Below are 72,089 nucleotides of genomic sequence, written 5' to 3'. Positions count from 1 at the left end.
ACCAACCTAATCCAAACACAACCAAAACACTCCAATACTCTATTTCAATGAAAAATAAGGGAGAAAGAGACAAAAATAACAATACATAATCATGAAACTCGAGCTCGGGATACAATAAGGGTCGGTTCAGAACCGGAATCGCTATAAAAACAAATACGAGTTGTTCTTATGTTTATAGATATCGGATGAAATTGATTTTTTAGATGGATTATTTTTATTACGGAATCTACAAAGTAGATGGTTCAGATCATCGACGTGAGTCCGAATTTAGATCCACAAAAATAATATAGATGAATATAGAGATATGCAATTATGGAGAAAAACTTATCCTTTTTAATTCATATCAATTATAACTATCAACACATGCTTAATGAGTCGCTCCATACATAATTTTCTAAACTTATACATGGATTGCGTCACTTAACGTGAATATTTTTATGTATAATTAATACATTTGTTAGTTCCTTAACATTATTGATACAATAGTGTTATATGTATTAATTAGTGTACTAATTAGTGTATTAACACTAGTTATGACATTATTATTGACTCTACTCATTATACAAATTACAAATGCTAAAAATCTCTTAAATTATGTCACATCATCAATTGGTGCACTAGTTAGTATATTAATTGATACATATAACATTATTCTTATTGGTAACAAACATAGCATCTTATAATGTTTTTAAGTGTTCAATTTTATGGTAGAAATTAAATTGATATAGTGTGAGGTTTACATATTAATAAATATGAGCCATAAATTGATGTCTTTGAATAAAATTCAAAATAAAATTTTAAAATTGTAATATTATTGTATTAATAAATAACTACAACTTAATAATGAGAGAAATATTGTGGATTCAAAGCATCTGGACTACCCTTTGCTAAAAAAATAATAAATACAAAAAATAATAAAATGACTCCCTCAAATAAATTTATAGTTTTATAGATTCAAATATTCTTACTTAATTTATAAGATGTTAAATATAATTAGTTGTCATAAAAAGAGTGATACTTAGACATCCAACAATTACAATATTTTTTTTCTAATTAAAGTTTCAAATTTCTCTCTCTTTCTTTTTTCTTGCAAAATTTTTATCCTAATCAAATATTTACCAAAATAAAATACATTTTCATTTTCTTTTTCATTTTCTTTATTTCACTTCACTTTCTATCATTTTTTTCCCCTTCTAATAAACATAACCATCAGCAAGCATTTTTTTTTTTGTTGGTACTATTCTATATTTGACAATTGGCTAAAATAGTTAAAATTGAAAATTTTAATACAAAAGTCAATCTATTTTCTGTATCTTCTACATTTTTTTTTTATAAGAAGTTGAAAGTCACAAAAAAATTCTAGAAAAATTATTGTTTATATAGCATTACTAAAAAATAAATTTTCAAACCAACTTACATTTTATCTTGGCAATGTTTTTTAAACAAAAGTGAGTCCACTGGGCTGGCCATCTGGCCATCCATGTGATCTTGATCCATATGATGTTGATACGTGTACACAGCTGAAGCCCATTAGTAGCAGCCATACAACAAAACACAAGCATGCGCTTTGAAGATCTATGTATTACCGACAATTGTATTGTAAATGTGTAGTAGTAGTAGTATTCAATATTTACATGAGATAGACATGATTTGCGACTACTATTGATATATATCAACAATGTTAGATGGCCCAAAAAATCATAGTTCGAATGACTCGAAATACTCAAAACGATATCGTTTTGAGTATAAAACGATATCGTTTTAGCACATTTGAGCCATTCGAGCTACAAAAATTCTAGCCACCAAAATTTTTTCGATATATATATATATACACCAATCAACATCCACCACCTAATCGGTGGATCCATTTGATGAGTTTTTTTATTTATCTTTGTATCGATAAATTAATAAGTATTTGTTTAGTACCATGAGATCCTTTCACTAATTATCAAAAGGAAATATTAATGACTAAGGAGTAAATATTAATCTATGTAAAAATAAAATTTTAAATATATATATATATATATATATATATATTAAAATGTGTAAAAATCTATGAAAAGTATATTATTATTTCGGGATATTTTTATATTTTATCCACCATAAACATGACCCTAGAATAATTCATGTCCATTTCTCAAGGATACAAATCAATTTATGAAGAGATTTGTTAAAAATAAAGAAATATAGTGAAAATAATTTTGTTTATAATTGATTCACTTTTTAAACTCCTTTTTTTCCTTCATAAATTCAAAGTCCACAAAAAACAATCACAATAAAAAATTACTTCGTACAAATTCTTACTCAAAAGGATTGATTTCAACACCAAAAAAAAAAAAAAAAAAAAAAAAAAAAAAAAAAAAAACTAACTAAGAAAAGATTGAGAAAAAAAAGTTAGTAGCAGTGGCAGCTATAGTGACAGAGTGGAAAGGTTGTCAGAGAGGATGAGAGAGGCCTTGGGGATGGAAGGGGGAAGTGGGAGATGGCAGGAGAAGATATAAGAGTAGTTAAAAGCAAACAAAAAGATTATTAGGGAAGAGGAGAGAAGGGGGCAATTTTGACTTAAAAATTCCTAAATCCACCTCTTTGTAATTACTTTCCAAGCTTTCATTGATTTTGCAATTTTGAAAAACATCCCATTAATTTGTTTTTATTTTTTTTGTTTCCTCCATGTTTATATAATTTCTCCAATAATTTTTTTTTAATCCTAATTATAAAAGTTAAAAAATAAAACATAGTATGTAAATTAACAATATTATAAGGAATTTTTATTGATAAATCCCATTTAGAAATGTTTTAACCCAAGAAGTCCATGAATGAATTTTTTAACCCATTTAGTCCCATGTATGTATAGTTTTATTCCATAAAGTCATTTTTCTTGATTTACACTATTTTCTTGGACACTTATTCCCTTATATTTAATTTTGATACCCTTATAAATATTTTTTGAACGGTTATCAATTTTATGATGTGAACATTCATATTTTAAAATTCACATTGGTAGGAATGTAAAATTGGCCCGTGGGCGGCCCAAAACCTGCCCACGAGCCGGGGCGGGCTCGGGCCGTTGACAATGTGAATATTTACATTGACATGTTAACATTTACATTAATAGGAGTGTAAAATTGGCCCGCGTCCCGTGGAGCGCGTGAAACCCGCCGGCGGCCCATGGGCGGCACGGGGCGGGCCTGGTCCGGCTCGTTGACAATATGAATATTCACATTGACATGTTAACATTTACATTGATAAAAGTATAAAATTGGCCCGTGGCCCATGGGCGCCCAAAAGCCCCCCCGCGGCCAGGGGCAGGCCCGGCCCGGCCCGTTGACAATGTGAATATTCACATTGACATATTAACATTCACATTGATAGGAGTGTAAAATTAGCCCGAGCCCCGGTGTCACAACCCAAATCCGGTACCCAAAGGCTCAGTGTCGTAACAAGATAAAAATAAAATAATTCGGATAATTCTGTAATCACAGCGCAAGCGGATAAATTAAAAAAATTAAAATAAATAACTGGGTACCAACTGTTTATTTAAAAGGAAATAAAACATAGTCATTTGAGCTTCACTATATTACAAGAGTTTAATAATAAAAGATAGAAATCTTAAAAAACAAAATAACATAGCGATTCATTTCCATCTTGATCCTGCTAAACCTCGTCACCTGAAAGGGGTAACAACTATAAGCACATAGCAGAGTGAGAAATATTATACTATAAGGGGTACAAAATAGTCATGGATATTTATTTAAGCTAAAACATTATAAATTGAATTGAGTTGAATACACAGATTAATTAAGTGCCAGAAACTGAAATAATCACTATAACCACGGTACATCACTAAGTGACGAGCACTACACTGGTCAATGGATCCATGACAAACATTGGACCACAAAGTGGTCAAACACTAGCCAATGGTTATTTAAATCCCCCAAGGCATGGGACTCCCGTGGTGGTACTCACAAAACATATTTTCATATAAGGTCATAGCCAAATATTCTTTAAAAGTAAAACAAACATATCCATGAGTTTCACTTTTAAGCAAATAGGGTTTAGAAATAAAACCACGTAGTTGAAACTTTTATAAAATATAACTTTTATTAATATACTAAAAAACATAAATTTTATAAAACAGATTTTGGTAAGTTAAAACATACGTAAAATATATAAGGGTAACTCAAGACATTTTTAAAACATATTATACTACCTCTAGTATAAATTTATCGCTATTTTCCTTGCACTTCAGAACCTCGCTACGTTACGCTTCATACACTCACCTTGTTTCTGTGCTTCACCAATGACCTTCACTTCCTTATTTATACCTAACAATGTGTGAGGCCCAAGCCATAGTCGTATACGTAGCAACATTTCTTAATTTTCCTCTGGTTTACTCCCTTTACCTTGACTCATAAACTTTGACCCTTGAAACGTATTTGACCCTTGAAACTTATCCTAATCAAAGAGCCTTATCCCTTTTCTTTTTTTTTTATTCAACCCTTATCCTGTACCAACCAAAGTTTTGCGAATTGAATTATAAGTTTGAAAGGGTTACTATCCTCTTTGGTAATCCACAATGGTTCCTAAAATTTACGTATAATGATAAGTTAGGTTCATGTCTAAAAACCTCACCACCCAACTATAAATCACCACTTACCACTTACCAAAATATTTAATAAATAGTGTTTCACAACGTGTTTCTTTAACCATAAAATTCTCAATCTCCTAAATTATGCATTTATTTATTATTATTTATTTATTTATTATTATTGTCACTACATGTATATATATACTTATTTTATCATTATTATTATTATTATTTTTAATTTCTGAGTTCTATTTATCGTAATGTTAAATTTAAAACATTTGGGTGTTACACTCGCGGCTGCCCGAAACCTGCCTACGGCCTGTGGGCGGCCTGGGGCGGGCCCGGTCCAGCCTGTTAATAATGTGAATATTCACATTGACATGTTAACATTCACATTGATAAAAGTATAAAATTGGCCAGCGGCCCAGGGCGGGCCTGACCCGGCCCGTTGACAATGTGAATATTCACATTGATATGTTAACATTCACATTGATAAGAGTGTAAAATTGGCCCGCAGCCCGTGGGCGGCCCGAAGCCTAACTGCAGCCTGACCCGTGACATTATGAATATTCACATTGGCATGTTAACATTAACATTGATAGGAGTGTAAAATTTGCCCGATGCCTGAAACTTGCCCGCGATCGGAGTAGGCCCGGCCCGGCCCGTTGACAATGTGAATATTCACATTGACATGTTAACATGTACATTGATAGGAATGTAGAATTGGCTCGCGGCCCGTGGGCTGCCCGAAGCCAGCCCACGGCCCGGGGCAGGCTCGTTTGGGTCCGGGCCCGAGCCGGTGGGTTGAGCCTGGGGTCGGGCCGATGGACCTAGGCCTAGCCTCAGGCTTGGGTCGGGCTTGGGCAGGCCTGGCCATTTTTTTTTAATTCTTTTTAATTTTTTCTACCAAAATTTTATTATTTTCCACAAAAAAAGACACTAGGCCTCGGCGCGGGCCGGTCCTCGGACTGAGCCTTGAATGGGCCTTAACCGGGCCGCTGGGCCGGGCTTCAAAGTGATGGCCTAGGCCCTAACCTAGGGTCTCGGACTAGGCTCGAGCTCGGGCCCAAACGAGCCTTTCCCGAGCCGCGGGCGGGCTTCGGGCAGCCTACGTTCTTTTTGACTATTCCATTAAGTCCTATTTGAAGTAAGAAGACCAAAATACCATTTTCATCTACTTATATTCTATTTAGTCCACATTATTTTCTTATGTTTCAATAAGTCCTATGGGAGACATAATTACCAAAATACCCATAATGTGAATGTTCACATCGTCAATGTGAATGTTTATATCATCAATGCGTAGAGGCCCGGGCCGGCCCATATCGAGCCTCGTGGGTGTCCGAAAAAATCCAGCCCGGTCCACGGGCTAAAAAATTAGGCCCAGGCCCTAGCCTTGCCACAAGGGTATTCGGGCTTTGCATGGGCCGATGGATCGAGCCTCGGGTCGGGCCGGTGGGCTTGGGCCTAGCCTCGAGCTTAGGTCGGGCTTGGGCTGGCCTGGCCATTTTTTTTTAATTCTTTTTAATTTTTTCTACCAAAATTTTATTATTTTCCACAAAAAAAGACATTGCGCCTTGGGCGGGCTGGGCCTCGGATCGAGCCTTGAATGGGCCTTAAGCGGGCTGATGGGCCGGGCCAGGCTTCAAAGTGATGGCCTAGGCCCTAGCCTAGGGTCTCGGACATGCTCGAGCCCGGACCCAAATGAGCCTGCCCCGAGCAGTGAGAGGGCTTCGGGCAGCCCATGGGCCGCGGGCCAATTCTACATTCCTATCAATGTGCATGTTAACATGTCAATGTGAATATTCACATTGTCAACAGGCCGGGCCCGCCCCGGCCCAACTCGAATTTTTCGGGCACCCATGAGGATTGACATGGGCGGGCCCCTACACATTGAAGATATGAACATTCACATTGACGGTGTGAACATTCACATTAGGGGTATTTTGGTAATTATGTCACCCATAGGACTTATTGAAATATAAGAAAATAATGTGAACTAAATAGAACATAAGTAGATGAAAAAAGGTATTTTGGTCTTCTTATCTCAAATAGGACCTAATGAAATAGTCAAAAAGAATATGGGTTAAATTCGTGAAATTGGTTTTTAAGACTATTCATTGACTAAATCCAACCATTTTTTTTTAACTAGACCAAGCCATCCCAAAGTCAAGAATTTTAGGCTAAAATCCTATTTAATAGGCTTGGCTTAAATGAACTAGATGCACAAGTAATGAATTAACATTAAGTTTAACTAGTTGAGCATATTTTTAAATTTTTTATTTTCTATTTTATTTTTTTTGTATTAATTTTCTTATTTCCTTTGCAAGTGAGCCAATGGTTTACCTTTTAAGAACTAACTGATTGAATTTCAACACTTAAGTTCAAATTTAACTTAGTATATTTTATTTGAGATACAAGGGTTTTTTTATTTTTTTATTTTATATTTTTTACCAGTATTCAAAATACAAGCTTGAGCTAGGTAAAACCTCGCTATAAATCTTCAAACTAAACTATAACCCTTTCCTTCCCCATATTATGACCTAGTCTACCGAAAAATAGTGGTATTACATGCATCAATAAATATATACATTGTTTATTAATTAACGTTATATTATTATTACTAATTCTATCTATTATATAAATTATAAATATTTAAAACATTTAAAATTATATTATAGTATATTAATTAACACATGTATAGCGTTATTTACGGAAAAAAAAAAACAGGCATACAATGGCGTTAGTCTTGGTAACGGGCAGCAGGCTGTGATTGGGTAAGAAAAATTAAAAAAAAAAACGCGTACCAGCTTAACTAATAGGGAAAACAGCGCGGACACCTGCACAATATAATTTAAAAAAAAAAAAATATCATGGGTTTGTTTTGAGTTTTTTGAATTAAATTTTTTAGAAATTGAATTTTTTAATTTTTTAATTTTTTTTTAATTTTTAGTGAATATTTTTAAAATTTTAAAAAAATTTAGATACATCTTACTTAGATATATCTAAAAAGTAAAAGATTTGTGAAAAAATATTTTTAAAAATTAATAAATACATAAAAATACAAAAAGTGTACTAAATTTTCGTATTTTTTTTATATTTTTGGTATTTAGTGAATTTTTAAAAGATTTTTTTCAATTTTTTTTTACTTTTTAGGTATATTTATGTTAGGTATGTTTAAAAATTAAAAAAATTGCTCAAAATATTTAAAAAATTCAGTAAAAACAAAAAAATACGAAAAATAAGAAAATAAGCCTGCGTTTGGTTGTGTTTTGTAAATGTGATTTGAGAGTATGAGTTGTTGTTAGCTATATATTTTGTAAAAACCAGTTACAGTCTGACACGTGGCAGAATAAGGGTATTATTGGAAAATAATTTAAGTCTCCAATCCTGATCGTACACGTGGTGATGATAATTGGTTCCCACATGGTCTGAGCAACATTGGATCAGTAAAGAAATGCAAGGTGACGTGGCTTCAACGGTTACTCATATTCAAATTCAAATACAGGAGGGAAGCCTAACTGCAAATGGTGGCATAATGGAGCTACTTCTAAGGCAACATGATCAGCGATCATGGAGGGGCAGTTCGACGATTCGAAGAGCAGTTCGAAGGTCATCTTTGACAAGTATAAATAGCAGAGAGACCCCCAGGAAAAAAAGGGAGGACTCAGATCATACAAATCAGTCATCTACTTCATATATTTTCTTCTCCAGTCTTTTACATTTCCAGTCTTTAAATACCTGTTCTTTAAATACCTGCACTTTAAATACCCACACTGCACTTCGATTCATAGGAGTAGTTTCAAGTAGATTCAAGTGGATTGTTGTTGTAAACCTCTCCGAGGCTGAGTTTGGACCATTGTAAGTGTTCATTTTAATGAAATACTTCAATTGTTCTTCATATTACTGTTATTCCTTTTAATTTCTCCTAAGTCAAGCCACCAGTAAAAGTCCTCTTCATTGAGGCTGAAAGAACTAAAACACAATCGTCTGGTAATTGGTTGGCAATCACAATTTCTGTAAGGACTGATTGATCCTTGCTGGCACGCTCACATTTACAAAAATAACCTTCGAAAAGCCAAAAAACCAACATATATTTTTGGCACGCCCAGTGGGACCTAATTAAAAATGGCTAGAAGAAGACGACAAGGAGAAAATGAACGCTTGGAAGAAGGCGTGGAAGGAGAGGTAGAAATACCAAATCCAGAGGATAATGTGGTAACACATCCCGTGGAAACTCCTATATTGTCAGAACCTATGGTCGAACAGACCAGTACTTCTGGACAAGAACCATATGTTCATATTATTGGACGAAACCAAGGAATTGGACCATCCACTGTGCCATTTACTCAACCAACAAATCCATGGGATGGTTTAGTAGATGCCATGGGACAACAATTAATGAACACAATGGAACGGTGGGCAACATCCTTTTTGGATCGAATGAATAACCACCAACCAACAAACACAAGACACACGGAGGAAGTTGTAAATGTCCCCCAACAAAGATTGGCTAGAGAAAAAGAGCCTATGCAAGTTAATAGACATTCTAATGGTCAAACTAGTACCCAAAACTTTGAAAGACCATCACCTCAGTCTTGGTATGAACCCATTTCAAGGCCTATAGCAGGCCAAAATGTCTCAGTACTTAATAATGAAGCCACACAAGTTGGTGGATCTGGCCAAGTACAAGAAACTGGCATAAGAATGGTTACAAATCCCATGTTCGAAGCCATACCTGGCACAAGGGGGTACACTAATCCCTTATTCGAATTTATACCCGGGGGGTTGGAGGGTTTTCCTACAAATGGCAGAGACACAACACCTGTTCCAGCACCTTTTGCAGGTCCTTTCGCAGGTCATGCTCAAAGAGGTTACCCATACCCTCAACAGCAACCTGCACCGCAAGGACAACCAGCCCCAAATTTACCACCTTATGGACCAAGAGGACCACAAGCACAAGTTTGTCCACCAAATCCTGTGTTTGTCCCTCCAGTAGTGGTTCAGCAGGCACAAAATTTGGTTCCTAGAGACCAGATTGCTGATATTGTTAGGGAGATATGTGGACCAATGGCTCGGGGGGTCCAGACTCCTATATACAGAAAACCATACCCAGAATGGGTAGATAGGGTACATGAATACCCAAGAGGATTCAGAATACCAGATTTTACTCTATTTTATGGAACTGGAAATCAGTCAACTGTAGAGCATATTGCTAGATTTGCTGCTCAATGCGGTGAATTCACTAATCATGATTTTATGAAATTGAGATTATTTCCAAATTCTCTAACTGGAGGAGCATTCGTATGGTATATCAACCTTACACCTGTGTCCATTCAAAATTGGCAACAGATGGAAGAGGCATTCCATGCCCAATTCTTCCAATCAGAGCCAGAAGTTTCCATGGCAGACTTGGCTAGATTGAGTCAAAGGCCTGAGGAAAAGGCTACTCAGTTTATTGCCAGATTTAAAAGGGCTCGGAATAAATGTAGAGTCATTCTCCCAGAGCCAGAGTTTGTAAGATTGGCTCAAAACGATTTAGAGTTCAGGCTTCGAAAGAAGTTTGATTCAACTGAGTTCAGGGATTTGGTCGAATTAACCTATAAGGTGTCTAGATATGAAGCATTATTAGAAGAAGAACAAGATCGAAATAATGCCTCGTATAAGACATATTATAGAGATCCCAATTATGAAATCGATGCAGCAGAGATTGTGGGCAAAGAACCTGTAATTTGTGAAGCATTGATTCATAAAGACACCACCATTGACCATCAGTTTAAAAAGAAAGATTTCCACAGAAAGTATTCTTTCGATCTGGCAAAAGCAGATGACATTTTTGACCATCTGCTTGCAGCCAATTTCCTTAAGTTACCAAAGGGAGTAAAATTGCCATCTCCAGATGAACTTAAAGGGAAAATATATTGTAAATGGCATAACTCTTGGTCTCACTCGACTAAAAACTGCATTGTTTTTCGAGACAGGATCCAGGAGCAGATTCGGAAAGGAAGTCTGAAATTCCCAACCAAAACAGAAAAGATCATGGGGATTGATAGTAACCCGTTTCCAGAAGTTGGAGAAGGCACAGTTAATGTGGTTGTACCAAACTTCCAGAATCTATCTTTGCAGGAGTTGGAAGAGGTCAACGTGCAAATGCATACTGCCAACCAGACAACTGCTAAGAAGGAGACTAGAAACCCACCAGCTATTGGACAAGGTTTCTCACATCAGAAGGAGCAATATGACGAAGAAGCACTAGATGACAATTCCTTGGAAGCAGCTGTAATGCAGAGGATGTGTCCCAGGTGCAGACTGAGTCATAAATGGTTGGGGGGACTTCCAATTGATGGAAAGCAATACTACAGAGATGTTCAAAGACATTCTAAGCCAACCAATGCTTACAACAAAAGGCCGTATCCGGGTAGTGATAGGCAGCGACCATCAATGGTTGAACCTGCAGTGGACAGAATGCATGCTAAAGGCAAGAGGTCCTTGTATGAGTCTAGACCACCTAACTACTACAAAGAAGAAAGCAACCATTCTGAAAGAAGATTGGGGAAGAGTTCAGGTTACGGGATTACAGCCAGGGATTGGCCTCCTAGACTAACCTCACGCAGAACTGAAAGTGGCCCCTTTCATCAAAGGCCAGAAACAGACTCGAGACATGAAGTCAGGAACAAGCATCTACCTTCACAACCAGTTTCGAAGGCGGTTTCGAAGGTAGAAAGAAACAGTTCCACATCTGGATTAGTAGGTTCGTGGGTGCCTGGAGTCCCAGACTGGTTTGTAATGCAAAACAAACCTAGGGAAGTGCTTGCTTATGGAGATGTTGTAAACCAAGGCAGGATGATCAAGCCTCCTATGGTGGCTCCGAATAACTGGGTGCTGCTTAAACACCCAAAGACGAGGGAACCAGACATGGTCCCAGTCATCTCAAGATCACAGAGGAGAAAAATTCAGCGCAGGTACACCCAGTACCAGAAAGATCTGAAGGAAAGTGGAGGAAATTCTTCACCAGTCAAAACGGAAGGAAGGAAGAACCCAAAGTCAGACCATGCTCTAAAACCGGTTCCACAGAGCAAAGTGGTTTGAAGCCGAGAACAATTGGCTAAGGTTCATGCCGAACTAACAGCCAGAGAAAAGGCTAATTTAGCTGGATTAGAGAAGGCTCTGATGGAGAGTGATAGTGAGACAGAAGAAGAGATTGGCACAAGCCAAAAGAAAGAAATGATGGAAGAAGAGATGTTCGAAGCCTTCATGGCTGAACAAACGTTTCTGACTAAAGAGCCAGTTGAGAAAGATCCTTCGAAGGGATCAGTTAGCAATGAAATACCAGAATGCATCATGCAGGATGTTTCTGAGGAAGTCGATCAAAGTGACCAAGAGGGGAAGCAGGTACAGCCAGCAATCCAGTTTGGCTCGTTTCCCCCAGTATCAGTGAACATGGTACACATACTACCACAGGAATTCCAAGCTGGAGATGAGAATCAAGAGGGGCAGGAAGCTGATCCAGTTCAGATCTCTAGTGAAGACTCACAAGCAAGTATGGTGCAAGATAATTTCGAAATGGTTACCCCGATGGAAGATGAATATGAGAGCGAGGAAGTGGTAAGCATCAACCTATCGTATCCATTCGAGTATTCCTCGAATTCCATGACACAACATGTTAAGCCTTTGTACATCAAGGCTTTCTTCGATGGGATACAACTGAATCGAGTCCTAATAGACAATGGGGCAGCAGTAAACTTGTTGCCAAAATCTTCTTTGAAGAAACTGGGAAAGAAGAATCCCAGGTTGATCCCAACCAGCACAACCATCGCTGGTTTTGCTGGAGATAAGCAAATGGCTCAGGGGATTCTACCCATTAATTTAAGTGTGGGGACCAGGGATTGCATGACAGCATTCTTCGTAATCGACAGTAATGCTAAATATAATGCTTTACTTGGAAGGGATTGGATCCACACTAACAAATGTGTGCCTTCTTCTTTACATCAGAAAATCATGATGGCTTTAGGCAATGGAGAGACAGAGGAAATCGATGCAGATCCTCAACCCTTCATAGCCTGTGCAGACTTTGCGGAGGCTAAATTGTATATTGAGGGAGTGACACCGCTCAGTATACTGATGAAAGATGACGGTTTAGCCGAAGTGACGGCTGATGAGGAAGTGACACACTTGAAGCACTTAGTCCAAGAAAGTGCTGGTGAAGAGGTCGTTCTAAAGGATGACAATGATGCCTGGTTATAGGCAAAAAAGTGAAAAGCAAGAAGCCACATCCTTGGCTCTGATTAAATTCTCAACATTGGATGTAGAAGCTATAGTCCAGAGAGTACAGGAGCAAGAAAGGGAGGCCATGATACTCGGCTGCAAGCAGAAACAGCAACAGGTCAGAATTTTGACCCTTGAGAAATATTGTGCATTGGACATTGAGACAAAAGTCCAGGAGATACAGGAGGAGGATGCCTTATGGACAGATTTTGTCTATGAGGAGGAGGGCAAGGATGTTGAACTAAAGAACCCAGGAGCAGAACAAAGCAAGAAGGCTACTTCGAAGGTTGAAGAAATCAAGGAAGAAGATTTAGTAAGTCCTCAGGCACAAGACCCTTTAGAAGAAGTAAATCTAGGGGAAGGTTCTGTACAACAGCCCACTTATATAAGTGCTTGTTTGAATGCTCTGCACAGAAACCAGCTATTGGTTGTTCTGAAGAAATACAAAGATTGCTTTGCATGGTCTTATAATGAACTACCAGGATTGGATAGGTCATTAGTGGAACATAGGCTCCCTATGAAGCCTAATTTCAAGCCTTACAAGCAGAAACCAAGGAGGATGAGTCCAGAAGTAATTCAGAAGGTAAAGGAAGAGATCCTTAGACTCCTCAAGGCAGGTTTTATTAGAACAGCCAGGTATGTCGAGTGGCTATCTAATATTGTGCCTGTAGTCAAGAAGAATGGCAAAATGAGGGTATGTATCGATTTCAGAAACTTAAATCTGGCAACTCCCAAAGATGAGTACCCTATGCCTATAGTGGACTTGCTGGTAGATAGTTCAGCAGGTCACCAAGTCTTGTCAATGATGGATGGGCATTCCGGCTATAATCAAATCTGCATTGCAGAGGAAGATATCCACAAGACAGCATTCAGATGTCCTGGGAATATTGGCACCTTTGAATGGGTTAAAATGCCATTTGGTCTAAAGAATGCTGGAGTTATATATCAAAGAGCCATGAACACTATCTTTCATGACCTCATTGGAGGGCATTTAGAATGTTATATTGATGACATTGTGGTTAAATCCCAATCCATGGAAGAGCACCTGTTTCACTTAGAAGCAGCCTTTGAAAGAATGAGAAGGTTCAAATTAAAGCTCAACCCTCTTAAATGTGCCTTTGGCGTATCATTTGGAAACTTCTTGGGTTATGTGGTACACAAGAAAGGAATACAGATTGACCAGAACAAAGCCAAAGCCATCATTGCAGCCAGGCCTCCATCAAGTAAGAAAGAATTGCAGAAGTTCCTTGGACAGGTTAACTTTCTTCGAAGGTTTATTTCTAACACTGCAGGAAAAACTAAAGTATTTTCTTCCTTGTTAAGGCTGAAAGCTGAAGAAGAATTCGTGTGGTCAGCAGAGCATCAAATTGCTTTCGAAGGTATCAAAGCCTACTTGGCTAACCCTCCAGTGCTGATGCCACCAAAGGGGAACAAGCCCTTAAAGTTGTACATAGCTGCAGCAGAGGATTCATTGGGAGCTTTCTTGGCCCAAGACAACGAAGAAGGCAAGGAGCAAGCTATTTATTACCTTAGTAGGTTTTTAAATTCTTGTGAATGTAAATATTCAGCTGTTGAAAAGCTATGTCTTGCTTTGTATTTTGCTGCAATAAAATTAAGATATTATCTTTTGCCTACAACTATTTTGGTAATTGCAACCACAGATTTGGTTAAATATATGTTATCTAGACCAATGTTGAGGGGAAGAATTGGCAAGTGGATACTTGCCTTGTCAGAATTTCATCTAGAATATATCCCTCAAAGGGCAGTAAAATGGCAGGTTTTAGCCAATTTTTTGGTAGATCATCCATCTCACACAGAGAGCCAGGAGATAATGGAGCTTGGTATGGCTAATGTTGAGCCATGGCAGATGTGGTTTGATGGGTCGAAAGCCAATGGTTTAATTGGAATTGGTGTTGTAATAAGATCTCTACAAGGGGTAGAAACCACACATGGTTTCAGAGTAGATGAAGCTACCTGTTCCAATAACCAGGCTGAATATGAAGCCCTAATTGCAGGACTAGAGATTCTTATTGGATTACAAGTACATGCAGTTGACATATTCGGAGATTCTCAATTGGTGGTTAACCAAGTGAAAGGAATTTTCAAGTGTCAAAGCATAAGTATCTTGCCATATTATGTTGTTGCATTACATTTGCTTTCTCAGTTTCAAATAGCAAATGTAACCCATGTTCCAAGATTCTTGAACAATAGAGCCAATGATGTGGCTCAGAAAGCTTCGAACTTCAAGAGAAGGGATAATACCCAAAGGGACATAAGCCAAACAACATATCAGAGATTAATACAACCTTTGAATAAAAGGAATGTGATATTGGAAGTCAATCATAATGACTTACAAGAACAAGATTGGAGGCATCCAATAATGCAGTACTTGGCTGGTCCATCTTCGAAGGCCAGTAGAAAAGTCAAATTGCAGTCTATGCAATATATGATATATGGTAATGCTCTCTACAAAAGGGGGGGAGATGGCTTATTGTTAGAATGTCTAGGCCCGAAAGAAGCATTAACAGCCATGGCTGAGGTTCATGAAGGCATCTGTGGTGCTCATCAACCTGGTGTAAAAATGAGGTGGTTGCTTCGAAAGCATTCCTATTATTGGCCAACCATCCTTAAAGACTGCATAGAATATGCAAAGGGGTGTCAGGCATGTCAAAAGCATGGCACAATAAGGCACGTGCCCATAACTGACCTACATGCAGTAGTGAAGCCTTGGCCATTCAGAGGGTGGGCCATGGATATGATGGGAAAAATACACCCACCTTCTTCGAAACATCATTGTTTCATTCTAGTGGCCACTGACTACTTCACTAAATGGGTCGAAGCTAAGCCATACAAGGCTGTAGACCAAACAGAGGTTATTGGTTTTATTAAAGATTTGATCCATAGATTTGGCATCCCGCAAACCATAACAGTTGATAATGGAACTGTGTTTGATGGGAAGATGGTGAAATCTTTTGTGGCAGAATTTGGAATTAGTCTTGTTAATTCCACACCCTATTATGCACAAGCTAATGGTCAAGCTGATTCATCCAATAAGTCTTTGAAAAAAGGAATACAAAAGGTTGTGGATGACAATCCCAGGGATTGGCATAACCTATTATTGGATGTTCTGTGGGCATATAGAACCTCACCGAGGTCAAGCACAGGAGTCACTCCCTATGCCTTGGTGTATGGACATGATGCAGTCTTACCAGTAGAGATTAATGTTAAATCTTTGAGAGTAAGATGTCAAGATCAATTGAATCCTGAACAATACCATCAAAGTATGTGCTTAGAATTAGAAGGCATAGATGAAGCCAGAATTTTGGCATTAAATATCATTCTTTTCCAAAAGAAGAAAGCAGCCAAGAATTATAATAAGAAAGTCAAACACATTGGCTTTGATGAAGGTGATTTGGTATGGAAGACAATACTCCCAATTGGGATTAAAAGCCATAAGTTTGGCAAATGGTCACCGAACTGGGAAGGACCATATCAAATTCATAGGGTTCTGCCTTTTGGAGCATACCATTTAAGAAATTTGAATGGTTATGTACATCCCAAAAAGATTAATGACAGATATTTAAAACCTTATTTTCCAACCATTTGGGAAACACAAGGGATAGAGTGAACACCATATGCAAAAACACAAGCTTACTCAAATGATATACAAAATATTGTGCTTTCATAAAGAATCAAGTACATTGTGCCACAAATTGACCCAAAAATCATTATAATGCTTTAATTGTTTTTGTACAATAGCTTTCCTATTGCTAAGGGAAGGAAATAATTGAATAGCTACAGCCATGTCTTCTTTTCGATCAGCCAGCCCTTGATTGGTGATGTGCAGTTTCTTATCAGTTCGAACCAAGGCTTGGTTTACTGCGGCTAACTCCTCTTCAAGCTGAGTTTTCTTCTCCAGAAGTTGGACTCGAAAGTGGGAGGCAAAAGAGTGTTGTTCTTTCAGAGTTGATACTTCAGTATGCACTTGAGAAACAAAACTCTGGTCCTTAGCCAGCTTCTCATCCGCAGTCTTAGCAGCATGGCAAATGTTGAGATAAAAATCAATAGTAGCTGCAGCCTGAGATAGATGACTTGAGACACTCATGGCAGACTGCTCAGCAATGTTACAGCATTGAAGGAACCCATTCCTGATGATAGGCCTTTGTAAAGCCTCGAAGGGGATCCTTGAAAAAGAAGTCAACAGTTGCAAGCATGTGTCTAAATCTACTGAAGGTGCAAAAGGCTTGTTGCTGGAGGAAGGAGAACTCTTGAAAATTTCCAGTAGGGAGTCAGCCAAGGCTAATGGCTCAGCTTCAGCAGTAGAGGTGGGAGAGGTAGAAGGTATGTCAAAGAGACTAGCTAGTCTTCCTTCAAAGATGTCTACCTCATCCCTTGACATGAAGGGCATAGAGAGTGTTGTGGTGGAAGACACAAAGGGCTGCATAGGGATGGGAGAAACGGATGGAGCATCTTTGGCAGCCTCTATGGTCTTGGCCACCAGCAAATCAAGTGAAGAGGGGCTGGAAGTGGGCATTGGTGATGAGCCATGAATTGAAGAGCTACCAGTGTCCTCTGTGGAAGAATCAACTGCCACTGGGAATAGAGCAGCAGTTGGAGTTTCTGTAAAGGACGGGAAAAGAGCAAGGCTCGAAGAAAAAGTAGACTGAGATAGGTCACAAGCCAAAAAAGGGAGGTATGGCTTTAATCCAAGAAAAAGAGATGCAGGAATACTGGGACTTAAGGAAGGTACGTCAAATATAGGCTTTGGAAGTGGAAGTACGATTCGAACAACCCTGACATTCTGCATTTGATCAACCTCAACTGAAATTGAGGAAGGCCTCATTGGAAAGGTGAGTGCAGTAGTTGTCGCTGCAAAATGAAGAAATGCAGAACAATGTTAAACTTCAATACCACAAGCCGACAAAGTAAAAAAAAAAAAAAAAAAAAAAAACAGTAGAGGTATGAAAGAAATTACTTGTTCCAGAGGCACTGGTACTGATGGGAGAACTGCGGAGAGAATAGTGTCCAGCAGTCCGTTGTTTTCTGGCTAGTTCCCTTTGCAATGCATCAGCAGCAGCAGCTCTCTCTCTCTTAAAATTTGTTGCTGCCGTCTTTTCTCAGCCCTTTCAAAGACGACTATGGCTTTGGAATGTTCTTGTTCCACGGCCTTGGCGGCTGCCTCATGAAAGGGATCGTCAATCAAGGCAATAGTTGAAGCAGGCATTTTCCTTCTCTTTCCTATTGCTTGGGCAATTGTCTCAGAATCAGAATCCTCATCAAAGTTGGAAGGGGAGATATCAAACTCAGAAGGAGATTCTTCTCTTTTTTCTTTGAATTGGCATTGTCTGCTCCTCAATTGTTTTCTCAGCTCCTTCAGCCTGAGGTTCGGATTCCTTAAAAATAACCTCCTCCTCTACTTCCCTAGTGGTTGTCTCTTCTTGGGACAAATCAATCACCCTTTTCCTCCTCATCAAGGGTGACTCATGCTCTTGATCTTTTGCATCTTCTTTTCCTTCTTCTTGCACCTCAATTGTTTTCTTCTCAGGCTCAAGCAGTCTCTGCTTCTTTTGTTTCTGATCACCTTCAACTAAATAAACTTCCATATTACTCACCCACCAACTCTGATATCTCTTCAAAAAGGTGCCTTGAGGAATGAAAGGGATGTACTCAAAAGTGGCCAGATCATCCATAAACTTGAAGGTTGCCTCTTCTAGCCTTGACTTTCGAACCTTCAAATCTCTCTTGGTCAAAGTTAGGTTGGTGTTGCTGCAGAGAGGTATTGGAACTCCTTGTGTGAGACCAAATTGTCTAGCAAATTGAGCAGGACAATAAGGCTCAGCTATGCATTTATAGGCTCTGGGGTTAGTGGTCCCAATAAACAGTTCTCTAGGGATCAGTAGGGAAGCCCACATATCTTTGTGAATAGGCAAGGCACAGAGCCTGTCACTGAGGAAGTGACTCAACCAGGCTGGACCTATGCTAGCTTCGAAGGGACGGAAACGGTGATCAGGAAGAGCAGCTGGTAGTTGATGAAAGAAGGAGAAATAAAAGGCAAAAGTAGCTGGATAAAGTGAAGCATTGGCTAGTTTTATGCCATGAGTAAGAGAGTGTAGCCCAGAAAATTTAAGGCATTTGGATTGTAGTTCAGTAAAATAGGCAAAGAGCCAAAGCTGAAGGATCCAAAATGGTCCCCCTTGATTAGCATCTAAGGGTTTCTCACAAAAGAGGGAACAAACTCTATATACATGATCCAGAATGTATGGGGCTAAGGCTACTCTTTTCTGCAAAACCAAGGCTTTGGCAAGAGGAGCAAATTCAGGCATGATTCTTTGGGAGGAAGTGCAGAAAAGAAATTTGCAAAGCCAATATAATAAAAAGGAAAAGAATTCCCTATTAGTTACTGGACCCACTCTTTTGTTCTCGGCTCTAACAAAATCACTGTAAGATGAATTAAGAGAGGGGAGGGAGAAAGGGACTGCTAAGTCAGGAAAATCTGGTGTGATGGGGGTACCAATGGGGGATACTCCTAATAGATGGCAAATATCAAGAACAGTGGGGGCCATCATCCCACATCTAAATTGAAAGAAATTGAAGACGGGGTTCCAAAAGCACAAAGCAGTAGGAACTAGGAAAGGGTCCTCCGAGATAGTTACCCTAGATAGTCGAAGAGCATCGAGGAGGCAGAGCTCTTGGAGGTCCAGTGTCTTAGCAGGAATGATCCGATCATACCATTCTTGCCATTCCGGTCTTATCGTGGGCCAGCATCGATGAGGACGATTGCTTCTCCAATTCTTCCAGTCAAGGCCATCTTCATAAAGGAGACGTTGGTCCACTAGACGCGGATAAAAGGTTCGGAGCTCAGTAAGGACTTCCTTGAAAATTGGTCCGAGCACGTAGTTCTGCTGCTCATGATGACGAGGGACGAAGATACGCCCATCGATAGCGCTTTTCTCTCCAGCCTTGTACTTCTCACATTCTGCGTCAATAAGCCTCTTCAAAGCTAAAGATGAGCCTACGCGCTCTGGGGCTGGCACTTTTGGTGAAGAAGAAGCCATTGATGATACACTCTTCAGAAGATGAAGACCGAAGCAAAGAGGAACCAGTAGAGAGAAGGGTTTGTAAAAAGCAAGAGATTTCGGAACACGAAACGAGAGGGTTTTAAAACCTTTGTGTCCGAAATTGTACCCCGTAAGTCGTTAAGTACTAAAAGTACGAATGCGAGGAATCTCTTCCAATATTGATAGTTTTGGAGGGAAGAGCTTATTCCGGGATTGGGGCCAGCTTCAAAATGAAATATTTGGCTTCGAAGACAAGATGTTGGCGCTAAAAAATCAAATAACAACGGCTTCGAAATACATAAGCCGGCTTCGAAGCCTATTATATGCTTAAAGGTGCTAAATTGCTTGATTATTGGTCTATTTCGAAGGGTTTAAAGACCTGTTTAGGGATTATGAATCAAAGTAACGACCTTCGGAGCAAACCCTAGTATTCTCTGAGTATGAGAAACACTGTTCGAAGCATCAAAACCAATTGTTGGTTTTTTGTACATATTACTCTTCGAAAGAAAAAATGGTCAATTTGAAATTGATTGATTATATCAACCATGACCATATATTGGTTACAGTTAGTGTTGAAGGGTAAAGTTGTCAATTTTATTCCATGAATTGGAAAAAGACATGATTGGTATATAATTCGAAGGATGAGGTTGTCCAATTCGAAGCTCTAAATTAGTTTCAAAATATAAAAGGAAGCAGAGTCGAGCAATGGCGAGTGCAAAAGAACTTTGTTTGTATTAAAGATAAAGAGATTACATTGAATAACCCCATTTGAGTACAAACTCAAGTTCATAAAAATAAGGAATAGAATAGATAACAAGATCATGAAATTTAGTCCAACAATGGTCAATGAATTTCTGTTCTTTCTTTATTATATCTTCTATTTCTTCAAGAGTTGGCTGCATGAGCTGATGTGCTCTCACTTCATAATAGAGCTCTTCAGCCTTTATTTCAAAAGCCTCCTCCCTTAATCTTTGTTCCCATTCATCTACGACCAAATCATCCCAATATGCAGAATCTTTATTCTTGAAGTCATCGAATTCTTCGATGAAGTTTTCTGCTTCATACTGGGCCTGAATTCGCAGAGACGAAAGTTGGTCTAAAGATTGCATGGTGACCATGGAATTCCGATGCCAATAAAGGAGCACTGGAAGTTGGTCCAAAAACAAATGAAGCTCTGCTTGGGCAAGAGGGTTGAGGACATAACACCTAGTCAGGACATCACAAGCCCATTGAAAGTTCTTAAGAAGAATGTCATCCTCAAGAACATTGAAAGGCAGGTGGGAGAAAGCCGCGAGCAAAAGTTGAGCTTGCTTTCGCTCGGCTGGAGAAGGGGGTGACGGAGGTTGATAAGGTGGAAAAACTTTGTCCATTGGAAGGGCAAGCCTTAGTTTCTCCGTCCAGGACAAAGTAGGAGGAGGAGATGGAGTGGATGGTTCTGCTTCAAACAGTGAAGAAGAAGATATAGATGCTTCAGCTTCAAAGGATGGAGAAGAAAGTGTGGATGCTTCCATTATAGGAGATGGCGCGGGAGCAGAAGGAACAAAAGCATTAATATAAGCAAGCCAGTCAGAAGAGCAGATCTTCGCCTTCTTGGCTAAGAATGATGGGTTGTACCCTTGTGCTTCTTCTGAGTGCCGGATAGCAGGCACTATCTTCGTAGGTATAGAAGATGTATACCAAGCCACAAGCAAGTTCTCCTCCAAGCTACGTCGTTGGTCAATGGGCACATAAGGATAGACCACTGAACTTCGAGCGTAGGAAGGAAATTCCAAAGGGTCAGTGAATTCAACAAAATGGTGATTGATTCGCTCCCTCAAATCATAAGTCTCAGGTGTTGACCAATTGGTCCAGCCAGAGGCCCCAGGAGATGAAGAAGTTGTAGCCTCATTCCATGCAGAATTTTTTCCTAAATCCATGGCTGCAAATTGCTGAATCGAGGGATCGAAAGCAGTTCGTTCGAAATACAAGGAAGAATCAGAGGAAGAACTTCTTGTATCTACGGTCGTAGAAGTCTTAAGGGCAATATATTCGTGGTCCAAAGGATGATAATTCGCAAAGGCATCCATAACTTGAATATAGGGAGGTGGATAAAGGTGGCTAATGAATGCGTGGAGGTTCTTTCGAGGGGGATCAGCATTACCCAATGACTCTTCGTATGCTTGATCAGTAAAAAAGGGAGTTGGTTTAGCCATGGTCTGTTCGAATACTAAGGTGTTGGGATATTCAACAGAATCAAAAGGGAATTAATGCAAATAATCATCAAATAGGTGACGGTTATGTTTCCTGGAGATGAATTCCATACACGATCCAAAAGCGCGGGAAAAGCTTCTTGGTCCACTAATATCACCAAGTATTGAGTATATTAGTGCGGGGGGTAATGTTAGCTATATATTTTGTAAAAGCCAGTTACAGTCTGACACGTGGCAGAATAAGGGTATTATTGGAAAATAATTTAAGTCTCCAATCCTGATCGTACACGTGGTGATGATAATTGGTTCCCACATGGTCTGAGCAACATTGGATCAGTAAAGAAATGCAAGGTGACGTGGCTTCAACGGTTACTCATATTCAAATTCAAATACAGGAGGGAAGCCTAACTGCAAATGGTGGCATAATGGAGCTACTTCTAAGGCAACATGATCAGCGATCATGGAGGGGCAGTTCGACGGTTCGAAGAGCAGTTTGAAGGTCATCTTTGACAAGTATAAATAGCAGAGAGACCCCCAGGAAAAAAAGGGAGGACTCAGATCATACAAATCAGTCATCTACTTCATATATTTTCTTCTCCAGTCTTTTACATTTCCAGTCTTTAAATACCCGTTCTTTAAATACCTGCACTTTAAATACCCGCACTGCACTTCGATTCATAGGAGTAGTTTCAAGTAGATTCAAGTGAATTGCTGTTGTAAACCTCTCCGAGGCTGAGTTTGGACCATTGTAAGTGTTCATTTTAATGAAATACTTCAATTGTTCTTCATATTACTGTTATTCCTTTTAATTTCTCCTAAGTCAAGCCACCAGTAAAAGTCCTCTTCATTGAGGCTGAAAGAACTAAAACACAATCGTCTGGTAATTGGTTGGCAATCACAATTTCTGTAAGGACTGATTGATCCTTGCTGGCACGCTCACATTTACAAAAATAACCTTCGAAAAGCCAAAAAGCCAACAGTTGTATTTTGAGTTTGTGTGTTGTAGAATTATGATTTGAGTGTAGAAAATTTGTTTAGTAAAGAGTTTTGAAAATAGTTTTGGAAAAGAGGTTTGATTTGAGTGGGGAATTGTTAATGTGACATTTGATATGTGATACAAAAATTTACAACTCATAACTAAACATACAATTCAAAATTATTTTAAAGCACATAAAAAATTTAAAAATTTTCAGAAAATATTTTTCCCGATTATATAAATGAATTGCAAAAAAAAAAAAAAAAAAAAAACTGTACAGCAGAGGACATCCGGGCGGATGTCCCTAGGGACGTCCAGGAGGAAGACCCCATGGACATCCGGGCGGTCTTCCCTGAGGCAAAAAAATCACAAAAAATGCTGCTGATGCACAGAGCTCTCGACAGAGATTTTGAAAATTGATTCCAAATACTCAACCAAACATCATACTGAAACACACATGAAGAATTACATTTTCAATTCACAACCAAACAGAATTTTCTAAAAAATGTTTTTGAAAAGTGGTAACCAAGCATAGTGAATAATTTTATATTTTTTTAATTTATAATAAAAAAAATTACTAAATATGGGATATAATTAAAAAAATTCATAAATCATAATTAAATAAAAAAATAATAATTATACTTAAAAAAAATGAACTAAAAATATGATAAAAAAAACTGTTCCCTTCTTCTTCGTAACGCTGTATACAAACATAAACCGTCCCCTTCATCTGCACTCTATATACATTATGTATTTCGCCCAAAATCCCCGTCTTCTCTGTCAGTTCAGTTCAGTTCAATTCAATTCAATTCCAGTCCGACAGAAGTAGCAAATAAAAAAATCAACAATGGCAATGGCGTCCGAGAGCAACAGTCGGAGATCCGGATCAAGCAGCAACGGCGGCGAAACCCGCAAGATAGCCCTGATCACGGGCATCACGGGGCAAGACGGGTCGTACCTGACCGAATTCCTGCTGAAGAAAGGGTACGAGGTCCACGGCCTGATCCGAAGGTCGTCGAACTTCAACACCCAGCGAATCAACCACATCTACATCGACCCCCACAACTCCCACAAGGCCCTCATGAAGCTCCACTACGCCGACCTCTCCGACGCCTCCTCTCTCCGCCGCTGGCTCGACACCATCCTCCCCGACGAGGTCTACAACCTCGCCGCCCAGTCCCACGTCGCCGTCTCCTTCGAGATCCCCGATTACACCGCCGACGTCGTCGCCACCGGCGCCCTCCGCCTCCTCGAAGCCGTTCGCTCCCACATCTCCGCCACCGGCCGATCCCACATCAAATACTACCAAGCCGGATCCTCCGAAATGTTCGGATCTACTCCTCCTCCTCAATCCGAATCCACTCCTTTCCACCCTAGATCTCCCTACGCTGCTTCCAAATGCGCTGCTCATTGGTACACTGTCAATTACCGTGAAGCCTATGGCATCTTTGCTTGTAATGGGATTTTGTTCAACCATGAATCGCCCAGGAGGGGGGAGAATTTTGTGACCAGGAAGATCACAAGGGCTGTGGGGAGAATAAAGATCGGCCTTCAGAGCAAGCTGTTTTTGGGGAATTTGATGGCTTCCAGGGATTGGGGTTTTGCTGGGGACTATGTGGAGGCCATGTGGATGATGCTTCAGCAGGACAAGCCGGATGATTATGTGGTGGCCACCGAGGAGTCCCATACTGTTCAGGAGTTTTTGGAAGTGGCGTTTGGGTCTGTTGGCTTGAATTGGAGAGACCATGTTGTCATTGATAAGAGGTATTTTAGGCCCACTGAGGTTGATAATTTGAAGGGCGATGCCAGCAAAGCCAAGGAGGTTCTGGGTTGGAAGCCTAAGGTTGGGTTTCAAATGCTGGTCAAGATGATGGTTGATGAGGATATTGAATTGGCTAAGAGAGAGAAAGTGCTTGTTGATGCTGGGTTTATGGATGCTCAGCAACAGCCTTGATTTGATTCAACCATTTTGTCTTTGTTTTTGATTCTCTAAATTATGGTTCAATTCTGTTCTTAGTGTTTTGAGTTTTTATAACTATGTTCCGGGGATAATATAGTTTGATTACAATGTGGGTACTCTTGTTAAATTTAAACTTTTGATGTTAATGGGTTGCTTGATTGTCTTCAATCCCCCCTCATTCATTTACGCTATGTTTGGTAACTTAGGAGAGAAAAGAAAAGAAATGATTACTTAAGTAATAAGAGAAAAGAAAAGAAAAGAAATGATTGTAATTTCTCTCCTTTTTATTTGGATAAGTAAGAAATAAAAGAAAAGAAATGATTGTGATTTCTCTCCTTCTTGTTTGGTTAGATTTCATTAACAGAAAAGAAAAGAAATTATTTTATGTTATATTACCAAAATAACTTTTTTATATTTTCAATCATTTTATTTCTTTTATTTTTACAGGGGTAAAATTGGTATTATGAAAATATAAACATTTGTGGATTTCTTTTCTCTCCCAATCTCTCCACTTTTGGGAAGATTGAAAATAAGGGTTATGAGAGAAATGAGTTTCTCTCTATTTCTCCCCATTTCTTTCCACTTAAGATAACCAAACAAGGAAGAGAAATACATTTCTCTCTATTTCTTTTCTTTTCTCTCCAAATCACTCAATCCAAACACAGTGTTAATATGAAGCTGAGAAATGTTCCATTGTTTTATGTTGGATCTTTCTCTACCATTTGTTCTGCTTGCATTTAGAATAATGACAATGAATTAAAGGTTTCTGCTAGTCGTTATATTATAGATGGATGCAGTTATCAATCCCTTAATTGTTATCTTACATGAGCAGGTGGATGGAGAGATTCATTTGGGGGTGCTCATGAAGCATCTAGTGGAGGCTCTGTTTCAGCAAGACCTAACCTTGATAGGGTCAGGCATGATGCACCTGATAGAGGCCGTGGGAGGCATATTCCACCAAGGAGGCAACCATTTCCCCCTGAAGAAGGATTTAACAGACCCTTCATTGGAAGGCATTTTGATGACCCTTACTTTTATGATGACAGTGCACATGGGATGAAGCGACCATTCTTTATGACAGTAAGCTGGAATTCATTTTAGTTTTGTGAAAGTAGTTCTGTTTTGAGATTTCTTTCAGCTTCACACAGTGTACCTTATTGTTTGTATGTATGCTTTTGGCCATAAGGACCAGGATCGTGATTACATGGAGCCTAGCAGACTCCGTCCTAGATTGGATTACTCTGATCCTGCTGTTCCATTTCGTACGCCTCGCTATCAAGGTGTGGATTGTGTGCAATGTTGCTTTTGCCCTGCTTGTTTGTATGGCTTGTATTTTTGTCAGATGGCTGATATCCCTTTTTGTTCTAGATTCGTATGGTGCTGGAAGCAGTCTCTACTCGCATGATTATTATGGCTCTGATGTGAGTACTTGTGGCTAATTTTGTGTTGATTCATGGCTTGCACTTTAACATGCTCATGATTTCTCATGTTCTGTCATGTTACAGTATGGCGAAGGCCCGCATTCATCTTTTTATGGGAGTGGTCGCCCATATGGAGGTGGGTATTACTACTAGATTTGAGAGGCTTAGGTAATTCCAATGTCTTACCTTTCTAATTTTACTTCTGGCTGCAATATTGCTGTATTAACATGTCAAGAGCCCTTGCAGGTACCTGAGAAGGTGGGATGGACGTGGCTTGGTGGAGGATTGTGGACTTTTGCTTGAAAGGAAAGCTGAAATTAGTCTCTATCTTCCTTTCCTTATCTCTTTCTATTTTTCAGTTTTTCTTGTTAAGTCTTCCCACTTCTGTCTTCCTCTCCACCTCTCTTTTCGTAGTCTGTTCTCTTTGTCAAATTTTCAAACATAATGAGTTTCCAAAGTGTCTTGTTTAGGTGATACCTACAGGAAGGATCTTTTATATCGATATCAATTTCATTTTGTACAATGGGGTATTACAAAGGCATCAGCTCTTTTTCCCTAGATAGGATCATCTTGAGGACAGTAGATATGAGCTGTTGAGATGAGCTGCAGAGATTGCATTATGTGTTCACGATCTGTGTGGTGTTTAGTACACATGTTCATCCTTTTATCTTGAAGCTTAAAGGAAACAAATTGGGTGACTATTTGTTTTCTGGCAGGCAGAATTTCAGGTCTAGGTTTTTCCTTTCATTGATGTGGATTCAGAAGTAATGACTTTCAGTATGCAAATGGTGGCTTTTTTGAGATTACAGTTATTGTTTTATGTGGAGAGGAATATAAGATTTCAACTTGCATTTCTGCCACTTAGGAGTGAGAAATTCCCAACTTGAACATATAATCGAAAGTCTTATCACGTATAGGAGAGTTGACTTTCTATTGTAACTTTTCATGGTCATTTTGTGTTTTTTGAGGCATGTTGGATGTTGATTCTGACCTGTAGTGTAAATAAATAAAATTAACTGTAGCGCAGGAGAAATTATACTATTTCGTTTGGATCCATTGTGTTTGAGTCTGTCTTTCATGTAATCAACTTTAGATGGGGATGTGATCTTTTAAGATCAAATATTAAGATCACTTGAGTAATTTTGAGAGGCATACAAAGTTGACACGATCCATATTATATTCCCATGCAATGAGTTATAGCTCGGGAGCTGTTTGACTTGGGTTATGTCTTGGATGGAATGCATTTTATGCTGGACAGTCCTGCTGTTGTACCTGTTATTCCCCTTCCGCTGGAAGGTGGTTCTGATTTTTTACTTTCTTATCTATTTATTTTTTGTAATTATTTCCTTTCTTGTCCTGTTCACTCATCAATCTCTAGGTCCATTTTAGTGATGGCTGAACTTATGAATTTTCTGTTTCTTAACTACCTTGCATAAAACATGATAAAGCATGTGTGTTGACATTATTACTTTGTGAACATACAGATCTGGGAATTCATTGCCAATTACATTAACAAATCTGTATTTTGAGATTGAAACTTTACCTAGAACTTGCAGCATATTGATTCTGTTTTCAGAAGACATTTACATTTTCCAGAAAGAAAGGGGAGATTACTTGACAAAACCAATTTCTGAAAACATCATTTCTTCCATTTCCAGTTTGAAATTCTTTAACGAAAGACTAATGTAAGTTTTTAAACTCCATTTTCATTTCAAAATTTATCAAAGTCCAGTACTTTCTCTTCTGTACTGTTTTCATTCCTCTCTTGGGTTTTTGACTTACCAATGCCATACTGTTAAAGGGTAGAAGAATGTTTTGCTTCATATCGTGCATATGTCCAAAATATGATTTATGTTTTTGAATGTTATCGTATGAGATTTTGATTATATATACAATCTATTGCTCACGAGTTTGATTGTTTTTTCTTTCCTTTTTTTCCCTTCATTTTTTTCAGGCAATGATCCCCCCAGTAGCACTGAAGGGACAAATTCGGTTAAACTTGTCAATGGAGGTTTGCTATCAAATGATATCTACACTGCTTGAAAGGTCACATTGTATAGAATTTGATTCTTTTGGCAGTGGCAGTTGTACAGGGAAGGACGCGCTATCTGGTTGAGAGGTTTGAAAGGAGGGAAAGATTACATAGTGATGAGGTTCAGGCACATGATACAACCGCTCATATAATAACTGAGACTGCTAAAACAACCCCCATGCTGGTAGGGTTTTTGCCTACTTAAATGGTTATCTTTTGTGACTGATGCATGGGCATAGTGATGTGTGATATTGTTTTGATTTTGTATGAACACACATGCAGGATATTTTGAATTAGTAGGCTACTTGTATTACTTTTACTGCTAATGACGCAGTGTATAATTAATCATAATTAAATTCTATGAGCACAAGCACTTGATCTAGCCTCATGTATCAGTGTCTGACTCCTATGGTATAGCGCTATGAAGCACGGACACGGACACGCATACGGACATGGACACGGACACGGGACACAGCAATTTCTAAAAAATAGGGACACGGACACGGCAGGGGACACGGCAAATGTTTTAATTTTTTTATAAATATTTTTATTTTAATACATATTAATTATTTTATTTATTTATTATATTTTTTAAATAATTAATTTTTTTATTTTATTTTGCATACCCGTGTTTATTTTTTATTTATTAATATGTATGAGTATATATTATCTTACAATATGTATTATATATTATCTTACAATATGTATTATATATTATCTTATAAATATATTATATTTTATATAATAACTATTATATAATATATAATAATAATAGTTAACTAAACCCTCAGAATAGTTAACTATAATAGTTAATAATAATAGTTAACTATTATATAATATATATAATAATATATAATAATATGTATGAGTATATAATAATAATAATAATAATAATAATAATAACTATTATATAATAAGTGAACCCTCAGAACGGCAGAAGCAAGGGAGGGAGAGAAGGAGAGAGAGAGAGGGAGACAGGTCAAGGTCAAGGTCGCCAATCGCGATCGCGATCGAGAGAGAGAGAGAGAGATTGTGAAGGCGAGAGAGAGAGACAGATCGCGATCGTCTGGGGCTTGGAGCTTCGATGGAGCTTCGACCTTCTGATGGAGCTTGGAGCTTCGATCTTCGATCTTCGACTGGATTCATGGAGCTTCGATCTTCACAGGTTTGTCGCTCTTCACTCTCTTCCTTCACACTCTCTCCTTTATCTCTCCCTCTTTGCCGTGTCTCACGCCGTGTCCAGATCTGGACACGCGTGTCCCCTACAAGAAAAACAATTAAATTAAAGGGACACGGCAGATGGCGTGTCCCGTACGTGTCCCCGGCGTGTCCCCGTGTCCCCGGCGTGTCCCCGTGTCCGACACCGCCACGGCACTGATTTTGCCGTGTCTATGCTTCATAGGTATAGCGATCCCGATTTTTCCTTCACTGTTTAACAGTACTTCGAACTTAGGTTCCGTGGAGTTGGTTGTTGTATATGTCTTGTTGTCATCCTTTAATTCCTTACTCTTTGTATTTGAGTCTTGGGTTGTATTGGGCAGGTTTGGAACAGGTTGGTTATGCTTTGAAACCTAGAGTTGATGCCCAGAATTTGGCCTTCACGCTCGAGCGGGGCTTTTGACGCTCGAGCAGGCCCTTTGTTGTTGCTTCTCCGCTTGAGCGTGAATTTCCATCTCCCAGTATTTTTTCTGCAGGTCTTCATACGCTCGAGCGGGGACCATCGCCTGCAAAACTTCTGTGAGTGTGCATCCGATGCCCGAGCGGGTGTTTTGACGCTCGAGCGTGAATCTGTGTCTGACGCTCGAGCGGGGGTTTTCATGCTCGAGCGAGGCGACTTTTATATCACTTCGGGATTTCACTTTTTGGATCACTTTTCAACATCCTTTCTCTCTCTTACTTTTTGAAAACCACCATTTAAGAGCACCTCACTCTAAAACCTTAACTTCTCTCTAGGACTTGATCTAGTTAGAGCAAGGTTTTAAAAAGCGGCCGCAACCGTTACGTAACGCCGTTACGTAACGGTTTTGGTGGTTACCGCCACCCGTTACGGCCGCTTTTGCAGTGTGATTGAAATTCACAGGTGTACCGGTCGTAGCGGCTGCCGTAGCGGTCGTAACGATGCCGTAACAACCGTAACGGCCTGTTACGCACCGTTACGTAACGGTTTCAAACTGTTTCTTCCGAAAAAATAGACAAAAAAAGCTAAAAATTGGGGAAGAGGGATAGAGAGAAGAGGGAAGATAAAGAGAGAAAATGGAGGAGCAAGAGATAGAGAGAGAGAAAAGGGAAGATGAAGAACATGTTATTGATTTGTTGAAACTGTAACACCTATGGTATTCTATTCAGCTGCTATCACTAAACCATTTTGTTTGTGTGTGTCTATCTATATATTGTTTGAAAATAATAATAATAATAATAAGTGTGGTTGTTATCTATTTGGCTTGGTTAAAATATGTATATATATATATATATATATTTAGACTCTTATTTATTCTCTTACTTTTGTCATTGTTTATCTTATATATAATAGTTAGTGATTGATTTTTTGTATAATATAAAGTCATTAATTATTAAAATAAAATATAAAAAAATCAGTTTATAGTGATTTAAAAATAGGAAATGTATTGAATCATACTTAAAAATTTACAAAAATTGATGAATATTTATTTTTAACCCAACAAATATGATCATGGAAAAAAAATATGTGTATCGGTAAGTTTTTTTCAAATTGTGCGAAAAATAAAAAAATTCACGGTTCCGGTTACCGCAACCGTTACACTACGACCTTTACACCCCGCAACCGCAACCACGTCACCGCCACCGTTACGGCGACCGCAACCGCTTATCAGAACCTTGAGTTAGAGTGATCTCTTACCCTTGAGCCTTTACAAAAAGTGTAGAGCTTGGTGTGGACTTTCTATCAATTCGAAAATTTCTTGATTTGGAGCACTTCGGGATTTCTTCATATTCTCCTTTGGATTTCATCTCTTGAGGTAGGGATAACTACTCATCTTATGTGCTTTAACATAGATGTTGAGCTATTTGTATAGATGGTTTGATTTGGGAAGTTAAGGCTTGAGATATGGTATATTGAAAAGAGGGGTTTTGTCCTTTTGACTCATATATGTGTATTTTGGGGTTTTAAAAAGAGATTATTGATGTTGTTGATAATATTTGAGCTTTTGGGTCAATATTGAGAAAAAGGAGAAAAATGCCATGATTGGGTATATTTGGGTCATCAGTGTAATTAATGACATTTATTATTATGGAAATATGAAATTGAGTTGGAAATAATGAAATTGGCTCATTATGAGATAGAATGGTGGAGTTGGATTTATTAATCGCTCACTTTGAAAATGTTGAATATATATATATCTGTTGAGGTATTTATTATCTGTTTAGAAATAACTGCTTTGGGCTATCGGTGGAGGATGGTCTTGATTGTTGTAGACAATGCATGATGATTAGGCGAACTAAAACTAGTCAATTGAATATGTCATCGAATATGATAGTTGGAATAATACATCAAATTTATGTATTGATTGATTATGTATATGATATGTGTTTGTATACATTGTATTGTGTGGGAGGAGATAGGGGATGCACTCCACGGTTTAGGGAAAGATAGGGGATGGACTCCTAAACCGGATATTGTTTGGGAGGAGATAGGGGATGGACTCCATTGATACAGCAAATATGTGTATCTATTGAAGTATTGATACAACAAATCTGTGTATCATATATGAAGTACGGAAGTGTTTTATTTGAGATTGATACAGCAATTATGTGTATCTATTGTGAAGTATGAAGTGTTTAATTTGAGTTGTTACCTCAATTGAAATGGAAGTATTGTTGATATGAGATGTGATCTCATTTAAATTGTTTGGCCAGGTTCTAAGCCATAGTTATGAATTGAGAAATTGGATAAGAAATGGAAAATGGAATGAAACATGGACACGTTTGTCATGTAATTGAAATGGATATGAATTTATTTATGTGAGTTAAACATTTATCAAATGCTAATGTTTTAGTTATTGCTCATATTATGTTTAGCATATCTCTACTGGGCGTTGGCTCACCCTATATGGGACATCATCTTCAGGTACAAGTAATATGCCACCTCTAAGGACGTAGCTTGGGAGGCTTGAGGCTGTTGGACTTTTTTTTTTTTGCTGTTTTTGTTGTATTCAAGGTTCTGAAAAGCGGTTGCGGTCGCCGTAACGGTGGCGGTGACGCGGTTGCGGGGTGTAAAGGCCGTAGTGTAACGGTTGCGGTAACCGGAACCGTGAATTTTTTTATTTTTCGCACAATTTGAAAAAAACTTACCGATACGCATATTTTTTTTCCATGATCATATTTATTGGGTTAAAAATAAATATTGATCAATTTTTGTAAATTTTTAAGTATGATGCAATATATTTCATATTTTTAAATCACTATTAACTGAGTTTTTTACATTTTATTTTAATAATTAATGACTTTATATTATACAAAAAATCAATCACTAACTATTATACATAAAATAAACAATGACAAAAGTAAGAGAATAAATAAGAGCCTAAATATATATATATATATATATATATACATATTTTAACCAAGCCAAATAGATAATGACAATAGATAATGACCACACTTATTATTATTATTATTATTATTTTCAAACAATATATAGATAGACACACACAAACAAAATGGTTTAGTGATAGCAGCTGAATAGAATAGCATAGGTCTTACAGTTTCAACAAATTAATAACATGTTCTTCATCTTCCCTCTTCTCTTTCTCTATCTCTTGCTCCTCCATTTTCTCTCTTTATCTTCTCTCTTCTCTCTATCCCTCTTCCCTCATTTTTAGCTTTTTTTTTTGTGTGTTTTTTCGGAAGAAACAGTTTGGAACCGTTACGTAACGGTGCTGTAACAGCCGTAACGGCCTGTTACGACCGCTACGGCAGCCGCTGCGGCCGACACACCTGTGAATCTCAATCACACTGCAAAAGCGGCCGTAACGGGTGGCGGTAACCGCCAAAACCGTTACGTAACGGCGTTACGTAACGGTTGCGGCCGCTTTTTAAAACCTTGGTTGTATTACATGTATATCAAATCAAGGGCTTATTTTGTATAGAGTTAGTACTCTCTTTTGTAACCAAGTGTTGACTTGGAAAGTTGTAAACCCGTAGGGCATTTACTTTTATTATCAACATGTAATACCTTTTGTAAAAATACTCTGATAATTGTAATATGAAATCTCTTTTCTTTATCTTGAATGTATGTTATTATGGGTTTATTTTGAGGGCGTTACGACTGGGACGTGGGAACATCATTTGGTGTCTGGGACGTGGGAACATCATTTGGTGTCTTGTATTAGCACTATGGTAAACACTATTATTTCCAATTGCTGGAAGCAAGTTGGATTGTTCCATGCTGGTGATTTTAAATACCGTCATCTTCTGTTTGATATGACCTTTCAGTTTGGTCTATATTGGTACTTGGTTTTAACTGGATGGACCATGCCTAAAGTAAAGGTTGGAAGAGTTGGGGTGCAAGGGGGATAGGCCATAGTTGTATAAATTGAAACCTATGGAATTAGTGTCCCAGTTTCTCTCTCTCTCAATTAAGGTTCTACAAACTAGTAGCCTAGCCAAAGTAATGATTGCATTTATGAGGAAGAGGAAGGGGAAGAGAGGCCTAGGCAAGGTTTTAAAAAGCGGCCGCAACCGTTACGTAACGCCGTTACGTAACGGTTTTGGTGGTTACCGCCACCCGTTACGGCCGCTTTTGCAGTGTGATTGAAATTCACAGGTGTACCGGTCGTAGCGGCTGCCGTAGCGGTCGTAACGATGCCGTAACAACCGTAACGGCTTGTTACGCACCGTTACGTAACGGTTTCAAACTGTTTCTTCCGAAAAAATAGACAAAAAAGGCTAAAAATTGGGGAAGAGGGATAGAGAGAAGAGGGAAGATAAAGAGAGAAAATGGAGGAGCAAGAGATAGAGAGAGAGAAAAGGGAAGATGAAGAACATGTTATTGATTTGTTGAAACTGTAACACCTATGGTATTCTATTTAGCTGCTATCACTAAACCATTTTGTTTGTGTGTGTCTATCTATATATTGTTTGAAAATAATAATAATAATAAGTGTGGTTGTTATCTATTTGGCTTGGTTAAAATATGTATATATATATATATATATATATATATATATATATATTTAGACTCTTATTTATTCTCTTACTTTTGTCATTGTTTATCTTATATATAATAGTTAGTGATTGATTTTTTGTATAATATAAAGTCATTAATTATTAAAATAAAATATAAAAAAATCAGTTTATAGTGATTTAAAAATAGTAAATGTATTGAATCATACTTAAAAATTTACAAAAATTGATGAATATTTATTTTTAACCCAACAAATATGATCATGGAAAAAAAATATGCGTATCGGTAAGTTTTTTTCAAATTGTGCGAAAAATAAAAAAATTCACGGTTCCGGTTACCGCAACCGTTACACTACGACCTTTACACCCCGCAACCGCAACCGCGTCACCGCCACCGTTACGGCGACCGCAACCGCTTTTCAGAACCTTGGGCCTAGGGGATTGGGATTTGTTCTGGAGTGTATAATGTTAAACGTTATATTTCAGTTTTCTTTTTTTCCTTCTCTCATTTAATGCAGACACATTTTTAGATTTTGTCTAAAGAGTCTTTGTCTTTCGAATATTCATCATTTTACGTGGCGACTTACAGAATAGAGATCCACAAATTACTGGAAGGGAGTTGACATCCTCAAATGATGGTGACTTAACTGAAGATTTGATGCAGAATCATGATGTATTCTTGAGTACCCTTCGGTCCCGCTTGACGAAATTACAGGTAAGTTTAGCAGGTCCATATCAGCCTCCATTGCCAGAACATTTAAAGATGTTGCTGGCTGGTTGTTATGCCGCTGATAGTCTATTTTGGTGTTCTGTCATTGCTTGTTACATGAATTGCGTTCTAGCATCTTATTTTATATTACAAGGCTGTGAGCATGTAAAATTCTAACAAATTTGCAGTTGTTGCGGCATTTTTGGGATCGGAATGATATTAATGGTGCTATTGATGCTGTGAGGAAGTTGCCTGATCATTCTGTGGGTATTCATTGGATGATTTCAAGTCTGTTGCTTGTTCTGTTGGTAACCAGTTTCGTGTTTGTTTAATTTTTTGAAGGTTCATTCTCCCTGGTGTAGGTGCAAGCAGACCTGATGAGTATTCTCATGGAGAAAATGGAGATTCTCACCGTAGATCTGCTTTCTTGCTTGCTGCCCGTGCTTTTGGATTTACTGGATAGCAAGATAGAAAGGTAAATTTTTATGTTGCTGGGGGTCGGAAAACATTGACATGGGGTGCTGTAGTGTGTGATAATGCTTTCCGGGTTCTTAAGTCCAGATTATTACCAAATCCAGGGGACCCAATCTACTAGTAATTTGTTAAGAGAGTTGACTTTATATTATAGTTTTCATGTTAGAAAATAGTCTTTTAATGAAGAACGGATTAATCTAGTGGAGGATCCAAGAACTCTTCCTGCACTATCTCTTGTGTGTATGTATGTTTTCTGAAGAGGGGTGGGGGGGAGGAGGCAAAAGTGATTCATTTTTCTCTCCTCCCCAGAAAAGGTCATTATCCAAGACGGAAGTTTTTCTTACAGGAATTATTCTAATTAAGTACATAAAATCTAGATAAAAAACTTTTTTCTTTTTAATGAAGCACTAAAACCTAGAGAAAACTTGATATTATCTTGAGGTCTCTCATTTGAAATTGAAAAGAAAAAGTACACATACACGCAAAGGAAGCAGAAATTAAAAAATGAAAGAAACAATAGCCTTTTATAATAATACTCGACAGAGATGTAAGATTTCCTTATAATTCCTAGAGAAAATCTCTTTTCTGACTGATGGTTATTAATACAGTGTAACGATACTTGACACAGCATGTATGATTTTCAAATAATTACTAGAAAAATAAATAAATAAATTACTTTATGATTGAAGAATATCACTGGTAAATTGTGAATTTGCAATTAATATCCTCTTTATTTCTTGGATCCTGACAGATATCTTAATAATGCTTACAATTATATAGGCATGCCAATATTTCCCTGGAGATGCTATTGAAACTTGTTGCAGTCTTTGGACCAGTAGTCCGCTCGGCCATTTCAGCACCTCCAGTCATTGGTCCCGATCTTCATGCAGAGAAGAGGTACAGCTATCAAGATCTAATGGAACTTTTTGTTTTTTTTTTTTTGGTTCCATTCCCACCCACCATTCTAAATATATGGCGGTGAATGGATGAGAATTACTTGTATATATAGCACACCGATTTCTTTTTGAAAATTTTCTCTGACAGACTCGAATGCTGCAATCAGTGTTTTATCCATCTGCAGAAGATCCAAAAAATTCTTCCGGTGTTTATTAGGTAAACAAGCTGTTTCTTGGTTAGTCAGCTTTTTATTAAATGTAAGAACATTAGGTTTAGGTGTTGTGTTGTCAGAAATCCGTCTTCGCTGTTTAGCTTGCCTGATAAATTGGTAGTCATGAAATTCCTCTTTTCATGTCCCAAATGGCCAAATCTATCTTAAATCATTTCTTCTTTAAAAGAAGACGTAATGGACAATCATGAAGTAAACTACTTAATGGAAACTCGTTATATTGGAAAAGACATGGTAATAAAGTTAAGAAATATGTAGTTTCATCTTCCAAGTTTTGTAATTGTAAATATAAACACGAGCTGGTTAGTTCAATCTCTATACCACTTTTTACAAAGTTACCCCATCTATCTATACTATATATATATATATATATATGCGCAAATGTAGTGATCTCTTAAAAAATTCAAAACTCTCAATCCTAACATCTCATGAACCTCTTTCCTACATGGCATATCCATTCTTCTCTCATTCTATTTTCCTATTTTTTCTTATCTTTTTTTATATTTTTTATTTCACTTTTTAATTACTTATGGCATGGATATAAAAGGTTTTCAAAATATTTAAACATAAAAGATTTTCAAAATATTTAAAAATAGAAGATGAGTTTGACTCTAATTCAAATTTTTTCATCAAAACTCTCAATCCTAACATCTCATGAACCTTTTTCCTACGTGACACATCCATTCTTCTCTCATTCTATTTTCCTATTTTTTCTTATCTTTTTTTATATTTTTTATTTCACTTTTTAATTACTTATGGCATGGATATAAAAGATTTTCAAAATATTTAAAGAAAAAAGATTTTCAAAATATTTAAAAATAAAAGATGAGTTTGACTCTAATTCAAATTTCTTCATCAATTTATGTCTTACCCAAGGATATTTGAAATAAATAAATAAATAAATTTATAAATCTCAAAACTTAACTTCTATGACAATATGAAATTAGGCAAAAAGATTGGAGAACAAAAATAACGTTCTAAAGAAATTAAACGGGTGATTTAACCAATTATGCAAGATTTTTAGCATCTTATGTGAAAAGAAGCACATGTTTTAAATCTCATATTGTGTTTTTTGCTCTCTTTTACTTTTGCAATTTATCTAAGTTTCTCTTTCTATATTCGTATAATTTATCTTCAAATTTGCATTTGATTTTTTTTTTAATCTTTATCTTATATTTACAGGATCGATTCTTGCTTTTGATTTTTAATTAAGTTTATTATATTTTTATCTGATTTTCACTTTCTATGTTGTTATAATTTTTTATTCTTTCTTATTTCAATTAAGTAGCTTTAGAAGACAAAATTTGATTAAATTATAGGTAATAGACACAAAATAGAGTTAAAATTTGTATAATAAGACAACATAATTGCTTATTTTTTAACTACACAAAATTTGAATTTTAAAAAATTATAAGTGGCACTTAAATCTTATCTGATTTTTAACATACTACCTCGATTTTATTTTAGTTTTTTTTTTTTTTACAAATTTTAAAAAATTATAAGTGGCATTTCACTCTTATCTAATTTTTTAATTATTACCATCTCCATTTCTTCTGTTATTAGAGTTATATTAGATTTTATTTTTCTTTTCAAGTTTGTCTTATCTTATTTTTTAATTTTAAATTTCAACTTTGTTTTTTTTTTTTTTTCAATTATTGAATTTCTCTCTACCTCATTTTTCTAGGATTTGTCTAATTTTCTTATATATATATATTTATAGTTTATCTGCAAATTTAAACTTAATTTGTTTTTATCTATATCTTATATTTACAGAATCCACTCTTACTCTTAATTTTCAGTTCAACTTTTTTTCTTTTAAAATTTATTTAATTAAATATAGTAAGATCACTAAATATATTATTTCAATACCTATCTAAATAAATATCATAGTATTTAATTGTTAATTTTTAGCATGTTTAACATTATTTATCATTTTTTGTTACTTGCCCGTGCATAGCACGGGTTACCGCTAGTTTAAACATATTAGATTGTTGAATAGCTTTATTTGCTTTCTTGCCTCAAGTAACCACGAACGTGGTTTCGCAACTCATAACTCTTTTTTAATCTATTTACTAATGATTTTCTGTAGGAGAGGTGGTCTACTGGCGAAATGTGCTCAAGAACTAAATCTAGTTATTCAAAACTCATGACCCCCATAATCCACCACTGCCATTGAAGGGGGTCATGCACTAGCTCAGCTGTTAGCCTTTTAATAGGATTCACATGAGAGATAACCATGTTGATATTGAGTCACCCACAATTTTGTCTATATTATGCCGATACCTGTTTCAGCTGCTAGTAAGAGATAGTCTCTCAATACATAGGTCTGTCGGCAGCGCGTTCTTCTAATGATTATTTCTATATGGATACTATTGTATGTAATATTTGACAATCATATGTATATTATACTTGTAATAGTCCAACTAGATGTGTACATTGTGCTTCTTTAATGCAAATGAAATTTATGTTCCGTCTTGTCTTCTGGTGATCTCTCTTGCTCAGCAACAGCCTTGATTGATTCAACCATTTTGTCTTTGTTTTCGATTCTCTAAATTATGGTTCAATTCTGTTTTTAGTGTTTTGAGTTTTTATAACTATGTTCCGGGGATAATATAGTTTGATTACAATGTGAGTACTCTTGTTAAATTTAAACTTTTGATGTTAATGGGTTGTTTGATTGTCTTCAACACCCACCCGCCCTCTCATTCATTTAATATGAAGTTGAGAAACGTTTCATTGTTATATTTTGGATCTTTCTCTACCATTTGTTCTGCTTGCATTTGGAATAATGACAACTCTTTTGGAGATGCTGTGGATGATCTGATTTTGTCTACTTTCTATTCTGATTGACTCCAATGCTATACATTGGTGATTAAATTTGAGTATGTGATGATGTTGTAATGTATTGTGTCCGCAGTTTACCAGGGAATCCAGAAACTAAACTACTGGAGATGTCACCATCTGAATGATCTATTTACACTTAAATCGTGCATAGAACAATATAAAAATAATTAATATATGATTTAACTTATTTTAGCTGAGTCTCATCACATCTTTATTGTTTTCTCAAACAGGAAGCATTAATAAATTCATAATTTGACAAAAATTGAAAAAGTTCCTAAAAAAAAGAGACCAGTATAAAAGCCATCCTTTTAAAAGATGAGCGAAAAACACTCTATAGTTGGATAACATTGAAGATTGAATGAAACTACATGACGTACATTTAACGTTACAATGGATAAAAGAACATAAAAGCTGTGAAACGATGGCACAAACACAGGTTTTATTGAATTATGAACAACGGTAGGATGCAAAAGGGAGATTGGTGTACAAGTGCTCTATTCTTCTTTTCTGACCATGACAAAACCAGGTGCTAATCAGAGAAGCATGATCAAACTGCACTAGCCCGGCCCCGAGGGTATAACCTTAATTTCTACAACCATGATTGTCAAATACTTGGAAAATTTACAACAATAAGTAAATGAGCAAGTCAGTCTAACTTGGATTCCATGGTAGACAGGCTTCTATTAAACGCTCTTTCCATGGGAGCGACAGCTGGTTTCAACGTCTGCTGAGGTGACTGAAAATGGCTTGACAGATGATCTCAGTGATTCGGGTCCCTCTGCATTGATTCTCTTGCATAATGAATCACAGTTGCTAATCGCCTCAGTCCACCTTCCCTTCAGCTCCCCAAGATCAACCTGCAATGCATGAACTGCATGCAATTTTTATACATAGTTAAACAACAACTTTAATGTGAAGTCTAATTATACAAAGCCCACAATCTACAACATCACATCAACAGATTCTCAAGATAATAGTTCAAATCAAGCAAGTCATCCTTTCATCAGGTACATGAGCACATTCAAGAAGAACCAAGGTACGCAACTTGGGCTTCCACCAAAATTTTCAGGGCTAAGCGTTCTTAATTGGACAGTTATTGCCTATCAACGGCATTCCGTAATATGAGATTTGAGTTAGTGAGCAGTTTCTTGGAAATTGTTTTCTTGCAACCTGCAATGGGCTTGTGTTTTTCTTTCCCTTTCTTTATTTTTATTATATATATATATATATATATATTTAAGTTTATTTATTGAAGAGTCTAGGCAAGAACATCACTCACCTTCTGATAGATGATGCGAAGTAGTCTTCATTGTCGAGACTGAATAATTAAAACGCTGAAGAAGTTTAACTGTCAAAGCATCTGCAACTTCTATCTTGTTTTCGACCTCTTCCTGCATCAGTTATAATCGATTATCATAATACAAAGTTTTCAGTTGCAAATAATTAACTAGTGCAGACAATAAGAATACATAATTATTCATTGCAGCTTCATTCATCCATGGATTCTGCCACTAAATACTAGACAGGGTTCAGGTGAGCTGGCTGCCGATCTGATCTTATTCATGCCTTGTCCAGGCAGAATACATAAATATACTCACTGCAATAACAGCACTATCATAAAATATGACTTTTATCATTCTCAAAGTGAACCTGTTTCTTACTAATCGTCTGGATTTTTGCCTCCTGCCAATCACGGTACATTGAGAAGAGCTCCAGCAGAACCATCAGATTTACTGTATCAATTTCATCCATAGGAATGTTATACTATTTCAAAATGATGCATTACATACAAAAAATGGTGTGAATAAAGTAACAATACATGTGTCCTCAAAAACACAAGCTACACCAAATTAAGTTGCAACCGTTACTATATCCAAAAAGAATCGGGTCAAATGTTTCATTTGTGCATGCATATATATATCAAATATGCATCTGCAATGTGAAACTGTTCCAGCAGACTGTAATGCTTCCATGCTTTTTACACATGAATAACATGAATGAATATTATTTCACACACATGAGTATGTTCATCATAAGAACGAAACTCAGAAGGAACTGACAGGGGCATGCACAAGTGGTAAGAGGCATGTGGCTTAATTCGATGCGAAAGAATTACATCAAAACACACATGGAGACAGATGAATGGGAAGTGGGTTTTAAAGTTCTGGGGCATGATTCACTTTCAGCAGTTGACATCTTTAGAATGACATGTAAAATAGAATTAGTACATTGAAGCACTTTCCTATGAGTTATAATTATAACACAAATTCTTGCCCAGTTCCACCCTAGCCCATTCTCCGAAGAGCAGACAAACCCCATCTCTCCCTCGTGAAATAACTCAATTTTTTTGTGATATGTTGTTTTTCAAGTCATTTTGGGACACTTCTGTACAATATGTATACGATTCATGAGCTTCCAAATTCCCAAATAACAGTTCTTCAAAATTTAAAAAAAAGAAAAAAGAAAAAAAGATCACCTGAAGCAGAAGAGGATGAGGGTTTTCTCACTAGAATGTCTGTCAAGCTAGTCTCCTCTTCCAATGGTGCTGTCAGTATTGGAGTTGCCTGCATTAAGAAATAAATACATACATGTAAATCATATAATATGAAACCAGCATCAAAGAGAAGATGATTCCAAAAGGTTGAACTATGATAAAGATAATGATAACCTAAACAAAACCAAAAGAGGCCTATACAAACGATAAAAAAGGCCTGCAGATCGCTATAGATGAAGAGAAACTAGAAAATCAACAAAATGATCCAGATTGGGAGAGACTTACCCAGAAACCCAACTACACAAAATAGCCAAAAAGCAACTCTTTAGCCAATGTAAAGGCACCTCTTCCCCTTTAAAGGTCCTCTTGTTTTGCTCTTTCCAAAGATGCCACATCAAGCACAAATGATCTAACAACTCCCCATCATATTTATACACAAAACACCAATTTATATATAAAAAAAATAAAATCATCATCTTCTAATTAGTTTATAAATCGTGAGCTATGAAGCGCATACACTTCTACTAGCATGACGTACATTGGTGTAGACACATTGGGGACACATAATTTCTGAAAATTTTGGCAGGTCAAAATGTAAAATATGGAAAAGATAAAACAATAGAAAAACACTTCATCACTTAGTTAAGATAAGCCCTAGCCTAGAGAGAGAAGAGAAAAAGAAGAAAGAAGAGACAGAGGAGGGTCGTTGTTCCCTAATTTCTTGAGAACGCTTTGTTGTTCATAGACTCTCTCTCTCTCTCTTCTTCGTGAAAGCTCACTGTAATTTTTTTTAATTCCTCTATGTTGGCTTGATTTTTTTCCCCTCTTTTTTCTTGTCAAAGCCCACTTCTATGTTAAGCCCCTAAATGAAAAAGAGGAGGCTTTGTTGGAGTCACATTGTCTCAGTCTCTCTCTTCTTCGCTGAACATCTCTATTATTTTTAATAGTGCAAAAATTAGAATAAAAAATCTTGTGGGTACTGTGATTGTTATGTAAATTAGGTTTCGAAATTTCTACTGTTATTAGCCTATTGTGATTGTTATCTAAGTTAGGTTTTGAAATTTTAGTCACTTGAGGAAAAAGTTCAATTTTTTTAGGTAAATTACACTGACCTCTCTTGAGATTATGACAACTGTAGAGAGAGTTTTTAAAATGACACTACCCTCCTTTCAGGTTCATTGACACACAATAAATTCCCTACTCCATACAAATTCTGTTAGACGTGGCGAAAAAATTGTTATGGTCACCAGTTAAATATTTTTAAATACCATTTTACCTTGTCTACTGGGGTAAAGGTAAATTACAAATACCTACTTGAGGTCTCTAACAAATACAAATTCTCTATCCAGTTTGAAAAATTATAGATTCCTCCTTTTTGCATTAATAAAGGTAATAATATAGATTTCCCCAAATGACATTAAAAAAAGAAGCCACTGTGGCTCCCTTAATCCTCTAGGCTCGTTAGCATTCCTTTTACACGAGCCCAACCTGCCGCTCTTATCACCTCCTATAACAAAAGCTGATTTAAAGACCCAGACTCAGCCCCCTTTTTTGGGACAAATCAATCCTGTCCACCTAATCCAAAAGAAAAGAAGCACGACACGGACACGGACACGACATTGAGAGGCTGACTAAAAAAATTTCAAAAAATGTAAGGCACTACACATAGGAAACACATGCGAAATATACAATTCTATTATATATTATATATAAAGATAAAAAATTGTTATATGTCATACGAATATTTAAGTCAAATATAATAACTTTTAAAGTCTAAAGAGAAAAATAAATATAAATATAAATTGTTTTTGGTTTATCATTGGATTCCAAATTATTTTAATCAAACTTATAATATGTTTCATGTATGTAGTATTGGGAAGTGTCCAACAAGATGTTACCTTTTAGAAGTGTCCGTGCTTCTTAGTCCAAAAGCCTTGGCCCTTCTCCACCAACCCATTTCAACTTTTGGGCCCAAGTAAATCTACCAAGCTTCAGCCTGATTCTAACCTATTTGCACACGTCCCTTTCTTCACCACACTTGCCTCATCAAATCTAGTTGTCCCCCAATTTAAAATTGAAACACCTCCAGCCTCCCTCATTCCACTACGTCACCTACTGCTTTGCACCTCTTTACTTTTTTCTCCACACGACTGAGGCCTCTAATTTTCACATGTCACTTCCTTCTTCCCCCAATCCACATCACTGCCTCGAACCTCCACCTTTGTGCTGAACAACCCTTATTTGAAACCCCATTTGGAATACCACTGTTGTCCCCTTTCACCATAAGCCCTAGCCTACCTGAAATGCCTTCATTGCACTGTATCCTTGTCGACACCAACAAAACCCCCACACATATATCCAAACTGGTTGAAAGCACTATAGTTCTAGAAATATAAAGGTAATCCAATGAGCTACATCTACAAATCTTTTGGCCCTGCTTTTGGTTTGACGCAACACACCCTAGGTGACAACTCGTCTAAAACACAGGTTGATTGACAAAATAACATACTTCATGGAACACCATTTGAGCCTCCAACTATGAATAGAACATAAACAAATGAAACACACCGGAGAGATTGAACACTTTGATCCTTGCTGTCACATTCCACTTGCGGTCAATCTAACAAAACAACAAAACACGGTAAAGGAACAATTTCAACTCATTGCTTGACGTTGAACTCACCTACACATCAACATCCACAGTATTTGTGTCACTACATACTATAAACCCCACCTTCAAAACCCACATCTTGAACCACTTCCAACAGGACCCTTTCAATCGACCTTATGAATCTCACCATGACCTTCAATCTAGAATCCTCAATCTCCAAAAATCTGCTCCCCATTTGGCCAGCAATTAAACTCCACCCATCTCGAACTAACACTAAACCGGGCAAGAACAGCTACTCCTTTCTTCTACAAGACGCAAAAACCTTCTCAAACAAATAAACCCTAACAAAACTTCGCCACTCAGATATAGACGTGATAATTGAAGGAAAACAATACAACATCAGAGTCTTCTGATAGAGTCTTATACATATATGCACAAAAGTAAATTAACAAAATTTGAGAGAGAATTGAGATGAGAAGCAATACAAAACCCTATATAGATTTAAAGAAGAAAAAGACTCACGATTTTAAGGGATCTGAGCTTCTCTAGGAGGGGATCTACGACCTCTGATCGCAAAGAGACGGTGGTGATCTCATCGTCCGCCCTCTTCACATACACGAAATGAAAATTCGATTAAAAAAAAAAAAATCAATTACTATCCAGTAAGTCTCTTGAAGATATACAGAAAAAAAATATATGAAGTGAAAGTGACGAGCTTACCTGTGAGCTTGAGAGTGTTGATTCTGATGAACCCATTGATGAAAAGAGACAGAGAGAAGCCAAGCAAGGTCTCCTGGAAATAGAAATGGAAATGGTAATGCTGGTTTCTTTCGATCACGTTTATTTATTATTATAATAATGACTGAGAATCCATTTTTTTGATCCCATAACCTTTGGATTTCCATCATCATTGATGGTCACATGAGTGAATCCACACAGTTAAGATCAACGAGGTTGTGGGGTCTCCAGGTGTCAAACATTTTTCTTATTATGATGGGCATCTTCAATGTCAAATTAGAGAACCAAGTACGACGCCATGTATTTTAAAGAGCAATGGTAGAGAGCCACAAAAAAGTGTGGCTCAAATGACTTAAAATTGTCAAAACGACGTCGTTTTAAAATATCAATGTTTTGAACTTCACTTCCCAATATAAATAAAAATTCACTTGCCTTGCCTTGCGTGGAACCAAGGATAATTTTATTTTCATACACTAACTTCATTCTGTTCATATACTTAATGAAAATTTTTATTAACATAATTTTAATCTGTGATAAAAATATCATAATATCTTTATCTTCTATTGTTCAAATTCTATTTCTAAAACGTTATAATCATCTTTTATTACTAGCGTACCTCTCTCGTTTGCAATTCCCTTCTGTCACCTCTTTTTTTTATCTGTCTGCGATCACTTCCCACCATGAACCATATACTCTCACAAGTCTCTCACCACGAATCATGCAACATTGATTGTATAGGTCTAGGATGAAGGGAGATGAGTTAGAAGTGGTGATGGAGAGTTGAAAGTGGCGGCAACGACAACAAAAAATGAGTGGATGAATGGAAAAAAAATTACACTCTGTTTGATATAGTTTTATAATATATTTTAAAAAATAAATAAATAAAACTTCTTATTTCAATATAGTTTTATCTTTTTAGGGGTAAAAAAAATTTAAAAATATTTTTTAAGTATTTATTTTTGTCAAATTAATTTATGTTTTTCTCATAAAAATTTCAAAAAATCATTCAAAAATAGCCTTAGGGTTTTAAAATTAAAAATGAAGGTAATATTAAAATATAAAGATGTATATTGAAAATTTATATTTTTATAATATGTATATTTTATAAGTGTGTATACTTAGGAGAATTCTATGTTTGGTTTTGGCTTTTTAACTAAAAAAACACAAAAGATAAAGGGTCTGGCTTTGGTCCAGTCCGCCATCTGCCTGAACCGTGCTGTTGGGTCCGTGGAGGCCCACCACAGGTCCCGTTTTGAAAATCTGAACCGTTCAATGTGTAGAACTCGTCGAGTACTATATGCTTGTAAAAAATCACGTTAATCGGATATCGATAGCTATGTGATCAAATTAGTTTTGTATAAAAAAATTGACGGTGAATAAATTAACGGTTGATAAAAAACTGTTTTGATCACATAGTTATCGATATCCGATCAACGTGATTTTTCACAAACATATAGTACTCGACGAGTTCTACACATTGAACGGTTCATATTTTCAAAACGGGACCTGTGGTGGGCCCTCACGAGCCCAACAGCATGGTCCAATCCGATGGTGGACTGAACCAAAGCCAGGCCCAAAGATAAAATAGACTACATAAGTCAATGAGATAAAATATCACATTCAAATCATAATCATTACACTTTTTATCTTGCAAAAGTCAAAAGCCAAAAACAAAAACCAAACGAGGCTAAAAAAACAAGACTAAGACTTTGTTTGGGAACATGCTATTTTAGTAATTTTTTAATTTTTTGGCTAAAATATAAGGTAAAAAAAACTATTATTTTGGAACGGCTTTTTGGTTTTTTATGAAAAGATGAGCAAAAAATAGAGAGAGAATGGAATATTGGACTTTTTTGTATAGGTTATAAACTTTTTGATTTTTTTTAGTAACTTTTTGACTTTTAGGCTAAAACAGACACATGCCAAACGAGGCCTAAAATAGCCAAAAAGCCAGGCTATTTTAGTTCTTCTGAAACGAAGACTTAGACCTCGTTTGGGAAGTAAAAGTTTTAGCTTAAAAGTCAAAAAAATTATTAAAAAAATAAAAAAACTTATAACTTATATAAAAAAGTCAAAGGTTTCATTTTCTCTCTACTTTTTACATATCTTTTTGTAAAAAATCAAAAAATTGTTCCAAACATACAAGTTTTTTTACCTCATATTTTAGCCAAAAAGTCAAAAAATTACTAAAATAGTCTATTCCCAAACGAGCCCTCAGTGCTTGTTTGAGATCACCTTCAAAAGTTAAAAAATTATTAAAAAAACCAAAAAGTTCATACAATAAGCATGTAGTTATTTTATTTATTTATTTTTTTAATATCCGATAGGTTCAGCCAGTATACTTTACATATATATTTAGCAAAATGAGAAGATATGACACATCTCAAGAAACGAATTTCCATTAAAAAAAAATTTAAATCATGCACACCCCAAAAGTCAACAATTTGATCAATGTAACTGTACATTTATAATTTTATTATACAAATTTTTATAAATAATCAAAAAAACTATTCCAAACATATATTTTTTTACCTATTTTTTTTTATTTAAAATGACAAAAAGTACATTTATATCACATCCCCACTAAAAATACTCGGAACAAGTGCCACAACATAAACCACCTCTCTCTCTCTCTCTCTCTCTCTCTCTCTCTCTCGTTGTCGTCGGTTGCTAGAGTTTCAGACTTCTTCTCAGATTGATCGGATCGGACATTTGTTGATTTTAGGGTTTATTCGTTTGACGCATCGATCATAAAGAATACACTAGCGAAATCGGCTGCCTCGAAGAAGACTCCTCCAGCCAAACCGGCCTCCGCGAAGAAGGCTCCACCGGCCAAATCGACCGCCGCGAAGAAGACGCCACCGTCCAGAAAATTCACCGTCAAAACCCCTCCGAATCCGCCACCCGAGCCCGAGACAGGATCGTCTACGCCCAAAACCACCGACACCAAAGCCGCCTCCGCCTCTAAAGCGAAGCTAGTGAAGACCGACGATACTACGCCCATCGCCGCTGATTCGGTGCCCGAACAACCCAGTAGAGTTCAACTCTTTGCTTAGCCTTATCGTTTCTCAATTATTTGTGTTTATGCTAATATAGCCATGAAGTGATTTTTATTTTTTTTAATTGAATTTGAGTTTTTAGCAATACTAATAGGTAATTCATGTATGATTGCATTTACTTTTCCTTGTTTTTGATTCTGAATTAGGGTGTTTTACATATTTATACATAGAGCATGTGTATGTGTATGTAACTCCATGAGTGTGGTTTTAACTGGTCTTATTTGATGTTTAGTTGAACAAGAAAAAGCATCAGCTGATGCTGTGGAGGTGACACCAGAAACAAAAGTAGCTACGAGAGTTAAAAAAACAAGAACTGTGGTTGGGAAAGTACTTGTTAGAACCAAAACTCCCACTTCAGTCAAAGCTGTTACTAGGCAGACACCTAAGCCGGAGGGAACTGAAAAGTTTAAGGGTAAAGAATCCTCCGAGAAGGAACAGGTTGGGGATGCTAAGGATGTAGATTCTGAGAAGAAAGAAGAATCCTCTGTTTCAAATGTTGAAGAATCTGCCAAGATGGAAGAACCTGCTGTTGAAAATGTTGAAGCAACCAAAACGGAGGAGGATCTGAGTGTTATGAATGTTGAAGAACCCACAAAGCAAGAAGAAAAGGCCGTTGATGTGGAACAACCTCTGGTTCCAAATGTTGGAAAATCTACAACGCAGGAAGATCCTGTTGCTGTCGATGTTGCAGAGTCTTTAGAGAGTCGAGAACCTGTTATGGCAAGGGAGGAAGCCGAGGTGAAGGAAAAAAAGGAGGAAATGAGAATTGTTGAGGATAAAGTGGGACCCAATAATGAGCTTGTCAGCATGGAGGAAGATACCAACAAGGAATTGAAAGGACAAGATGCTGAACCTGGGGATGGGTACCAGGGTGCGGAGAGGATGGAGGAGTGCAGGGACCAAGAAGTTCTTGAAGAATTTGGTGAGGAAGAGCTTGCAGAGGAAAATATCGAGGAGCATGGCGAAGAAGAAGAGGCATTGGAAGAGGAATGCTTGGAATTTACTGCTGTGGCAAAAGAGCGCAAGATTAGGAAGGAGGTGGAGATATTTGTTGGTGGGTTGGATCGTGATGCAGTGGAAGAGGACGTGAAAAAGGCTTTTGAGAACATTGGTGAGGTAGTTGGAGTTAGGTTGAATAAGGATCCTTCAACTAACAAAAATAAGGGTTATGCATTTGTGAAGTTTGCAACTAAGGAGCAAGCAAGCCGAGCTTTATCAGAAATGAAAAACCCTCTTGTATGAATTTTCTCTTAGTTGTTGTTGTTGCTTTTTCTAATTTTAGTGTGTTCTAATTTTTTGTTGTTCATAGATACGTGGGAAGCGATGTGGGACTGCACCAAATGCGGACAATGACACATTGTTCTTGGGAAATATTTGCAATACGTGGACAAAGGAAGCTGTAAGATTTACTTAACATAGTAGATGTATTCTAAGCAAGATTGCTTGCTCATTATTAATTTGACATGGGTTGGCAACCTGGCAGATCAAACAAAAACTGAAAGACTATGGAATTGAAGGTGTTGAGAACATTACTCTTGTCTCAGATGTTTGGCATGAAGGGTTGAGTCGTGGCTTTGCATTTATTGAGTTCTCTTGACATTCTGATGCTATGCTTGCATATAAGAGGCTTCAAAAGCCGGATGCTGTTTTTGACCATTCTGAGAGGACTGCCAAAGTAGCTTTTGCTGAACCTTTACGTGAACCAGATCCACAGGTAACGGCCCAGGTTAAGTCAGTATTTGTTGATGGGCTTCCTCCCCAGTGGGATGAGGACCGAGTTAGGGAGCAATTTAAAGGCTATGGAGAGATTGTTGATGGGCTTCCTCCCCACACACACAAGAAAAGGATAATGCTGATGCGCATGGGGCCTCAAGGGCTGCTATGATGTAAAAGAGATTGTCATCTATAAAGCATGCTGTGGCGGTGTCCGACACGTGGACCGCCGGGAAACGGGACATGCCGGGGACACGTACTGGTAATTTAATAATTTTTTTTAGAAGGGGACACGGCGGGAACACACGTGTCCAGATGGCCACGCCATGGGCCACGGCGGGGTTCTTTTTTGAATTTGTTATATTTATTTGGCGTCGAAGTGTAATATTTAAAAAGAAAAAGGAAATAATAATAATAAAAAAAAAACATGTAAAGTCATAATCGAACAACTGAGAGAGTTAAGGAATAGGGTCAGACCTGCGAAGACCCTCTCTCTCTCAGTCGAAGACCTCTGAAGTCGATCGAAGCTCTCTCTCTCAGTCGAAGCCCTCTGAAGTCGATCGAAGCCCTCCGAAGTCGATCCAGTCCACTTCGTCAGAGCTCTCTCTCTCGCACCTTCTCTCTCTCCCTCGCGATCGCAATCGCAATCGCGATCGCTTCTGTCTCCTCTCTCGCTTCTCTCCCTCTCCGTCGCTTCTGCTTCTGCTTCTCTCCCTCTCTCTTCTGTCTCCCTGTCTTTATCCTTCGTCTTTATCCCTGATTCATGTATAATATATGTAACTATTATTATTATATATTACTTGCCCGTACCTAAAGTGTATAAATAATATTAAAATTAAAATGTATTTATAAAAGTATATTTAATTTTTTTTTTCCTTAAAGAATTTGTAACGTTTTTACTTGCATTATATGTTCTACAAAACTCAAATAAAATAATAATTCTCCCATAAAAATTAAGAAATAAGTATATAAGATTTATAATGTTTACCAATATTACAAATCAAAATATAAGAGTAAGTAAAAAAAAATTGTAAACACTAAATAAAAAACAGAAACTAAAGTTATTGTATACTAAATCTATAATAATAAAAAAAAAATATTACTAAATCTATATACTAAAGTACATCAGTAAGTGCCTTACATAATAAAGCACATCATTATAATGTAGGCATTCAACTCATCTTGATAATGAAAAAAAAGAAAAGAAGTAGAAATATGTGATATTTTACCAAATTGCTATCAAAATGCTATCCCATATTCTGTCTATGATACCAGGAACTCTTTTATTTACTCTTCATTTGGTACTATTAAGTGTATTAAGGATCTGAATTGTAGAAAAATTTGTAGAGTAATTCTAATTTCAAGTGTAAACATAACAAATTGGTTAGACCAACTCCCCGAAACTATTTGAAATGAAAATCATCCGAAAGCACACAACATAAAAGAACTAAATACTGTCTAGAAAATATAAACAAATTAAAATCCATTTAAAAAATAAAATCCATTAAACATAACAAATTGGTTAGACCAACTCCCCGAAACTATTTGAAATGAAAATCATCCAAAAGCACACAACATAGAAGAACTAAACACTGTCTAGAAAATGTAAACAAATTAAAACCTATTTAAAAAATAAAACACATCAAGTATTAATTCAAATCCAAAACCTTTTAAAAAATTAAATCTATCTAAGAACATAATGTTAAGATTAAATTGGATAAATTACATTTTAATCCAGAAGATAAATTACATTAAACTGGATAAATTATATTTTAAGATCAAGTATTATATATCTATCTATTATTGCAGATTAATCTATTATTGCTAAACACTTATAAATGATAATATTAAATTTAAAAAAAAAATCGTAAACTAAAAGCAAATTGAATAATTTAATTCCCAATGGAAGCCAAGTAACATAATAAAGTAGGATACCTTTAATGGTTTAGTCAATTTTATGTGAACAACAACTGATTAAAATAATAATAATAATAAATAAATCAAATAGAAAAAGGAGCACTAAAGATTTAGCCAATTTTCTTATTTGTATAATCAATTTTACTCCCCAAAATTACTATATGTAAGAGAGAAATTTCATATTAAAAAAATTTAAAATAAGACTTACCAAGTATCCATGAGCTTCTTAAGACTCAGCACACAGATTGAAAAGATCTATGTGTAAAATCAAATAGAGAGAGAAGCACTAAAGATTTTTGCAATTTTCTTGTTTGTATAATCAATTTTACTCCCCAAAATTACTATGGCTTTGTTTGGTAGAACTGTGGGAAAGTGCTTATAACTTATGCCTAAACAACTTATAACTTATAATTATGAACATAAGCTAATTTCTAACTTATAAATTAAGCATCTCCTGCCCCACTCTAAGAATAAGCTGATTTCTGACTTCCAAAAGCTATAAGTTATAAGCTATAAGTTAAACCAAACACATCAAAATAGCTTAAATTAAACTGAAAATTGAAATAAGCAGCTTTTAAGCTGCACCAAACAAGCACTATATGTGAGAGAAAGATTTCATATTTAAAAAATATAAAATAAGACCTACCAAGTATTGATGAGCTTCTTCAGACTCAGCACACAGATTGCAAAGATCTATGTGTAAATTGTCACAAATTTTAGTCAACAACACTATTACAATGAGCACACAACAGATTCTAATTGCTTATTTGGAGTCCTTTGTTGTTCTAATTCTACGTGCAGTGAACATATAAAGCTGATCAAGAAGGCTTAGGGTGTGTTTGGAATGATTTCCAAACTATAATTCTACCTACACATTCCAACTTCATGTTTGTATATGGCTTTCAAAATGTATTTCCAAAACTCTATAGAAAATTCTGTCTTAAGCACGATTTTCAAAAAAAAAAATTTCTTCAAATTTGGCCTAATCGGTCGTTCCACCAGTTGTACGGTCAGTTGATCGGAACAGTGCAATTTATTTATTTATTTATTTATTTTTTACAATTGACATATATTAATTTTTATATATCCGAAAAAAATACTTTCTGAATTTTTAAATTTTTTTATGCACTTTAATAGAATTTTAAGTTGTATGTTTGGTTATGAGTTGTAAGTTTTGTATCAAATATCATATGTCACATCAAAAATTTCCCACTCAATTCAAAAAAAAATTCAAAACTCTTTCACCAAAAAAATTCACACTCAAATCATAATTCCAATACTCACAAACTCAAAATATAACTTATACTCTCAAATCATATTTACAAAACTCTACGAAACGCAACCTTATTCTTTCCAATTTTGGCTACTCGTATTTCAAACATCTCCTTGAATATAGCTAGCTATGAGACCTAGGATGGTTTTGAGTGGATGTTTTTTTTTTTCCTCCATTTTAGCATTGGATACTATCATGAGCTAAATTTATATTAAAAAACTGGTAGTTTTGGGTCCAAAATATAAAAATACCATCTGGAGGTGGAGTGTGATCATAGAAAGGGAAAATATTATGGAGTCATCAGCCAATTGCTTTTGTCTCTTGATTATGACTTAGTTTATGCCTAATGGGATTGGTATTTACTAATGAAATTGATCGGTTAAGAGTTTCATTCCCCGAAGATATGTCATTTATTAGTATGTTACTTTGAACCACACACACATAATTTGTTTAACATGCATCTATTGATACAAATAGGTATTAATTTGTACATATATTAAGACTTTCATAATATGAAAAAAGGAACTTACAATTTTAATAATTTTGTAGGAAAAATGGAATCATTCACAGTATTAATATGTCAAAGTTCAACTGCACATTTAATAATGGCGTTAGTTCTCTTTTCTACATGGGGATAACTATCACATGGAATCTCTGGTATATTTGTGGCATTTTTTAAGTGTTCATGCACATGTCCATGTGTGATGGAAATTGATCTATATATCTTGCCAGGTAATGTTTGAAATTTAGAATCTAATCCACGTGGAACTTGATGGTGTGCTATCTGGAAAGAGAGGCATGATTTGTGAAAGTATAGTGCATTAAATGTGAAATAAAATACTTATCCATTGAGATTTCATTACATGACCAACAGGTGAGGCCTCAACATCGACACACCATTACAATTTTTGGTTTTCTCTAGGCTAATGATGTTGGAACAATCTTCTATGTAAATAAAATAAATGGAAACTAAATCAAACAAAATAAATAAAACTTACAGTATTTATTTTGTAGAACTGAATAAATAATTCAAAGACCAAGTCGAGCGTGTGACACTTTGTCCTTAAGACAGATTCGCCCCGCTACGGTGTTTACGGTTGAGTGGCGTTTATCTCCCAGGATACAATGATCTTCACAAAATTGTTGTAGCACACCAAACAAATTTGTATGGCGAACCAAACCTTGTGTTCTATACTCTCTTTGATTTTTATTCTAAATCTAAAATGAAGAATAATGCAAAAGTAGAAAATTCTGGACAGCAATAAGACAAAATTTAGACTGATTTTCAGATGGTCTTGACTGCTAGAAATGTATTTATATTTATAGGCAAAAAATTAGACCCGAAAAGGTATCACATTGAAGGCAAAAGGTGTACAATAAAATTGAATAGGTGCAACTTGATTTGTCCGTTTGCTAAGAACAAATTTCCAAACAATTTGAAAAAGGTGCTGTTGGTGAAACAGTTACAACTATTGGAATACTATTATTAAACTATTTGAATAGTTTAATTAAATTAAATTAAGGAAACCACTTAAGGAAACCAAAACCAAATTTATATTTAAATTATATTCCCATAATAATTTTTATTGAAAAAATTCAAAAGAACTTGGTCTAAAAAAAAATTAATGTTAAACCCAAAAACGACGTCATGTTCCCATTCACTCATAAATGGTTTTGACGAACCGTCTTTACCGTGTGACTTGTCATGCAGCAAGGAACACATCACCTCTTTGGACCCACCCCAAAAGACGTTTGGGGCCCACTCAATTTTGGCCTCAAAGTTGGCCCAAAATAAGCCTTATGTAAACCAATTTTCCAACAATCCCCTACATGAATGGAATTTGACGGAGAGAAAATGCAACAACATGATCTAAAATTAAGAGAGTAAAGAAATTAGAAATATTCTGCAAATGATAGGTAGCTTTTGGCTTTGAACCTTCCCTTGTGAGACACTATCGGATTTACTAGCTAAACAGTGAACATGATGTCTTGAACTGTTCAGCCGTTTGTGTAAACCAAGACAATAGAACTCACATAGTATATCCCCAGACACAGTTTAGTTCTCACTATTGTGTTCATTTTGGCCCTGAACAACCTGGTCTTTCATGAGTGTTCTAGAGAATTGTAGCCCATCATAAATCTCATAGAACCGGCTCAGTTCACACTCACATAGGTGATTCTTATGAAGAGTATCCTACTATACTCCACTAGGTTAACCTAGATATAAGAATCATTAAAAGTTTTACTTAACCTAAAACTCTGCAGTCATCACTATTTCAGCATAGAAATGGATAGGAGTTTAACTCCCCAGTGATCCTTCTGAATCATTCACAACTCGGTTGTCCCTTTGAACCTAGATCTTGGGATCTCCAATCAACTAGGTTGGGTTGCCGTTGTGGTAACTCTTATTTAATAGGCTTTAGTCCCATTCCCTTCGATGAATTCTCAACTAACTCTCTTGCTAACCCTTTGGTTAGTGGAACCGCTATGTTGTCTTTAGACTTCACATAATCAATGGAAATAATTCCATTAGAGAGTAGTTGTCTTACGGTATTATGTCGACGTCGAATATGTCAAGATTTACCGTTATACATATGACTCTGTGCTCTACCTATTGCAGATTGACTATCGCAATGTATGCATATAGCAGGCACCGGTTTTGGCCATATTGGAATATCTTCAAGGAAGTGGCGAAGTCATTCTGCCTCTTCCCCTGCTTTGTCTAAAGCTATGAATTCTGATTCTATAGTAGACCTAGCAATACAAGTCTGTTTGGAAGATTTCCAAGATACAGCCGCCCCACCAAGAGTAAAGACATACCCACTATTGGACTTTAAGTCTCTTGTATCCAATATCCAATTTGCATCACAGTATCCTTCAAATACTGCTGGATATCTAGTATAATTAAGCCCAATGTTACGAGTAAATCGGAGATACCTAAGAACCCTTATAATTGCTTTCCAGTGTTCTACTTTCGGATTACTCGTATGTTTACTTAATTTACTTACTGCATAAGCTATATCTGGGCGAGTGCAGTTCATCAAGTACATTAAGCTTCCAATAATTTGGGTATACTCTAATTGAGAAATACTTTCCAGTACATTCTTAGAAAGATACAAATTAACATCTACAGGTGTTCTAGCAAGATGATCATCATCTTTGCTGAATTTGTCAAGTATTTTCTCAATGTAATGAGATTGTGACAAAGCATATCCTTCTGATGTTTTAGTAATTTTCATACCAAGAATTACATCAGCAATGCCCATGTCCTTTATGTCAAAATGTTTATTCAACATTTTCTTAGTAGTTTTAATCATATCATTATTACTACTTATGATGAGCATATCATCCACATAAAGATATATAATGACATAACATTTGTCTGTGTTTTTAATATAAACACATTTGTCACACTCATTAATTTTAAATCCATTTGACATCATTGCTTTGTCAAATTTCTCAGGCCATTGCTTTGGCGCTTGTTTTAAACTATATAATAATTTAACCAATTTACACACTTTCTTTTTCTTTCCCTAGAATAGAAAACCCTTCTGGTTGTTCCATGTAAATTTCTTCATTTAACTCACCATTTAAGAAAGTGATTTTCACATCCATTTGATGAATTTCTAGATTATATAGAGATGCAATGGCAATTAGCATTCTAATGGATGTTATTCTAGTAACTGGTGAGTATGTGTCAAAGTAATCAAGACCTTCTCTTTGTCTAAAACCTTTGACCACAAGTCTTGTCTTGTATTTGTCAATTCATCCATCTGCTTTCATTTTCCTTCTGAAAATCCACTTGTACCCAAGAGGTTTACAACCTGGTGGCAAGTCCACTAATTCTTAAGTGTGATTTTGCAAGATGGATTCAACTTCACTGTTGACAACTTCTTTTCATAAAGGAGCTTCAAGACTGGGCATAGCCTCTTTAAAAGTTAAAGGCTCATTTTCCAACAAATATGTTAGAAAATCTGGACCAAAAGATTTTGAGGTTCTAGCACGTTTACTACACCTAGGTTCTTCTTCCTCATTTTGGTCTAACTCTTGCTCTTGTTCTTGATCATGTTTTTGATCTTGACTAATAATAGTATCATGAGATCTTTTATTGTTACTAGTCTCTTGTTCAGTCTTATTTGGAAATACATATTCAAAGAAAGATGCATTCCGAGACTCAATAATAGTATTTACATGTATTTCAGTATGTTCTGATTTATGAATCAAAGACCGATATGCACTATTATTCTTAGCATAACTAATGAAAATGCAATCAATGGTCTTAGGACCTATCTTAGTCTTTTTAGGACTAGGAATAGCCACTTTAGCCAAACACCCCTACACTTTTAAGTATTTGTAAGATGGTACTCTTTCATGCCACAATTCATAAGGTGTTTGATTCACTTTCTTTCGGGGTATTTTATTAAGTATATAATTAGCAGAAAGTATTGCTTCCCCCCACAAGTTCTGAGGTAATCCAGAACTTATTAACATGGCATTCATCATTTCTTTTAAAGTCTTATTTTTCCTTTCAGCAATTCCATTTTGCTGAGGTGAGTAAGGAGCGGTGGTTTGATGAATTATTCCATGTTCTTTACAAAATTCACCAAAAGGTGATTCATATTCACCACCTTTATCACTTCTAAGTTTCTTGATTTGGAGATTACCTGTAAGATTGGCTTGTTGTATTTCTTCAGACATTATGATAGCGCAGCGATCTGTTAGAATTGTCAGGCACACAATTCTCATATAGGGCATGAATGGCTAATGCATGTTCTTATATATCCAATGTCATAGAGTTGGGAGAATAATTAATGTAAGACGAATTGTCTAAAACGACGTCGCATTGATGTCATAACTCACTCGCAATGACGTCACTTACTCTCTCGGATGACGCAAGTCACTCTCTGAAAAATTATACTGGTGGAAGAGAGTTAGGGAGTGAGTTATATAGGTGTTCCGAAGTGTCCCACTAATATTACCTGGGACGCTCCCCCCGCGCCACGTGTCGTCCCCCGATTGGTGCTCCCTTCTGCATTTTGTGGCGTGTTGTCGGCTAGGGCTTTCGCTCCGCGCCCAGATCTGCGGCCAGGATTAAAAATCTAAAAAGGAAAGCGCAAGCGGGAAATTTGAATTTAAAGGCAAGCGCAAGCTGATGGTGTAAACAGTTAACCTACGTATGGCCCACGTCTTGATTTTTCTACATCGTGGGTGATCTGTTATTATTCTGTGCCATACGTTATACAGGAACCTGATTTAAAAATATGAACTGTTTACGTTGACCCATGTCACGGTCAACATATTACGTCTATAAAACAAAATCTATGTGATGCATTAATGATAGGTTCCTGACCATCGATTATGGCGACTACTTTCCAGTTTTCGCAACGGCGTCCATATACCGCCAGAACTAAATTAAATTTTAGTCGCCGTTAGACAACATCCAGCAGATCTGGTGTTTCCGGTCGAAGTTATTTTAAACTACGGAAACATAGTTATTACAAAAAAAAAAACGATTCACGTCTAAATCGTTGTGTGATTCTATCTGGAGGATTGACGATTTTCTCCCGTATGATGAGCCTCATTTTTTCCATTTCGATTTGCCGGAGGTTGGTACTGAAAGGGATGAACGGCAATCCCAAAAATTGAAGCTGTTAGGACTCTACATCCAGGGTGTAGTTTTACGTCAAACTGGTGGTCTCTCCGAAGCTGCTTCTGATACGCCTGGCCTTGAAAGCGATATGCATGACGCCCCTACTCAGGCTGCGGAACAAACTGTGGACATTGATCAATCTGGTGTACTTGACAATGGCCAATGTGAATTTGTCGTTGTGTTAGACCGGTTTCCTAATCCTGCGTATACGCCAAAGTTTGAAGATGTTTTCCTGTGGTCCAGTGGTGACCCACGAACTGGTTGTATGGTCAGAGGCACGGAAATAGACCGTTTTGTTGTATTGCGGCGTGTTCCCGTACTAATGCCGCCGCAATCAAATAATGAATATCCAGTTGTTAGCCGTCAAGGCGTTAAAACATTTATCAACATCGAAAAAAATGTTGTATCCGAATTCCGCGATAGTTTAGGTCAATTTAGCGGGTCGTATAATAATATTGTAAAAAACACAATTATTTGTTATTTTGTATGGGAATGTCGCACAAAATCGATTGTAAGGGCGCATCTGAATTGTAGATTGAAATATTGTTACTAGTAAAATAATTTCTTTTTATTACAAATATTGGTTACAAATTATTTTACAGTTGCCTCCGTTGTACATTTGCTTTCTGGGTTGATGTGGATCCTTCCACTGCGGCTTTTACAGCTTCTCCTATTAATTTGGACACCTCGTCCGTAGTGAGTCTTGATGATTCTGAGTTATTGGATCCGGCCTCGCTTACTGATGGGCCTATGTCAGCTGGGCCGCTAGGCTGATTATTTAGCCCAGTGTTGATTAGTGATGGGCCGTGGGTTGGCAAAATTATTTCGCGACGACTGAATGATTCAGGCCCATCTCGAATTGAACTTGCTGACATTCGTGCCGCCATTATTCTTTGGGCCGATGAACCGTAATGGCCCATTGGTGCTGACAATGTCTTTGTGGATCGAAAATGTGATTCGGAATTGCTGCGTGTTAGTCTTGCCTTCATCACTTTGCGCGCCACGTGCCAAATATCCACGTGGCTGTTGTTGACTACCTTGGACAAAACAGTTATTAATGGCGGCCGATAAGTAATTTCCTCTGGGAACGATGATGTTTGGAAAGCCAATGTGGCTTTCATTTTGCAATATTTCACATCATCGTTGATGTTTGTTTGTAGCAATTTGTAGGACCCTGTCCATGGACATCCTTTTTTATCTGCGGTAGCATAGGCGTTTCCAAAATATGTTATGTCTACTGGGCATGTAACTGGAAACGTAAAGCGGGCCTGTAATTGATCATCCGCTCGTAGCCGTGTGTCTCGTATTTCGACTTCGACACGGCTGGTGGAATTAAACGGACACTGTGGCCTGTAGCTTAGCTTGCATTTGTCAATCATCATAGACTTAAACGTGAGTTTTTGCCACATTGTATCGCCTATCTTTGGATTGTAGATTGGTATATTGGATACCGGTACGTTTGATGTCGCGTCTATGATTTGGGTTTCCAAATCGCCCTCTTCATTTTCGTGGAGATTATCTGTAAGATCGGCTTGTTGTATTTCTTCAGACATTATGATAGCGCAGCGATCTGTTAGAATTGTCAGGCACACAATTCTTAACCCAGATAATCTGGGGACGACATGTGGCGCGGGGGACGACACGCGGTGTAAACAGTTAACCTACGTATGGCCCACGTCTTGATTTTTCTACATCGTGGGTGATCTGTTATTATTCTGTGCCATATGTTATACAAGAACCTGATTTAAAAATATGAACTGTTTACGTTGACCCATGTCACGGTCAACATATTACGTCTATAAAACAAAATCGATGTGATGCATTAATGGTGGGTTCCTGACCATCGATTATGGCGACTACTTTCGGATTTTCGCAACGGCGTCCATATACCGCCAGAACTAAATTAAATTTTTGTCGCCGTTGGACAACATCCAGCAGATCTGGTGTTTCCGGTCGAAGTTATTTTAAACTACGAAAACATAGTTATTACAAAAAAAAAAACGATTCACGTCTAAATCGTTGTGTGATTCCATCTGGAGGATTGACGATTTTCTCCCGTATGATGAGCCTCATTTTTTCTATTTCGATTTGCCGGAGGTTGGTACTGAAAGGGATGAACGGCAATCCCGAAAATTGAAGCTGTTAGGACTCTACATCCAGGGTGTAGTTTTACGTCAAACTGGTGGTCTCTCCGAAGCTGCTTCACGTCTAAATCATTGTTCCATGTAAATTTCTTCATTTAACTCACTATTTAAGAAAGTGATTTTCACATCCATTTGATGAATTTCTAGATTGTATAGAGATGCAATGGCAATTAGCATTCTAATGGATGTTATTCTAATAACCGGTGAGTATGTGTCAAAGTAATCAAGACCTTCTCTTTGTCTAAAACCTTTGACCACAAGTCTTGTCTTGTATTTGTCAATTCATCCATCTGCTTTCATTTTCCTTTTGAAAATCCACTTGTACCCAAGAGGTTTACAACCTGGTGGCAAGTCCACTAATTCCCAAGTGTGATTTTGCAAGATGGATTCAACTTCACTGTTGACAACTTCTTTTCATAAAGGAGCTTCAAGACTGGGCATAGCCTCTTTAAAAGTTAAAGGTTCATTTTCCAACAAATATGTTAGAAAATCTGGACCAAAAGATTTTGAGGTTCTAACACGTTTACTACACCTAGGTTCTTCTTCCTCATTTTGGTCTAACTCTTGCTCTTGTTCTTGATCATGTTCTTGATCTTGACTAATAATAGTATCATGAGATCTTTTATTGTTACTAGTCTCTTGTCCAGTCTTATTTGGAAATACATATTCAAAGAAAGATGCATTCCGAGACTCAATAATAGTATTTACATGCATTTCGGTATGTTCTGATTTATGAATCAAAAACCGATATGCACTATTATTCTTAGCATAACTAATGAAAATGCAATCAATGGTCTTAGGACCTATCTTAGTCTTTTTAGGACTAGGAATAGCCACTTTAGCCAAACACCCCCACACTTTTAAGTATTTGTAGGATGGTACTCTTCCATGCCACAATTTATAAGGTGTTTGATTCACTTTCTTTCGGGGTATTTTATTAAGTATATAATTAGCAGAAAGTATTGCTTCCCCCCACAAGTTCTGAGGTAATTCAGAACTTATTAACATGGCATTCATTATTTCTTTTAAAGTCCTATTTTTCCTTTCAGCAATTCCATTTTGCTGAGGTGAGTAAGGAGCGGTGGTTTGATGAATTATTCCATGTTCTTTACAAAATTCACCAAAAGGTGATTCATATTCACCACCTCTATCACTTCTAAGTTTCTTGATTTTCTTACCAAGTTGATTTTCAACTTCATTCTTATATTGAATGAAAATTTCCAAAGCTTCATCCTTAGTTCGAATTAAATAAACATAACTATATCTAGTATAGTCATCTATAAAAGTGATAAAATACTTTTTCCCACCTCTAGTTTGAATTGATTTAAAATCACAAATGTCATTATGAATTAATTCAAGTGGTTTCGTACTTCTTTCAATTGAATGAAAATGAGTTTTAGATAATTTTGCCTCAACACAAATTTCACATTTATGATTTGAATCAATATCAAATTTAGGTAAACATTCCATATTAATTAATCTACGCAAAGATCCATAATTAACATGTCCTAGTCTACCACGCCATAAATTTGAAGACTCAAGCAAGTAAGAAGAAGATGTAGTATTATTAATAACTGAGGGTACAACGGTCATTACATTTAACTTGAAAAGGCCATCAGACATGTAACCATTTCCTACATACATCCCATTTTTGGTAAGTACAAACTTGTCACTTTCAAAAACTAGCCTAAACCCATTCTTACTCAACAAAGATCCGGAAACTAAATTCTTGCGAATGTCCGGTACATGCAGCACATTGTTGAGAGTGAGTTCCTTTCCAAATGTCATCTTAAGTACAATCTTTCCTTATCCTTCAACTTTGGAAGTTGAGGAGTTGCCCATAAAAAGTTGTTCACCATTGTCCACTGTAGAATAAGATGTGAACATCTTTTTGTCGGCACTGATATGGCGAGTAGCACCAGTGTCCACCCACCATTCTTTAGGATTTCCGACAAGATTTGCCTCGGAAACAACTGCAGAAAGATTGATATCATCTATACCATTGGAAATATTATCCATTTCAGTCATGTGGGCTTGAGCAGGCTTCTTGCTTGTTTTTCTTTTGCTTTTCCCTTTGCTACAGCAATCTTTGGCACGATGTCCCTCTTTGTCACAGATGTAACATTTGCCATTAAACTTGTACTTTTTATTTTTCCCCCCCTTTAGAGCCTTGTGATGAACTTTCTCCAGAAGACTTTCGTTTCTTGATTTTTGAAGCATGTTCCACCACATTTGCCTTAGACTCCATAGGATGCTTATCAGCCCGCTTTTCATAATTGCGGTTGTCCTCCTCAATCCTCAAACGCACAATTAATTCGTCCATAGAAATTTCTTTGCACTTGTGTTTGAGGTAGTTCTTGAATTCCTTCCAGCCTTTTGGTAATTTTTCAATTAAGGCTGCAAATTGGAAGGATTCACTGAGAGACATGCCTTTTGCGTAAATATCATGCAGAATGAGTTGGAAATCTTGAGCTTGGCTGATCACAGTTTTTGAATCAACCATTACAAAATCCAGGAATCTGCCAACCACAAATTTCTTTGAGCCGGCATCTTCCGTTTTATACTTTTTCTCCAAATACTCCCAAAGTTCCTTTGCTGTCTTGATAGGACTGTAGACGTTGTATAATGTGTTGTCAAGTCCGTTCAAGATGTAGTTCCGGCAAAGGAAATCAGTATGTTTCCAAGCATCAACCGCAGCAACCACTTGCCGGTCGGTTTCATCCTCTTTCAGGATAGGAGCATCTTTACGGAGGAAACGAGCCAGGTTCAGAGTTGTAAGATAGAACAACATTTTCTATTGTCATCTTTTAAAGTTAGTTCCTAAGAACTTCTCTGGCTTTTCACCGTGATTTACTGGTACTGTTACCACAAGAGAGGGGATTGGTGCAATTGCAGTCACTACAGTAGTATTTGTTTGGGCATTAGTTTCAGTAGCCATCAATTCTAATTTATAAAACAAAATTATAATTAGAATTTACACTACACAGAAAATTAAACCAAATTCACAGAATTAAATTCTGTAAAAATAAAAGAAACAAGAATGTAACTTTTATTTTTCCAATTAATTTGGAAATAAAATAAAATTTTATTTAACCAAATTAATTCCACACAGAAAATTAAATTCTGTAAAATAAAAGAAATAAGAAAATAACTTTTGTTTTTTAATTAATTTGGAAATAAAATAAAATTTTATTTAACCAAATTAATTCTACACAGAAAATTAATTTCTGTAACTCTTCAATAATTAAAATACTAAAACAGAATTTTAAGTAATGAAAACTCAGAAAATAATTTCTAAACACCCAAAATTAATTTCTGAAAAAATTTCACAAAAATATATTCTGAATTGTTAATGACACTAGTATCATACTACTAGTTGTCAAGGAAAATAGACAGTATATTACTACTATTTGTCAAACAGCATATAATCACTATTTTTTTTTCCAACCAGAATATTATTTTGTAAATCCACAGAAAATAATTTTATTAAAAGAAGAAAGAGAAAAGGAAACAAACGAAAAATTCTGTAAATAGAATAATTTGAATTTGTCTTAAGATTGTTGGAACAATCTTCTGTGTAAATAAAATAAATGGAAACTAAATCAAACAAAATAAATAAAACTTACAGTATTTATTTTGTAGAACTGAATAAATAATTCAAAGACCAAGTCGAGTGCGTGATACTCTGTCCTTAAGACAGATTCACCCCGCTACGGTGCTTACGGTTGAGTGACGTCTATCTCCCAGGATATAATGATCTTCACAAAATTGTTGTAGCACACCAAACAAATTTGTACGTCGAACCAAACATTGTGTTCTATACTCTCTTTGATTTTTATTCTAAATCTAAAATGAAGAATAATGCACAAGTAGAAAATTCTGGACAGCAATGAGACAAAATTTAGACTGATTTTCGGATGGTCTTGACTGCTAGAAATGTATCTATATTTATAGGCAAAAAATTAGACCCGAAAAGGTATCAAATTGAAGGCAAAAGGTGTACAACAAAATTGAACAAGTGCAACTTGATTTGTCCATTTGCTAAGAACAAATTTCCAAACAATTTGAAAAAGGTGCCGTTGGTGAAACAATTACAACTGTTGGAATACTATTATTAAACTATTTGAATAGTTTAATTAAATTAAATTAAGGAAATCACTTAAGGAAACCAAAACCAAATTTATATTTAAATTATATTCCCACAATAATTTTTATTGAAAAAATTCAAAAGAACTTTGTCTTAAAAAAAAAATTAATGTTAAACCCGAAAATGACGTCATGTTTCCATTCATTCATAAATGGTTTTGACGAACCGTCTTTATCGTGTGACTTGCTATGCAGCAAGGAACACATCACCTCTTCGGACCCACCCCAAAAGACGTTTGGGGCCCACTCAATTTTGGCCTCAAAGTTGGCCCAAAATAAGCCTTGTATAAACCAATTTTCCAGCAAATGAATCTAGTGAGGTAGAACCTTGATACAAATCTAGCAAGCTAAAATTATGGAAAGAAAGCCTCTTATCTTGGCAAAATCGACAACCCGCCACCAATCTAAGATATGCATATACATATATACGATCAATTACATGCCCAAGACGACTACTAAAATGAAGCATATCCAGTTGACAGAGGACTTGAAAAAGTGAAACAGGGAAAACCCTAAACTATTTAAGTCTAAGTCTAAGTCTAAGTCTAAACAATTGAAGTTGATAAGACAAAAAAATCCAAGACACTCATTTTATATTATTTTTTAAGAGCACTGAATTTTATTTTAAGTAACAAACATAGAAAAATCAAAATTTTAAATACTAAATTTCTACACAAACAAACAAACAAACAAAAGCTTATTAAGTCTAAAAAATTGCGAACATTTGTAATAGTGCAAACAAACAAACCAACCAACCAACCAAAATACGAACACATAATAAATTATACGAAAACATAATAGATTATAAACACATAAACACAAAAATACGAACACGATTTTTTTTTTTTTTAAACACACACACACACACACACACAAAAATTAAGTAAACAAACAAACCAAATTTTTTTAAAACTGAATTTATGCACAATTGTATATACAAAATCTTTTTATTTAATACACCTGATATTTCTTAGTTGATGCTTCAAATTAATATTATTATTATTATTTTGTCTATAGTTTGATGTTCCATAAAAGCAACAGTATAGTATATATGTTAAAACCTAGCAATATTAAATTCTAAATTTAATGCTTACAGTTCTTTTGAAGAAAATGAGAATCAAGAATTCTTATTCTTTGAATTTTTTTACAGATATAGATCACAACTCATATATATATGAGTTATGACAAAAAACTAAATAAAACCAAGCAATGAGGATATCACATGCTCATCATAAATAAAACCCCTGGTTGAATAGGTCATGACAAACCCAGTCTGAAACATCAATAAAATGAGTTTATGATCCGGACTATAACAAACATTTTCTTAAGACTCTGTTTATAAGAAAACTCACTATAGAATACTTATGCAAGTATCAGGAGTAGTGGTAATCACCATAAATGGGATTGTTAGGGGGAGGGATAAACCTAACTGGTATGGAATACACAAAATGATATGAGCATACAACCACTGTTGACATAGTAGAATAGCAACCAAAAAAAAAAAAGAGAAAGAAAGAAAGGGGGCGAATAACAGTGCAGTGGGGTCAAAAAAAAAATGTGATTCAAGTATACTGTTAGAAACATTCTACAAAATTGAATAGAAGTACTGTTTTAAGTTTATTCTGAATAACACAAAGTTGATGATTCAAATTAAGTTTTTTGAGGATCTCAAACCTCAAAAACAAGTTCTAAAAAATTAGCAGTTGACAGTCAATTAGCAAGCCAGAAACTATTTGATTAGTAGTTAAAAAAATTTTACAATAGAATAAGGGACTATTTCGGAAGAAAATTCCGGTGGATCGATCAGCCGAAATTCAGGGAAATTAAATGATGTTTCACTGAGTGGTGGGAAAGGAGGAAATGAGAGATATGCCAGGAACATGTATGGCGGTCACTGGAACTACAAAAGGGTGTAGAAGCCGAGAGATTCAAACTTGGTATGGGTTAGAAAATGGGATACTTCTGATGTTGCCAGGTTTTGAGTTCTGGTAAAGTATCTTCAACCGTTTGTTTATACAGAATTTGTGATTCTGTTTCAATGCTTTTCTTTGTGATTAATGAAAAGGGGGGAGGCAGAAATACAAAGAGAGAAGGAGAACATAAAGAGAAGGGGAGCAAGCATCATACCTTGCGAGCCGAGAGTGGAGAGCAGACTTCAAAAAAATTCTTAGAATACAGCCCAACAGAAATTTCTTAGAATCTGAAACCAACAAAAAATCAATACAACCCGACAGAAAATTAAACTTTGAATACAATTTTTTTTTTTAAAAAATGAAAAAAATGGCATAGGCAAACAACCCTAAAATAGCCTGTTCACAGTGCGATAGAGAGAATTGAGCAGCGAGAGGAGGGAAACATATTTGATTGCTAATGAACAAAAAATCTAACTTTGAGTGCGACGCAGAACAGCTCGACAGAGACAAAAGGAGGGTTTTTCATTCTGTTGAAGAAGAAAAAGAACAGAGAGTGAGAGAGATAGAGAGGAAAGGTTAGGGGATGCAAAGATGGGAAGGAGAACAGAGAGTGAGAGTGAGAGTGAGAGAGAGAGAGATGTAAAGGGAAGGTGGGGGGTTCAGATGTGGGAAGGGGGGGAGACGTGGGTAGGTGGGACTCTTTACAGTATGAAATAGTTGGACGGGAACTATCATTCATCTCAGCTGTTCATCTAAATACAGAAATGAATTCTAACCGTCCAAATGTCTTAATAGGACAATTGTCTCTAGGATAAATTCAAAAACCGTTTTCCCTTATTGTATAGATATAATAACTATTATTTTTATATATTACCTAAAATAACTTTATCAGTTAAATTTTTAACTAAAACAAAAGATGTTTTAAAACAAACATTATCTTGACAAATATGGACTTTGGGTAATTTGTATTTGATATGCATTTGACTTCCATTGGCAAAACTTAGTTGTTCAGTAGTTTTATGCTAATATTTGGTTGGGATTAATCCTTCTTGAATACAATTTAAATCAGCACCAGTATCTATTAATGCAATGACGTCTTGTGCAAAATCATTAATAACTAATTTGATTTTTGAATGCCATTTTTGAATATTAATCTGATAAATTATATTTAGACGTTTACTATCTTGATCACTATGGTGTGAAGTAGTACGATTATCAAAGAGGACTTTATCAGGATCAGTTTCAGATCATTCTTCATTTTCGGAACCAGATTTATGTGATTGTTGAAAATTATCAAGACTTTTGTTGATTTTTAATATAGCAATTTCGTCCTCCAAAATTTTATCTTTAGTTTTTAATTCTTGGATGGTTAATTTGATGTATTAATTTCATTTTGTAAATCTTGTAAAGTAATTTGTTTATGTTTTTCTTTTTTGAGCCAATCCAAGGTTTTGTTTAAACTAATAATGGGTTTATCATGTTTAGGTTTCTTTTCTTTATTTGTTAATAAGGATTTTAATTTATTAGTATATTGTTTCTTTAGTTCAGGATTTTCTAATTTAGCAATTAATTCAATAAGAGCCGTTTCTTCTTGCTGAGATTTACTAAGTACATTAATTGTTTTACAACAAGTATCATTATATCCTAATTCAATTTCATTATCTGTACTATCAGTAGGAGAATAATAAGTAGAAGTGGAATTAGAGGAAATATTATCGTCAGATGAGGTACTAGAGGGAACAGGGGATTGTGTCGGGCAGACATTTAATTTGAATAAATCAAATATTTGTTGTTGATTTTCTTCAATAATTTGTAATTGGTTAAGTTTAGTTTTAAGTTTGTCTTTAACCTTACATTTATTAGAATAATGACCCTTTTTACCACAGTTGTAACAAGTAATATCAGGAGTGGGCTTTGACCCATTTTTAAAGTTTCTAGAATATTTCTTTTTGGGGTTAGTATAATATTTATCTGTTGATTTAGAAGTGTAATATTTCTTTTTTCCCTTATGGGAATATTTGTAGGAAGATTTTTTATTTTTGTTTTTACTAGGTTTTCTTCGTGAAGGAGTGACGGTAGGTAGACCATATTGTTCACAGAAATTTCCTAATTCATATTTGGCTTTGTGTTTATCTTTAGCAGCTTTTTGACAAAGTTTTAAATCAATACACATTTTTAAGCCTTCTTTTTGAATAGTGCTAATAATATCACCATAGGTTAAATTATCATATTCTATAATACCAGAGGGTTGACTAAGAACATCTCGAATCTTATGGGCAAAAAGACTAGGTAATCCATTGATGAATTTTTCTTTCCAAAATGACTTGGTGCAATCATCTCTAAGCATAACTCAAGAAGTGAAAACATTTTTATACCAGAGAAAATCACTTAAAGTAGGACAGGTTAAATTGCTTAATTGATCATGAATACGAGAATGAATATTAGTAGATGTTCCAGTAAAATGTTTGACTATGGTATATATTAAAGTATTAATACCATCAGGCATAGTGGAACCTGCCTTTTCATCAAAAATGGGAAAACCTTCATCATTCATTTGAACAACATATTGGATGGATTCTTGTTGATCAAAAGTGAGATATTTATCCCACTAAGCTTTGAGGGTACCAATAAATCTAGTAGTGATTAAGAGGACTATTTCTGGTTGAGTATGATTAGGATAATTATTAAGATAACTATTAGAGACCACAGACAAATGATTGAGTTTTAGTAGTATTTGGTGTTCACTAAGACCATCAATATTCCATTCATATAATTTTTTAGTCCAAACAAAAAATTGATTACTAATATTTGTTTCTTCAAATTGGAGATCAGGAGGTGTAGGTTTAGTACACCAATTTTTGGTGAGAGTGGTAGGGTTAACTTTTGTAGCTTTAGAATATGTGATTTTATTAAGATGAAAAGGTTGAAATGGTTGGGCTAGATGATTAATCTCATTATCACTAGATGTGTCAGATTGAATGGGAAATTCTAATGGAGGCTGTTGTGTTGAGACAATAATGCCCTTAGTGGTAGAGGTAGATGTTTCTTTACTGGTGGATGTAGATAATTGACTAAATATTTTTTCAATGGCATCAACAGTGGTATGATCTTGAGTATTTAGACTCAATCGTTTTCTATTACTGGGAAGATTAATAAGAGGTTTATCTAAAGGTTTACTGACAGAAGTATGACTAGTAGAATATTCATCAAAAGAAGTTTCAGTCTGATCAAGTTGTTTGCCAATAGTTTTTAAACATTGATTTGTATAGTTATTTTGTTCAATGACTTTTTTTAACTTCAGATGATTCATCACTAGGGAGTTTGAATGGAGAAGCAGGGACAACAGTTTCTTTATGTTCAATAAGAATTTTCTCTAAAGGAGGATGGCTAGCTGAAACAATTGTATCGGAAGAAGTCTTCCATTTAGTTTTGGTAATGACATTTATTTTTGGTAATAATTTTCTAAATAATCAAAGAAATTAATTTCAGTATGGATTTCCATCATAAACCTATACCATTCTCTGGTAATTTTGGATTGCTGTTTGGAATCATATTGTTTATAATAACTATGACGTTTTGTTTTATTTGCGTTAGATTTGTATTCGGCATGAAGCTTATTAAGATTGGGAGTAAAAGGTTTACTAAGAGTTAATAATTGTGGATTAATGGGAGGTACTACTTCGAAATCAGTTTGAGTAGGTGAATCTTGAGAAACGGTATCTTCTTCTTGAAGATGAGTGTGGGTAGAGTAAACTGGTTTACTAATTTGAGAAGTAGAGGAATTATCAATTCCTTTCATTTTACTATGTTGAGATTGGGAGATAGATTCATTTAGGTGAAGTTTTCTGTCTTTTCGAGTGAATAACGGGGTACTAAAAATTTCATCTTCATCAGTTTCTGTAGGTAAACTAGATATACTATGTCTAGTAGATTGACTGTAAGTTCTATTAAATCTAATATGGACAGATCCATCAGTAAATTGTTGAATATGTTGAATATCTTGACTATCTGAAGATTGTTGATTTTGGGAATAATTTTCATTGACAGTAACCCAATCGTTAGGAAGATTGATATCTTTCCATTGAATCATTTTTTGAACAGTAATATTGGTTGCAGTGGTACTGCCTTGAATTAGTAAAGTTTTATCCTTTGGACTTTTGGTTAAAGCTTGAACATTTAAATTCATTTTAATACATTTATAATAGATTCGGTAAATTAAAGCAATGTTATGAACACTTTCTAACATATTAGTAAATTCTCCAAATAGTTGAATATTCAATGTTAAAGCTTTTAATATGTGAGGATCTCGTAAACTTAATGTAAAATCAGGAAAACAATTAAAATGGACAGGACCTTTATGGAGGCCGGATTCCATCATACCCATTACACTTGCATTATAATTGATAAATCGGGCATCTCTTAAACACAATTAAACAAAAGTATTTTTACGTTATTGAGTTAATGGATTTATTTCTACTTGGATTAAGCCTAAATGGATAAAATTATGACCAGCTTTGAGATGTTTTCGAATTGCATCTTTGGATAATAATTGGCAAGTTTCTCTTGGTTTACTTAGAGCATAAACTTGTTCAACAGTTTTGACTTGTAGATCAACATTAAAAGTGGATTG

The 72,089-nt window shown here is 36.1% G+C and overlaps 4 protein-coding genes across 17 annotated transcripts; 3 read left to right on the top strand and 1 right to left on the bottom strand.

Moving 5' to 3' along the window:
- The first annotated feature begins 23,752 nt into the window (after positions 1 to 23,752).
- Positions 23,753 to 25,182, top strand: LOC145798573 (GDP-mannose 4,6 dehydratase 1). The gene has a single exon (XM_082886773.1). It carries the CDS (start codon positions 23,924 to 23,926, stop codon positions 25,028 to 25,030), a length of 1,107 nt encoding a protein of 368 aa, XP_082742899.1. The 5' UTR covers positions 23,753 to 23,923; the 3' UTR covers positions 25,031 to 25,182.
- Positions 25,183 to 25,701: 519 nt separating this feature from the next.
- On the top strand, positions 25,702 to 39,427 carry LOC114278863 (katanin p80 WD40 repeat-containing subunit B1 homolog KTN80.1). Of its 10 annotated transcripts, none has more exons than XR_014339645.1 (13): positions 25,702 to 26,116; positions 26,223 to 26,316; positions 26,405 to 26,457; positions 26,542 to 26,625; positions 26,704 to 26,777; positions 28,412 to 28,468; positions 28,537 to 28,673; positions 35,238 to 35,363; positions 35,546 to 35,620; positions 35,720 to 35,832; positions 36,583 to 36,728; positions 36,876 to 36,944; positions 39,047 to 39,427. XR_014339645.1 is itself a non-coding variant. In XM_082886781.1 (13 exons), the coding sequence occupies exons 5-13, from the start codon at positions 26,721 to 26,723 to the stop codon at positions 39,105 to 39,107; spliced, it is 792 nt and encodes a 263-aa protein (XP_082742907.1). In that variant the 5' UTR covers positions 25,702 to 26,116; positions 26,223 to 26,316; positions 26,405 to 26,457; positions 26,542 to 26,593; positions 26,704 to 26,720; the 3' UTR covers positions 39,108 to 39,427. The 10 variants fall into 10 exon arrangements, 9 of the variants coding, with proteins under 9 accessions (XP_082742907.1, XP_082742905.1, XP_082742906.1 ...); XM_082886781.1 differs by having other exon boundaries at positions 26,542 to 26,593; positions 26,704 to 26,764; positions 28,413 to 28,468; positions 28,543 to 28,673; positions 36,612 to 36,728; XM_082886779.1 differs by having other exon boundaries at positions 26,542 to 26,593; positions 26,704 to 26,764; positions 28,413 to 28,468; positions 36,612 to 36,728.
- A 680-nt stretch (positions 39,428 to 40,107) lies between these two features.
- On the bottom strand, positions 40,108 to 51,035 carry LOC114278844 (uncharacterized). Of its 4 annotated transcripts, none has more exons than XM_082886786.1 (7): positions 50,894 to 51,035; positions 45,627 to 45,699; positions 45,429 to 45,512; positions 42,278 to 42,365; positions 41,452 to 41,534; positions 41,081 to 41,192; positions 40,108 to 40,672 (listed from the first exon to the last, which is right to left on the bottom strand). In XM_082886786.1, the coding sequence occupies exons 2-7, from the start codon at positions 45,660 to 45,662 to the stop codon at positions 40,485 to 40,487; spliced, it is 591 nt and encodes a 196-aa protein (XP_082742912.1). In that variant the 5' UTR covers positions 45,663 to 45,699; positions 50,894 to 51,035; the 3' UTR covers positions 40,108 to 40,484. The 4 variants fall into 4 exon arrangements, with proteins under 4 accessions (XP_082742912.1, XP_082742911.1, XP_082742914.1 ...); XM_082886785.1 differs by lacking the exon at positions 50,894 to 51,035 and adding an exon at positions 50,237 to 50,370; XM_082886788.1 differs by lacking the exon at positions 45,429 to 45,512.
- Positions 48,221 to 50,817, top strand: LOC114305433 (uncharacterized). Of its 2 annotated transcripts, none has more exons than XM_082886783.1 (4): positions 48,221 to 48,677; positions 48,936 to 49,939; positions 50,013 to 50,102; positions 50,187 to 50,817. In XM_082886783.1, exons 2-4 carry the CDS (start codon positions 49,217 to 49,219, stop codon positions 50,298 to 50,300), a joined length of 927 nt encoding a protein of 308 aa, XP_082742909.1. In that variant the 5' UTR covers positions 48,221 to 48,677; positions 48,936 to 49,216; the 3' UTR covers positions 50,301 to 50,817. The 2 variants fall into 2 exon arrangements, with proteins under 2 accessions (XP_082742909.1, XP_082742910.1); XM_082886784.1 differs by having other exon boundaries at positions 48,304 to 48,682.
- Positions 51,036 to 72,089: the final 21,054 nt, after the last annotated feature.

The sequence above is a fragment of the Camellia sinensis genome, chromosome 9 (assembly GCF_055761805.1).
Source record: "Camellia sinensis isolate YWXY chromosome 9, ASM5576180v1, whole genome shotgun sequence".
Taxonomy (NCBI): domain Eukaryota; kingdom Viridiplantae; phylum Streptophyta; class Magnoliopsida; order Ericales; family Theaceae; genus Camellia; species Camellia sinensis.
This window is presented reverse-complemented; position numbering and strand designations above follow the sequence as displayed.

Coding starts and splice junctions, on each gene's coding strand:
- LOC145798573 (XM_082886773.1), top strand. CDS start 23,924: ATGGCAATGGCGTCCGAGAGCAACAGTCGGAGATCCGGATCAAGCAGC.
- LOC114278863 (XM_082886774.1), top strand. CDS start 26,411: ATGGTGCTGGAAGCAGTCTCTACTCGCATGATTATTATGGCTCTGAT. Junction 26,626..26,703: donor ACTAGATTTGAGAGGCTTAG/GTAATTCCAATG, acceptor GAGCCCTTGCAG/GTACCTGAGAAGGTGGGATG. Junction 35,833..36,611: donor CTGGATAGCAAGATAGAAAG/GTAAATTTTTAT, acceptor ACAATTATATAG/GCATGCCAATATTTCCCTGG.
- LOC114305433 (XM_082886783.1), top strand. CDS start 49,217: ATGGAAGAACCTGCTGTTGAAAATGTTGAAGCAACCAAAACGGAGGAG. Junction 49,940..50,012: donor CAGAAATGAAAAACCCTCTT/GTATGAATTTTC, acceptor TGTTGTTCATAG/ATACGTGGGAAGCGATGTGG. Junction 50,103..50,186: donor ATACGTGGACAAAGGAAGCT/GTAAGATTTACT, acceptor GCAACCTGGCAG/ATCAAACAAAAACTGAAAGA.
- LOC114278844 (XM_082886785.1), bottom strand. CDS start 50,283: ATGCAAAGCCACGACTCAACCCTTCATGCCAAACATCTGAGACAAGA. Junction 41,193..41,451: donor AGACGATTAGTAAGAAACAG/GTTCACTTTGAG, acceptor TAACTGATGCAG/GAAGAGGTCGAAAACAAGAT. Junction 40,673..41,080: donor TTCGCATCATCTATCAGAAG/GTGAGTGATGTT, acceptor AATTGCATGCAG/TTCATGCATTGCAGGTTGAT.